The sequence below is a fragment of the Physcomitrium patens genome, chromosome 21 (genome assembly GCF_059467195.1).
Source record: "Physcomitrium patens ecotype Gransden chromosome 21, ASM5946719v1, whole genome shotgun sequence".
Taxonomy (NCBI): Eukaryota; Viridiplantae; Streptophyta; class Bryopsida; order Funariales; family Funariaceae; genus Physcomitrium; species Physcomitrium patens.
In genome coordinates this window covers 6,497,444-6,568,062 of record NC_143430.1, presented here as the reverse complement: position 1 = coordinate 6,568,062, position 70,619 = coordinate 6,497,444, and the positions used below count along the sequence as shown (strand labels likewise).

At 35.9% G+C, this 70,619-nt stretch overlaps 5 protein-coding genes across 17 annotated transcripts in view; 3 read left to right on the top strand and 2 right to left on the bottom strand.

Moving 5' to 3' along the window:
- Window positions 1-4,696, bottom strand: part of LOC112273920 (uncharacterized) — an 8,695-nt gene extending 3,999 nt beyond the window's left edge. Inside the window, exons 1-16 of the mRNA XM_024502977.3 lie at window positions 4,217-4,696; window positions 3,481-3,616; window positions 3,142-3,213; window positions 2,949-3,020; window positions 2,627-2,698; window positions 2,402-2,473; window positions 2,188-2,259; window positions 1,875-1,946; window positions 1,567-1,638; window positions 1,383-1,451; window positions 1,187-1,258; window positions 938-1,009; window positions 699-770; window positions 480-551; window positions 286-357; window positions 82-153 (exon numbers count right to left, since the gene is read on the bottom strand). Of these exons, the coding sequence (XP_024358745.1) occupies window positions 82-153; window positions 286-357; window positions 480-551; window positions 699-770; window positions 938-1,009; window positions 1,187-1,258; window positions 1,383-1,451; window positions 1,567-1,638; window positions 1,875-1,946; window positions 2,188-2,259; window positions 2,402-2,473; window positions 2,627-2,698; window positions 2,949-3,020; window positions 3,142-3,213; window positions 3,481-3,616; window positions 4,217-4,331 (1,256 nt within the window). The 5' untranslated portion in view covers window positions 4,332-4,696. The remainder of the gene's footprint in view (window positions 1-81; window positions 154-285; window positions 358-479; window positions 552-698; window positions 771-937; window positions 1,010-1,186; window positions 1,259-1,382; window positions 1,452-1,566; window positions 1,639-1,874; window positions 1,947-2,187; window positions 2,260-2,401; window positions 2,474-2,626; window positions 2,699-2,948; window positions 3,021-3,141; window positions 3,214-3,480; window positions 3,617-4,216) is intronic.
- Window positions 4,697-34,986: 30,290 nt separating this feature from the next.
- Window positions 34,987-37,475, top strand: LOC112273976 (uncharacterized). Of its 3 annotated transcripts, none has more exons than XM_090245808.1 (4): window positions 34,987-35,812; window positions 35,969-36,179; window positions 36,445-36,717; window positions 36,887-37,475. In XM_090245808.1, the coding sequence occupies exons 2-4, from the start codon at window positions 36,164-36,166 to the stop codon at window positions 37,183-37,185; spliced, it is 588 nt and encodes a 195-aa protein (XP_090101934.1). In that variant the 5' UTR covers window positions 34,987-35,812; window positions 35,969-36,163; the 3' UTR covers window positions 37,186-37,475. The 3 variants fall into 3 exon arrangements, with proteins under 3 accessions (XP_090101934.1, XP_024358862.1, XP_090101935.1); XM_090245809.1 differs by having other exon boundaries at window positions 35,444-35,812; window positions 35,969-36,216; XM_024503094.3 differs by lacking the exon at window positions 35,969-36,179 and having other exon boundaries at window positions 35,343-35,812.
- Window positions 37,476-40,361: 2,886 nt separating this feature from the next.
- LOC112274447 (putative xyloglucan endotransglucosylase/hydrolase protein 1) lies at window positions 40,362-43,221 on the bottom strand. Of its 7 annotated transcripts, none has more exons than XM_024503964.3 (6): window positions 42,923-43,154; window positions 42,747-42,816; window positions 42,471-42,594; window positions 42,178-42,281; window positions 41,687-41,879; window positions 40,362-41,535 (listed from the first exon to the last, which is right to left on the bottom strand). In XM_024503964.3, exons 4-6 carry the CDS (start codon window positions 42,238-42,240, stop codon window positions 41,075-41,077), a joined length of 717 nt encoding a protein of 238 aa, XP_024359732.1. In that variant the 5' UTR covers window positions 42,241-42,281; window positions 42,471-42,594; window positions 42,747-42,816; window positions 42,923-43,154; the 3' UTR covers window positions 40,362-41,074. The 7 variants fall into 7 exon arrangements, with proteins under 7 accessions (XP_024359732.1, XP_024359734.1, XP_024359733.1 ...); XM_024503966.3 differs by having other exon boundaries at window positions 42,768-42,816; window positions 42,923-43,139; XM_024503965.3 differs by lacking the exon at window positions 42,471-42,594 and having other exon boundaries at window positions 42,923-43,221.
- A 3,737-nt stretch (window positions 43,222-46,958) lies between these two features.
- Window positions 46,959-50,937, top strand: LOC112274459 (glyceraldehyde-3-phosphate dehydrogenase, cytosolic). Of its 2 annotated transcripts, none has more exons than NM_001426559.1 (11): window positions 46,959-47,129; window positions 47,758-47,794; window positions 47,998-48,030; window positions 48,173-48,273; window positions 48,507-48,622; window positions 48,739-48,838; window positions 49,153-49,296; window positions 49,470-49,530; window positions 49,737-49,977; window positions 50,136-50,309; window positions 50,502-50,907. In NM_001426559.1, the coding sequence occupies exons 2-11, from the start codon at window positions 47,791-47,793 to the stop codon at window positions 50,554-50,556; spliced, it is 1,029 nt and encodes a 342-aa protein (NP_001413488.1). In that variant the 5' UTR covers window positions 46,959-47,129; window positions 47,758-47,790; the 3' UTR covers window positions 50,557-50,907. The 2 variants fall into 2 exon arrangements, with proteins under 2 accessions (NP_001413488.1, XP_024359751.1); XM_024503983.3 differs by having other exon boundaries at window positions 47,058-47,283; window positions 50,502-50,937.
- A 6,243-nt stretch (window positions 50,938-57,180) lies between these two features.
- LOC112274070 (putative serine/threonine protein kinase IREH1) lies at window positions 57,181-67,017 on the top strand. Of its 4 annotated transcripts, none has more exons than XM_024503229.3 (19): window positions 57,181-57,321; window positions 57,704-59,179; window positions 59,811-59,860; window positions 60,366-60,530; window positions 60,868-61,861; window positions 62,035-62,393; window positions 62,601-62,773; window positions 62,996-63,242; window positions 63,555-63,647; window positions 63,769-63,909; window positions 64,125-64,217; window positions 64,384-64,600; window positions 64,808-64,893; window positions 65,408-65,496; window positions 65,743-65,794; window positions 65,938-65,994; window positions 66,176-66,346; window positions 66,549-66,650; window positions 66,772-67,017. In XM_024503229.3, exons 2-19 carry the CDS (start codon window positions 58,258-58,260, stop codon window positions 66,853-66,855), a joined length of 4,095 nt encoding a protein of 1,364 aa, XP_024358997.1. In that variant the 5' UTR covers window positions 57,181-57,321; window positions 57,704-58,257; the 3' UTR covers window positions 66,856-67,017. The 4 variants fall into 4 exon arrangements, 3 of the variants coding, with proteins under 3 accessions (XP_024358997.1, XP_024358996.1, XP_073385924.1); XM_024503228.3 differs by having other exon boundaries at window positions 57,238-57,377; XR_016499924.1 differs by lacking the exon at window positions 64,808-64,893 and having other exon boundaries at window positions 57,238-57,377.
- Window positions 67,018-70,619: the final 3,602 nt, after the last annotated feature.

Here is a 70,619-nt window from a genome sequence, read left to right as displayed (position 1 = left end):
CCCGAAGCGTAAAAAAAGTGGTTGCTTTGGAGGTCATGTTTCTCCTGAAATCAGATTCACAACACCTGAAGTAGAACTCACAGTAGGGTGAGATTGGTTAGCTGTTGAAGTCCTGGAGGAATACTTCCGGTAAGCTGGTTGCCGTGCACATTGCTGAATGAATACAACAGTGTAATTGAGAATCTAAAGTGCGTGGTTAAATAAAACGCAGGATTTGAAAATGAAAAGCACCATATTTCAATTTCAATTAGATCTTAGCATAGTGGTAGGAAGAAGAATGTTTACAGAATGTTGAGTGCAGTCAATGAGCTGATGTTTTCGGGAATAGAACCAGAAAGCTGATTATCAGACAAGTCCCTGCAAGACGGACACTGGTTTAATCAGGTTATAGTTTCTAAGACGCTCCTTCCGACGACCAAAATGGAACTTTAAAGATTAACGACCTTGACGACCTGCGGAAATTAACAGTACAGACTTACAGTTCGAATAGGCCTGTGAGGTAGCTTAATTCGGAAGGAATTTGTCCCGACAAACTATTACCACTTAGCTCTCTGCAAAAGGAGGTACAAGATGTTCAGAAAACTTCTCAAATTCGGCATATCACGAGAAATTATCTGATATTCTACTTTATGGAATTCAGACACCAGCATAGATTTATTTTACTTGCAAAACAAAAGCTTAGTTGAGGATGGTCTTACAGGTAGTTCAGTCGTGACATATTTCCGAATTCCATCGGAATGGAACCTGTGATATTGTTATTGTAAAGATATCTACAAGGGAGAGCAACACGAAATCTTGCTGTCAATGCATGGACTAATCAGTGACTTCTGTGAAGCTTGATCAGGTAATGGAGCTAAATTTGTTAATAACTAAGTATTCCCACGATAACTTGGGTTAACACAGAGATTAATCAGAATACAAAATGAGTTTTACTTACAGCTTCGTAAGAGAGGTTAGATTTCCAAGTATTGGGGGAATTTCGCCTTCAAGCTGGTTGTTGCTCAGATCACTGCACGGTATCAAAGTTAAATGAGACCTTAGCAAAATATGATAATGTTTTCCTACATACACTGAGATGAGGTTAAGAATGAAGTGAATTTTCTTCGATCTTTAATGATGTATAATGAATAAGATCTTCGAAATCTTAAGCCACACAAACCGCAACATCCTAAAAATAATAACTTACAGAATCACAAGAGCTTGCATGAGCCCTAGAACGTCAGGAATTCCGCCAGAAAGCATGTTCGCTTCCAATGACCTGCAAATAGTTTCGATAACAAATGACTGAAGCTCATTATAATTGCTCTTAAATTAGAAATTTTACGCTTCAAAAATATTTACAACGGAATTCAGTACAAAGATTGAGAAAAACGTATACTTACAAGGTGCTGACTTGCAAGTAGCCAATGTTGTATGGAATCTCTCCGGAGAAATTATTATAGCTCAAGTCCCTGAAAGAATATATAGAAGGTTGAGACGTTAATATTCTGCGTTTAAAATGTCACAGTGAGTCACCAAGTAGAATGAAAATTCTGATTAGAATCCGAAATGAGAAGCATCACTCACAAGATCTGAAAGGATGTGCAATTTCCAATGCCAGCTGGTAGAGGCCCTGAAAGCCTGTTTTCTCGAACATTGCTGGGAGCCAAAAGAGTACCAAGAATTGTGTCAAGGGCTAACAAGATTTTATCTAATTTCAATTTCACACTAAACAAGGTGAACATGGAAGAGCTACATCTATGACGAAAGGTCCACTTCCTTTCTAAGTCTCTGCAAATACTACCTTCATTAGTTCTGTTCATTACAACCACCATGAAGAACAAGGAAGACATTTGAAATTCAATCAATTTGCAATGAAGGAGACTGAAGCTCACAAATAGGCAAGCTGGGTTAATTTGCACATATCATCAGATAATCCTCCTGTTAGCTGGTTTGACTTCAACATTCTGCAATATGAATGTCATGAGACCGGTGAGAAAATGGAAGGTGTCTACAAGGAACAGAAAAGAAACATTAAAGCATACACCAGCTCAGGGAATTTTAAGGAAAAAGTAAATAGAAGCTATTAACATGCAAGTGATCTTCCGATGATAGTACAGATCAGACAGTACAAAGAACCACGAGTCAAGTGAGAGAGTTCATCGTTAGCAGGAAAGAGAACAGATAGAACCATGATTTGTAACTCACAAATATTGCAACGTTTCACTCCAGTAGAGTAAGGGAGGTATGGGACCAGACAAGTTGTTTATCTGCATATCCCTGTTCAAGATCAAGCCTGTAAATTTAGTAAAGGATGATTAATTGATTGTAAAATAACGAGGATAGAGAAAATACTTGGTCATAAGTGCACGTCGTGAAGTAACCAACTAATTCCAAAATTATGCCAAGAAATTCTGCTTACAAGTGTCGCAGGTTCGAAAGGCTTGCAAAGGAAGATGGAATAGGCCCCGAAAGCTTGTTATTCCGCAAATTCCTACGTGGCAGTTAAACAACAACTCAAGGGACTTGTGGAACTTTCATTGAAGTTATCAAAAAAGAATGTCAATTTTTTTGAACCAATGAAGTCTGAAAGCAAGGCATAGGACAAGCACATAGATTTTAAATCAGAAGGTGAAACAGAACTTACAAGAATTCAAGCAGCTGCAACTGAGACAGGAGATAAGGGATCTCGCCATCAAGGTTATTCCCCGACAAATCTCTGCAGATGAGAGGAACACCTCTTAACCACTAACCTTACGCAGCCACAAGGACCCTCAAAGCAATGAACCTTGCCTGGTAACTATTCCAAAATTAAACTCGTTAAGTGCAGACGGTACTTTACGTGGTTAGGAAGTCGAGCTTATAGTCAGAACACCATAGCCACGGGCAGAGTTCAATAGTTACGGCGGGTGGTGTTAACACAGAGGAAACAAATTCAATCAAATGCGTCGCTGACAAAGAACACTTACATCCATGTCAGGCTCGTGCAGTTGCATATCTCAATTGGGAGTTGTCCAGAAATATTGTTTTGACTGAGATCCCTGCACAAGTTTATAAGAGAAGAACGTTGAGTGCTTCGTGAGGCCAAAATTTATAATGTATCTTGTGTTAACTTTCTAGGTCAGCCAAGTGCTAGTCCTACAGTTGGTGAGGGAGCCTTACAAAACTTGCAGGCTGCGCAACAGTCCTATTGACGGAGAGATTTCTCCTGCTAGAGCGTGGTCTGACAAATTCCTGTACAGTCGGAGAAAAAGCACCAAGAGGTCTCAGAGAGCCACTCCAAGCTGAAAAAACCAAGCTCTGGAAAGTCGTTTTCTTTCCAGCGACTCGAGGTTCGGATAGACTTGGAGGCCGAAACACTTGCAAATATAATCGTAACCAGCGCAGCTACGATTATTTTATATCTGTGCTCCATCATCAATAAAGTCAAAAAATCCAGAAGCTGTCTGAATCAAGAGCAGTCGAAACAAAGGTCGGATCAAGTCCGCGCGATGAACTTACAATGCAGTGACCTCAAAAGTGACGTTGTTGCAGGTCACACCCATCCACCCACAAGGAGATTGACTGTTGCTATCCCAATTAATAAGCTCGTGCTCACCATTCACGAATGCGGCCTTCAGGTTCACTAGAGCACGCACTGCGAACAACAATGCTAATCAATCCTCGGCCCAACTGGATTCTAGTACAATTTTTCAAAGTGTTGCTACCATGGACTCGGACATCACCTTAACATCCTCACACGGGGCACATTGGAGGCCCACAGAGGACCAATAAGAGTTCATTAAACTCTCGTAAGAGCTTGGAATCACATGATCTACCTGAAACGAAATTCCAAAGAAAGTGTGGTAGAGTTGTGAAGTAAATGAAGCGAAGCTTTTGAGAGCAACTCGAACAAAACCGCGTGAATGTGACCTCTTTAAATGGCTTTGAAAACCATTCACCATCTGCCGTGCCTCTACAAAAATCTATTACGAATCAAGGCTTCGAAGGGATGTTCACTCGTGGAGCTGTTTAAGGTATTGCAAGCGAGTGCTGTTAAGAGCAATGTCACACCAATAACGGCTTGGAGGCCGCCAAGTTCAAGTTCCGAGCACTGTGTATTGAAGCTGACAACCCATGACTTTATTTTGCTTGAGCCACGAACCCCCTATGCTGCAAGAAACCATAACAATGTGCAGCAAAACTAGAGGCGGCTGCGAAGAAATCGACGTCATGAGTCTTTCAAAAATTCACTAACCTTCATCAGGTAAGGATATAGCTAATGTCGTCGAGCTCCTCCGGCTGAAAATGAAAACTACAAGCGCACAGAGGACGAGCTGCTGCATTGGCCGCTGTAGTCCAGCTCTCGCCATCCTTTCTGCTGCCTCGATACAACCTCTCCCAAACCCCTCCTCTCTCTCCGAAAGCAAAAAGCCCTGGCACGTTTACGCACTCACGTCTCGAAATACTCCAGTTGCGCTCGGCATCCAGCTCCGGCATTGGATGATTCCTTTCCCCGAGCTGAGGCGTGTGGCGAAGCTCTACATAGCTCTCAAAAGCCCAACCATCAGCTGCAGCAACTGGGGAATGAGAACAAAAGAGAGTGGGCAAGAATCTCTGAGGAAGGCAATGCCGCCACAAAGAACACCTTGATCTGCTCCTATCTCACACTCGCAGCCCAGGCCTCGAAAACCAAAATCTCAGGTAGCTCTGCCTGACAGTAGCCAATGAGTAACACGGGTCAGACTAAGAGAGGACTTCAGCCAGAGAGTAGAAATATAGCCTTCCACCCCGGATGGTATTGATTCTAATCACTTACAACAAGTTACGATGAGGGAGGAGTACTACTACCCTCACTGCCAGACAGAGTCAAAGAGAACGTCGTCAATTGAATGATTCTTTGATTGACCCGCAACAACTGTGTGGAATTCACCAGCAAGTGGGCTGCTCCATTGCACTTGAGTTCACTCCCCTGAGCAACCGTGGGAAAGAGTACTATCACCTTTACCCAGCAAATTGAATAACGCTTGCATGAGTTTTTTTTTTTTTTTTTTTTTTTTTTTGGTGTACAAAATCCATGGTGTATGTATATACACCAGAATTTATGTAAGTATCAGCGAACCAACTCTTCTGTGACAGTGTCGGGTACCACCTGCAGAACTTAATCCTTTGACAGTCCAACAGACAGTACGCCCTGGAGATACAACTGATTTCACAGAGAGAGTGAAAATCAATCTCCAGAGCTCAAGTAACCTCCTCTCTGACACCATGCATGCAAGCATAAAGAGAAAAGCTCAACTGCGGTACCGTCGCTATAAAACTGTATTTCCAGATCGCAATTGAATACTGAAGAAAAATATCCAACTCCATGAAGATGGTGAACAGTGGGGAGAAGAATATTGACAAGGGTGTTTTTTTCTCTTTTCGTTTTTTGTAGGGCGGGGGGTTTGGCTCCCGGTACTCCTCTACTACCTGAGGGTCAGAGAAATTGAGGTGTGGCGTTCCCGCGCCAGGTGGGTCGGAGCGAAAGCACACCACACAGGTCCATGATTTCACAGCGGGTACGTACTCGAGGATCCCGCCTGCCATCTCTGGCCTCGCAGCAGCAGCAGCAGCAGCCATGAGAATAATTTGAATTTAGAACCCCCGCCTCTGCGATAGAGACGATCGACTCTCCAGCAAAGAGGAAGAAGCGCGAGACTGGACAGTTCTACGTTCCTCGTGATGATATCGTGAAAACTGCCTGCCCGACCCAATGCATCAATCCTCTGGCTCCCTCCCTGTTTCATTCGATCAGATCGTGCGCAGAAGTCGATCTGATGTGATAATAAACCGATATTAATTGGAAGGACTAGTAAACTTCGTCACTCTTGTCAATTCGCCCCCCGTTTTCTCAACGCTTCCGAAACATTTCTGCCAAGGCTCTCAAACCCCCCTCTTCTCATCTTCTTCTAGGGTTTTCATCGCTTTTGCAGCAGTAGCATCATGTGCATGGGACACTTCCGGCAGTCAATAATCCAAAAAAATTTCGAGCCACCGATTCGTGTGGAAGAACTCCGCGAAGCCAAGTGCTTCACTCCGACTGCGTCGACGACGAGGACGACTAGGTGGGTAAATTACAACAGCCGGAGAGGGGGCTCAAAATTAGGGTTGGGCTATCAGAGACTTACCAGAACTTTCACAGAATGGGTGTGTATCAAGCTTAGTCTGTGGGGATTTAACTTTATCCTCCCTTCTACCTTTACTTTTCACCTTTAGCTTTTCGTAAGTGTGTGTTTTCTTTCTTTCATCCTTTTTTTTTGTTGGTATTTTTTGGGTTTATCCCTTCCCCCCCCCTTCCCCCTTTTTAAAGTCGTTTGTACGTGTACATAAATCTGGTACAATATTCACAATTAATAAAAATGACTCGTACTTAGCAGCTCTCTAAGGCTTTGGCAGCTCACTGTACCGTGCATTTTGAAAGGAGAATTAGTTGTCCTCCTTTTACTATGCATGGAAGTTTATGCTTAAGTAAAACGTGACGTTATTAGCTTACTTACATTAGTACAGGCCACAACTGATTTCTTCAAAAATATAGGTTAACCCTACCAGACACATGAGAGAAAAAATTCACACTGTATTTTAGGTGGGTGAAGAATTCACATCTATTGCAAATGTTTTTTTCTAACTCCATAGTGTTGATTACTAACACAAGGTTCCAAACATAAAATTCATGGTCTCCATGCATTTTCCATCTTCATATTTGTAATTTCATGTGCTACCCCCTGGGCAGATGGGGGGGGGGTCAATATAAACGACAGTTTTAATCACAAAAATCTTGTGCATGTGCCAAAATCTTGCCTACAAACTTAAAGTGGCTTCTTCTCTTCATCCAAGAGTTTTGTGATCTAGCCACTCCCACTCAAAAGGAAAAGAGAGTGTTGAATAGTTTGGATTAAAGTCTGCACCAGTCATCAGCTGTTCAAATATGGTACAATATTGTTCTTTCTATTGTTGTTTAACACAATTTACAAGCAGTAAATGGATTGAATTCTTCGATGTAAGAAGAATCTCTTGGAAAAATGGAACCACCAGTACCAGCAAAAACACAAACAAAACAAACATTGCCAAATTAAAGTAGAAATAAAATCAAAGTGGGTTTGGTGTTATGCACAAGTGTAACTATTACCAACAAAACAGATAAAAGAAAAATATAAATATAAATTTATGTAGTAATTATGTTCCTTTTTTTTATTTATTTATCTTCGGTGTGGCAAAAATGAATGAAGGTGATACCAATGTCACACAGAGAAATATATTTCAATGATGTCTACCCAAATACATGAATGAAAATTACTTTAAAACACAAGTTGTCATAAAAGTGAAATAAACATAAAAATACAAAATACAAAATTTGAATCTTGGTATTGCCTTGTAAGAGCTTTAACTTGCATAATGAAAGACAAATTTGAATCCCACCAGTGTCTCTCTTGTACTTTAGTAGTACTGTAATTATCAAATCTTCACAGATTTGGCAAGATAATTATAATATTTTAGGATCACTTACTTCACATGCATTCTGAAGAAACTTTTAATCAAGGTGTAAGTAAAGTATTTACCATACAAGAGACAATCAAAAATACAATGTTGAAAAGCAATCAAACTGCTTATAATGTGAACCACATAATCATAATTTTTTAACATGGTGAGGAGTGACATTTACTACCAAGTTTCATCATCATCAATTAAGTAATTATACTATTTTAAACATCTGAAAATTTATAAAAAAATATTTTATCTATCATCTCAATGAAGCAAACAACATGTATTCAATAAAATATTTATATCTATCAATCTATGTATTCTTATTATTATTGTTTTAGTTTTTGCGTGGTGATATAGTTCTTATCTTGTTTTGTTAACTCTCGTGCATACATATGAAAAAATACTTAAACTACACATAAAAAGAACTAATTTAATATGTAAAAAAATATGGATAGACACGAAGGCTCCTTTTAAGCTTTTTGAAAAATACAAAAAAAATCTTGAAGTTATATAGTTATTGAATGTCTTCTAAAAAGATTGACTTTGAATGAGCTAGTTTATGTATTGAAAACTCATTTTAAACCTCAAAATTATGGAATAATGCATAAATTATAATTATTCAACTACATGCATTAAAGGGGGGAAAATGAAATCATTTGTACATTTGTATATATGTTTAGTGATACTTTAATGATACTAATGTAACTAATCAGAGGTATAAATAAAGTATCATTTATTTAGCATGTTTAATGTAAAAAAAAATTATTACATAATGTTTTATTCATTGAAAGGGTCCCACTGGGTCTTTGTCCAGTGCAATTTTCTTAGTCCTCTTCCTCTGCATGTGCACTTGTGTTAAGCTATAGTACCAGACAGGAATTAGCATTGTTTGAGCTCCAGAAACCGCTCCACTCCAATATACTCTGTAACACACACACACAAATATATATATATATATATATATATATATACATATATATATATATATATATATTCAAATACAATATAATAACCTTGAAATGATGGGATTTCAGCAGCAGATGTAAACAAAAACAATCTCTCCTCTACAAGTAACTTCTATTGTCCTTTTATCTCTGTCCAATCAACCTTTGTACTTGAGACAACACTCTTACACAGCAGCAGGAAAAAAAGTAAAACTAATAATAACAAAAACAATAATAATAACCTTTGTAAGAGAGGTGGAAATCAATAAATGATGGCACTTCAACACCTGTCATTCCACTTCGTCTTCTACAAGTGACCAGAGTAGAGGCAAAAAGGAGTAGTGAAAAAGGCTGAGATGGAGTATGAAATTGACATGTAATATATGGGGCAGTATCACATCCTCTCATTTCCCTCTTTACCCCAGTCCTTTTTATTCTTTCCCACCTTTGGAAGCATAACCCACTACCTCCACTACTACAATACAATCAATACTATCAATACTATCACCACCACTACCACCATCACAGCTATGATTGTAAGAGGGCCCAAGACATCCTTCTTCTATACTTCCACCATCACTGCTGCTCCATCTCCAGGACTACCCATGGCTCTGGTGGGTGAGTGAGTGAGTGAGTGAGTGAGTGGCACTGATGTATATCAAGTAATAGGAGAAGAAGAAGAAGAAGAAGCACAGGGAAAGGGGGCAAGTTGAATGAATGTTCTCATGCATCCACTCATACATTCAAAGTGGGGTGTTGTTGTTGGATCCTTTTGTTGTATTCATTGTCATCTTCTCCATAGCCCTGTTTACATGTAATCCCCATCTGAAGTGTGTCCCTGGCCTTCAGAAGGAGATGAGCTCATCCAATCCTTTCAAGATTTGGACAATCACTGGGTCACACATTCCGATGCAGAGGGAATGAAATGACAAGCACGCCAAAAAGTGTGTTGAAAGGAGAAAGGTGATGAAGGAGTTTTTTTTTATTGGGGGGGGGGAGGATGGTATTTGTTTCTTCTCCTTCTTCTTCAGCTTTTTCTTTCCTCCCAAGAACCGCTTTTGGAATTTACATTTTCTTTTATTTCATTCCAAGTGAGGGGATCCAAGATTTTTTGACAACAAGTCCACTTGCTATTAGGAGAAGTAAGACTCTACAACAAATGAAGAAATTCGGGCATGGAAATTTGTGGGTTAATGTTGAACAGTTCCCAGGATTTTGTAACTGCACAGATGGATGATTCTTAATACTTATTTAGATCTAGACATTCAAGTTTGAGCCAACAAACCCACACACATCACAGTGTGGCAAGCTTTTAGAATCCTTGTGGGAAAAGCTGGTTCTCTGTCCTATTCCAGAATTTAAAAATAAGCAGACTTGGCATTGATGCCTGTAAATTTAAGTGGAGTCACTAACCCCCACCCCGAATTGCGCATTCACACCCAGGCAGACAGGGCAGGCAGGCTGGGCAGAGAGGCAGGGCAGAGCTTGTGTGCAGAGCCTTTCCTGGAGGAGGAAAACAGGACGCAACAGCAGCATCAGGTGGGGCAGGGCAGGGCAGGGCAGTGCAGGGAGGGAGGGACAGAGGGAGGGCAGGTCTCTCACCCTTTCTCTCCACACTGTCTGTGAGTTGGTCCCCTGGTGGGTCGGGACGGGCTTTGAGGGAGGGGGTAGGAAAAGGGATGGGGGGGACCCAGTCAGTCCCAATCGCAGCAGCAGCAGTACTACCACCACTGCTTACTGGGACTCATGGCAAATGTGGGCTTGAGAGACAGACAGACACAGACAGACAGAGAGAGAGAAGGGGAGAATCCCTCACTCGAGATTCGCATGAAGGAGAGGTGCCCCTCCCCCTTTCCCCCCTTCCTGCCCTGCCCTCCCCCTGCCCTCCTCCCCCTCATGCCGGGTAAGGCAAGGATGGGCAGGGCACGGCCTGAAACTTGCTTGGCTTGGATTGGGATGTGGAGATGGTGGGACATCCATGGACAGCGTTCATCCATGATGGATGGTACACACAATCCCCCCCCCCCACGCCCCACTCGTCTCCCTTGGTGTGTGGATGTGAACCCCTTTCATCTTAGGACGGACGGGTTCAGACAAGGCGCTCATAAAAACCACATACCCCCACACTCCACGTCTCTCTAACCATGTAGCACTCTGCCCCATTCACCCTCTGCCCCAGCAGCACTCACTAGAGAAGGGGCCCAGGCCAGCTAGGATTGGGTTGATAAGAAGCAGGGGTCTGGTTTAGAATTAGGGCTGAGTCAGTCAGTCAGAGCTGAACCGAACAAAGGGTAGTATGCTATTCTGGTAGTGGTTTTAAAGGAGAAGCGGAAGAGGGAAGGGAAGAAATAGTGCGGGGCTGTGTTCAAAGTGCAGGTGGGTTTGTCAGCACTTATTGTATTTTCTTAATGTGACCAGTCCTGTGTTTCGCCAGGGCTCCGGATCATGATTCTTCACACAAACAGATTGTTGTGCCTTGAGTTTTCACAATTCAAGCCATTTCGTTACAAATTATTTATATATATATATATATATCTGATAAAGCAACCCAAATTTTTTCTAAAGTGACCCACTCTATCTTAAACATCATTACACCCTTGGAGCTCCCATCTCTATTCCCAGCCATTCTCCATTCTCAACCATTGCAAAAGGGAGGAATGTCTTTGGAGATGCAATGCCTCCTCGAAAGAAAAATTTGTAAATAGAAGTATAAGTTGCATATTTTGGAGCTCCCCTCTTACATTGAATACCCTCCTAATCACAATATGCACACATGACAACAACCATTCTTATAGTAGACTTTCCAATCCAAGAAGTAACCACACGAGAGTAGCATAGGTAGTGGAAGTATTATACAACCACATCATGTGTAGTCATGCCCAATTGTATCAAGACAAGCTTACAAAGATTTAAATCCTACATTCTTCTTCTAAAAACTGACTCTGGATCTCTCCTCACATTCACAACAAATAAGATTGTGGAAAGGGTTTATTTTTTGATATACATTTCATGTTTGTTATTACTATGTTTATTCTTACTATGTTTTTAGTTTCCACACTTTGCCAAGCATTCATGAAGGACAGCTCCTTTTGTGGACCTTCATGCCTAGCTCATGTACAGAAGCTATCCATACGGATGAACTATCATGTGTATGGATGGATGAGGACGAGGAGTGTTTGATGCTGCCCGATTTTCATGAGATTCCTGGGCAGCTTTTGAGTGGACCCTCTTTATGCTCCGGTCAACAGCCACAGCAGGGATCCCCCACACTCACATAGAAACAGAAAAAGGGACATGAAAGCTACAGTAGTCCTATCATTCAAAAGAAGTTAAAATTTAAAAGTTGGAATGAGGCCAAAAAAAAAACATCAACAAGAAGAAGTTTTAGTACTCATGGTTCTACCTTCATTCCACCTGAGAAACAATACATCTACTCTTGACATTCTCTGATTGTATTCTTGTACTTCAAATTGGGTATTCATGTACGCACTATGCTCATTGATACACATACCATTATGGAGGTTATTTCCCCCCAGCTCAGAGCATTTTACACTTTGCACTTTTGCTTTTCATGTGTATATTATCTGTGTATGTATGTGTGTGTGAGTGTGTGAGGGTCTGAATGTGTGGTATATCTAGAGGGGGACTGTGGGGCAAGAGATTGGGCCATAAAAGACCACATGTGTGTTGCCCCTGATGTGGGAATGCCCTTCCAACAGGGATGGGTCAAAGATATGGTGTCAGCTGGGCTTTGGGTTTATTATTTATGGACGTAAGGATCAATGCAAAGACTTAGCACCCACTTTGCACAACCCCACCTTTGGATGAAAACTACTATTTGGATGGAATACATGGATGTAGTTGTATTAAGGAAAGCAAAAAAAGGAAGCAGTCTGTCTGTCTGTCTGTCTGTCTGTCTGACTGTGTGAACATGGTTGAGCTCAGTTTAGGGTTGCAGCAGTTGAGCCAAATTTTGTTTTGTTTTGGTTTTGTGTTTGTGGGGGGTTGGTTGGTAAGCAATCATGGTGGGATGCATCTGCAAGAGCATGGGAAATAGAGCAGCAATGCCCTAAACTAGTGTGTGTGTGTGTGTGTGTGTGTCAGTTCTTTTCTTTTAGAGTATGGAATTGAGGAGGAGGAAACCAACTTTATTTTTGTTTTATTAACTCTCCTGGTTCATTTCCTTGTGTTTGAATACACTAAGAGACAGAGACATATACATGTAAACAAACTTGTTTCTTAATTCATTATCTCCTTCTAAACTTGTGTCATCTGTCAACACCAAACCAATGATAAAGCCAACACTACATATTTGTCATTAATTTGAACATAGGTGTGTTTGTTTATCACATGTATGTTCTACACTAGCTTACATTTTGGTTCAGTTTTTTTTCACTAACTACAGATATGTATTGCCCATGTGATTTTGCACTTACTGTCCTTTTAAAAAAATTGTGAAAGAGTTATTAATTTTTTTTACTATGGGAGAATATCACATTAAAAAAAATGTTCACAGTTAAAAAAATTTAATAAAAAGTTAATTTATTTTAACTGTGAGTTTAACTGGTCACATGTTAAAGATGGGGTCCTTTGAACTGTCTATGTCAGTGAAAGGTGTGTGCAAAACAAAATTACCCATGCAAAAAAGAAAAAGAAAAAGAAAAAGAAACCATAAAAAACCATAAAAAAATCCATGTGGTACACTGTTCATTTATCTATTGTTTAATTTTTTTAATTATATCTTTTATTTTTTTGATACACAAAATATACACACACCTACACACAGAGAGACCAGAGTATGTTTCAACTAGTAACTAAAGAAACAAAATTTCTTCAAGTGTTTCCATTCAGTGTTGTAGTAACTTCACAATCATATGACATTAGTTACACCCAGCGTCACATTTAAGATACAATCATGTTCATTAATAGTAAATGGTGCTTTAACGTCACCAGAGTTAATGTGAGTGATAACCATATTTAATGGCTATTGAGATTGCTAAAGATTGCTTGTAATAAGGAACTCAACATTTCTGTAATGCACATACAATGGGGCCTCCTGCAAATGCTTCATTGTTTGCTAACTCAAATTGACAAACTGTGTTTGAAGCACAGTGTCTTTTTTGTATTTGCAGTATAAATACAATTGATATTATTATTACTACTACTGCTAGTACAGAAGAGAGAGAAAGAAAAAGAAAGGTAAACTTTTTTTGTGACTTGCTAGCTACAAACACAAACTCCCAAAAAAAAAGATTCATTGTGAAAAAGTCCAATGAAATTCATTCCACTTCAATTATTTCCTCTGTTCTGTTTTTCTTGAATAAGTGTAGTTTCAACTTCTAGGGAAACAACCAAAGGTAGTTGGGTTGAGAAAATAAATGGTGCAACTATTTCTAACGTGGCAACTACTACAACAAATTTGTACTTAATATTCACGTCTATGTAGTAGAAACTTTCCCCACCGGGTATAGGGTCCCTGCGGTTATGGGTGACATCAGCATCGAGTGGCACGGATTTTGTCTCTCTTTCTCTCTGTCCACTCTAAGGCTCTACATTTGAGCTTTGGTTGAGATGAGCAACAATTCTTGTTCATTCACTCTATTTTAAATCCACACGATTATTTATTTATTCACTTGTTTGTCAAGTCAACTTGCATAAATATGCAAACTCAAGAACATGGTCTTGTCATGACTTGTTAAAGGAAAAAGTCTACCTTCATTGTTAATTGCATGTATGAATACAAGTGTGTGTATTTGGAACATAAGGGGTCAAGTTCTTTTGCTATGGTATTATGTGAGCATAACTCCTACATGGTTGGTAAAACACTTTGTTTTGAGGCTCTAAATGAAAGGAGGATATATAAATTCTAAGAGAAAGAGTTTGATTCTACTTTAGAGACATATTTTTTATTATCTAATAATTCTAAGATATTTGTAATATATATTTAAAAAATCAGCTAATTTTGTTGCTTAATTAGAGTTTTTATGTATTGATTGCTATTCTCTTATGTTACTAAGATCAAAACAAAGTAATTCTTTCTGAGCCTTGGTTTAAATTTACGTATATTTTTAAAATTTATGCAAAATTGGAAGTAAAAATATAAATCCATGAAATATATTTTTAGTAAAAATTAATAATTATTTTAATTAAAACATAAACTAAAAAAATTTTAAATCAATTTTTTTATTCTAAATATTTAATAAAAATTTCTTAATACGATTTTTTTATTAAATCTTGATTTATTTTTATAGATTGCGATTTTTAAAATAGATCTTATGTATGTACTGAAATTATAGTTTTATTTTATTTTATTTTATTTTAATAAATAAATATTAATATAAATATTTTTTTATGATTTTAATATATCAAATATTAATAAAATTTTGAATATCTTTAAAATGTCTCAATGTATTAAAGTTGTGAACTTTATTGAGCTTATGAGAAGAAACATATCCATATAAAAATAAGTAGGAAAAACTTATAAAGTAGGAAAATTTTATAGCAACTAATATCAAGTACAATGAAACTAAGAAATTTAAACTGGATTTAAAATTCAAAAAATGTTTCAACAAAAGTAAAGTTGGCTTAAGTTTTTAGGAGCTTTAACAACCTACCAATTTATAGGTGACTTGATTGATAACTTTTGAAAAGATAAAATTATTAAGTAATAGATGGTAACCATAATTGGTAAAAAAAAAAAGATATTTTAATGAAATAGATTTTATATTTTTATTAGACACAAATTTAAGCTACTTACATGAGTTTTTTTTATTATCTTAATGGTAAATAATATGATTGTGTCAATATTGTTAAAAAAATTTGATTTGCATTTTCTTATATGTCTATAAGTTTTAGAATAAAATAACTAAAAATAATTAATTTATAGTTTTAATATCTTAAGCAATACATAATTTTATATAAATTAGAATCTTTAATCAAATGTAGTTTCAACTAAAAGTCTGCAAAATTTGTAGACATTATGAAATATTTTATTTTTATTAGTATATATATTAATTTTTGTACAAAGTAAAATATATTCTTTTTGATTTGATGATTTTATCTCTTACGAAAAAAATTAGAAAATAATTATTAATAATAGATTGGTGATCAAATCTATTAAAATTAAGAACTACAATTATTGTAAGAATAGTAGTAATTCAAAAAATTTATATAGTTGATGATATAGATTTTTTTCTTAAAAGGATATATTGTAAAATTGCAAGTTCTTGAATTATTATTTTTATTTAAGATAAGGTAATTTTTTTCATAATTTTCTTTAAATTTTTCTTGTATATGCAATGTTATTAGTAAAAAATTATGGTTTAGTTGATCGTTTATAAAACATAAGCATCCTTTTAAAAAAAAAAAAAATTTAAATAAAAACTACTGTAGTTGTTATAAGTATTAATTTTAACTTCAAAAAAATACGTGATGATATAATGATATATATATATATATATATATATATATATATATATATATATTTAACTTCAAAAAAATACGTGATGATATATATATATATATATATATATATATATATATTTGATAATAAATATGACTTTGTAATTGAAAGATGTAGTTGCTATAGTTTTTAAAATAAAAATTGTTGTTACTTGTATGCATTTTCTGTTTTTTTTTTGTTTTCACTAATGCATGATAAGAACATTGTTAAAATAGAAGATATACAATGTACTTAATAACTCTAATTATTCCTTAAAATAATTTATGTACTCTAAAATAATAATTTTATATTTGAAGATCCAATTAATTTAAAGCATATTTCTTCTTCCATTTTTTTCAATTTTCAAAAATTACTCTTTTCTTGGATAAATAAAAAAAGAAGAAAAAAGAAGAAAATTTAAAATAATATTATTTGGTTTAATAAGAAATTATTATTATATAGTCTAATTATAGCATTTATATATGATCAATCAATAAGTCTTATTATTTGCTTAATCAAGAAACTTGTAGCTGTTGTCAATTAATAAGCCTCGATGTTTGGTTCAATCAAAAGCTTCTATATATTGTAAATTATTATGCCTTATTGTTTAATATGATTAGTATTCTCTACCTTGACACCCTATGTAATCATATTTATTTTTTAATAATCTAAGTTTTATGGTTGCTATTATATTATGTAACAAATAATAAAAATAAAAAATTCAAATTTAATTAAAAAATAAAAATAAAAAATAATACATAAAAATGTCTATTTTGACAGCTAAGTTACTCATATTATGATAGTCTTAGACATAAAATCTAATATTTTTGTTTTTCTTATATGACAAACTATAATATTGGTTACAAAACACAACCTAAACTTGCTTTAATGAACTTGGCAAGGATTTAAGATATTTTTGGATATTAAATTCTTAAGGTTCTAATTGTAATTGATAAAAAATCTAATTATACAAGATTACCTTCGAAATAATAATAACATTTTATTTTAAATTAATTAAAAATAAAATAATTTGTATTATAAGTCATGTAATTAATCGTTGCAGCCAAATTTTATTTCAATAAAAGAAATTTTACAATATTTTATCATTTTCATCCAAATTTTTTAGTATTTATTATTTATTATTTATTTTTTCTATTATCTAGTACATGTTTTTATTTTATTTTGGCTAAAAATAAATAAATGAAAAAAATATAAAAGATTTTAATCAAATTTCGAACCTTAATTTTAATTTAATTTCTCCATCTTTAATCCAATTGAATTTTGCTTTCAAGTTCATTGCATACATAATGCAACAACTCAACAAAAACCACAGAAAATTACTACTAGTACTTAAAAAAATATTAAGATATTAAAAAATCTTAAAATCTTATAATATATATATATACATATATATATGATTTTTTAAAATTATGATCTAATTTTGTTTTGTATAAAAAATAAAATTTCTAATCCTAAGATATGAACTAAATGATTGTTTTTGGATTTTTAGCAATATAAAATAAAGTAATTTTTGATTACATAATATCTAATTTAATTAAAAATTATATTTTTTAACTATTATAAATATAGAATTTTGAGATTGAATTAATCTTAAATAATAATAAACATCACATTATTTTTATAGTCTTAAAAAAGTATAATAATTATTATGATTTTTGATACATAAAAATAAATACATGAATTTTATTTATATGCCTAATTTTTTTCTAAAGAAATCTTACGAAAATTTAAAATACATTTTTTATTAAAAAAATAGAGGTTCTAAAATCTAATAATGTATAGGTAAAAAAAATAAAAAATAAAAAGGTCCTAATAAAATTTATTTCATATAAAAAAGTAATGGCTCAAACTAAAATACAAGAACTGCACACAATCAAATGTATAATAATTAAGATGCATAATTTTTATTAAAAGTTTACAAACTTATCTGTGTAAACATTGTCTTATTTTAATTTTTTTAGGTTATTAAAAAATAAATATTTCAAAAATAATGTCTTAAAATGAAAGTACTATTTAATATGAAAATAATAGCTATACCTATTATTTAAAATATAGTTAACCAATTTACAAAAATTAAATATAAATTTGATATAGCTCAAGACACAACCACTAGTAAATCGAATAACTTACTACCCTTAGATTGCATGTGATGACTTCAAAATCCAATATCTCCTTCATTCCAACTTGGAATCGAGTAAAAAATATATAAAAGTGTAGCCGCAAAAGTTTTCTCTTCAATTGCAATTGCCGATCCTCAATTACTCTCTATATGCATGCGTTATGTCAAAAAGAGTGACACTAGCTCCCAAATCAATACTTTAACTTTGAGCGCTTATATCTCATTCATATAAAATCCAAATCATATAAGATTTTCACCAAAACCATAGCCAAAAACCTGAGCTTTCTAACTCTAGTCTTCAAAGTTCAAATTTCTTCGAAAAATTAATCCTAATTTCTAATATGGCTTCGTATAGCCTCCTTGAAGTCCATTGGTCATGATTTTTAACCAATAGGAATGGAGATTTTCATCATTCATCTCCATTCATCTATATAGATGCCCTAAAATCTCTTTTTGCTACCAAAATCCTTCTTCAATCCTTTTGCTTATAAGATTTACATAATTTATGCTCTAATTACCAAATAAAGAATCAAAATAAATTTTCAAATGTTACCAATGTCTAACAAAGGTGACTCTAAATATTTAGAAGTTACTATCAACCAAAACCAATCTGAAAAGCCCTTATAAAAAGAATTTAAAGTTATACAAATTCTATAATAATCTTTTTAAACAACCTCTTTTCAAGATAATAATCAAATTATATTTTACAACCAACTTAAATCTACTAACATGGCTCTCACCATATTACTTAGTAAATTATATATTAAGTACATAATTACATTATTTTCATATAGCAGCCAAACTACAATACAACATCGTGTGGCTTGAATCATATGCAATAGCTAGTAAAGGTCATATTGTCTCCTCAGATCCCTCACCTTGTTTTATAATAGATGTGTATTTAGGACCTAAAAATCACAAAGCCTTTGCCTTATTAGATTCAAGAGCCTCAACCTGTTTTATAGATGAAGATTTTGTCAAAAATCAAAAAATATCTTTAATTAAGAAAACTAAATCCATATATGTAGAAGTCATAGATGGTCATTTATTATTTTCTAAAAATGTTACCCATGAGACTATTCTTGTAGATGTAACAATTAAAGATCATAATAGCGTAGTAGTATCTAATGTATTAAGTTCTTCTAATTTGGTTATTTTAGGATTATTGTGGCTAAAAAAAATATAACCATCAAATAGATTGGATTTCTTGTAACCTTAACTTTTTTAGTAATATATTCCAAGATCAAGTTAGAGAAGTAGAAGTATAAAAGTCTAGTACTTCCAAACCTTTATTGATAGGTGCGAGAGTTTTTATGCATGTTGTAAAAAAAGGATTATCTTTTGCTATATATGTTTTTCTTATTTCTAATGGTGAAGAAAGGTCAAGTGGTATTCCTAGCCAATATGAAGAATTTCAAGACTTTTTTAAAAACAAAAATATAAATATTCTTCTAGAGCATCAATCTTATGATTGTTCAATTGATTTGCAAGAAGGAGCTCAACCACCATTTGGACCAATTTATAGCTTATCACAAAATGAGTTGGTTGCATTTAAAGAGTACATTAATAAAAACTTGGCAAAGAACTTCATACACCATTTTAAATCCCTAGCCAAAGCTCCTATCTTATTTGTGAAGAAGAAAGCCGGATCTCTACAAATATATGTGGATTATCGAGGATTCAATATGATCACCATCAAGAATAGGTATCCTTTGCCTTTGGTTTTAGGACTTCTTAACCAACTCAATCAAGTAAAGATCTTTACCAAAATAGATCTACGAGGAGCATACAACCTAGTTCGTATCAGAGAAAGAGATGAATAGAAGATTGCTTTTCAAACTAGGTATGGATATTTTGAATATAATGTCATGTTTTTTGGACTCATGAATATACCGATTGCTTTTTAACACCTTATTAATGATGTTTTTCATGAGTTTCTAGATAATTTTGTCGTTTTCTATTTAGACGATATGCTAATCTATCCTAAGAATACAAAAGAATATGAATTTCATGTTTGTCATGTGTTACAAAAACTTGGAGATGTATGATTATATTCCAAGTTGAAAAAGTGTGTATTCCATACTATTCAAGTTGACTTTTTAGGATACATTATTTCCAACAAAGGCCTTATGATGGATCCCAAGAAGATCCAAACTATCATAGATTGCAAGATTTCAAGAATAATATGACATGTGCAATATTTTTTAGGCTTTGCTAATTACTACTGAATCTTTATCAAGAACTTTTTTCAAGTTGCAGCTTTACTTACACATTTGACTTGTAAAGACAAATTTGAGTGGAATAAGGAAGTAAAAGCATCATTTGATGCTTTAAAGAAAGAATTTACTTTTGCATCTAACTTACATTGCGTCGACTTTTTCAAGGTATTTTTTGTGGAAATAGATGTGGCACACATTGCTATAAATGTCATATTGTAATATATGGGAAGAGATGAAAAACTCCACCTAGTAGCTTTCAATTCCAAAAAATTTTCAACAGCCAAGATTAATTATGAGATCCATGACTAATAACTCTTTGCAATCATGGATTCATTTGAAGAATGGCATTATTATCTAGAAGGCCTCTGAAGTCCAATCATTATGTATATGAATCAAAAAAACCTCAAGTACTTCATGTCAATACATATTTTGAATCTTCATCAAGCCAGTTGGTGCATGTCTTTATCTTGATTCAATTTCAAGATCACTTAATAACTTGGAAAATAACAAAGTCTATCAAACACCTTTTTTAGACTTTCTTATCTTGCAGCAAGAGAAGGAGATGCATCTTTTGATCAATAAAGAATGATTTTCTTGAAATCTAAGCATTTTCATCTTCGAGTAATAAAATCAACATTGATTATTGATTTAATCTTTATCAAGCAAATTCAATCAAGTATGTCCTCTAATCCTCTTGTTCATGATATCAAAAATACTTCCTCTAAGTCTTATGATACTTCAAAGATTGAATTTAAAAACAACCAACTATATTTCAAAGATCGCCTATATATTCCAGAGGACGAGGCACAATTATGTGTCCTTCAAGCTCGTCATGATTTTTCAACAGTCAGACATTTTAGATACAATAAGACTTCGGAGCTAATATCAAGAGATTTTTGATAGTCTCAAATTTGAAAGTTAGTCAAAGATTTTGTACAATCATGCGATACTTATTCAATATCCAAAATTCCTTGTCATTGACTTGTTAAATTGCTTCAACCATTACCTATTCTACAATAATTATAGTCTTTTGTTTCTATGGATTTTATCACGAATCTTCTAATCTAAGATTTATATGATTCCATATTTATAATTGTAGATTGCTTCATTAAAATGGCATATTTTATATCATGTACAAAATCTATTTCAAGTGAAGAAATAGCTAAACTTTTTATTGGCAATATCTATATCTATCATGGATTGCTAAAGGATATTATATCAGATAGGAGGACTCAATTTGTACCAAGATTTTGGAAAATCTTATTTAAGATTCTAAAGGTAGATATAAAGTTTTTTTTTAGCTTTTTATTATCAAATTGATGGACAAACAGAACGCGTGAATCAAATTTTGGAATAGTATTTGAGGTGTACTACCAAGTATCATCAAGATGATTGGACAATTCTTTTTCCATTGGTAGAATTTGCATACAATAATTCAGTGTATTCTTCTATTCAACAAACATCTTTCTTTGCTAATTATGGTTATCATCCATAATTTAATATTTTTGACTTTTTAAAATTTGATAATTTTACTGTAGAAGATTTAACAAATCATTTATCAGAGCTACATGCATCAATGAAGATATAATTAAAAGAAGCTCAAGGACGGCAAAAGACCAATGTGGACACTTATTTCAAGGAGCAATTATAATTCAACATAAGTAACAAGGTATGATAACTTCATCGTAATATCAAGACTACTTGTCTTTGTAATAAGTTGGACTATTGTAGGTTGGGATCTTTTTCTATTTGTGAATAAATTAATCTTGTTGTTTATCGATTACATCTATCAGAGACTATGAAGATCCACCTTATATTTCACATGTACCTTTTTGAGCCGTACAAGACAGTGAATATTTTGGGAAGAAGACAAATGCCACCTCCTCTTATAAAAGTGGATAATAATCAAGAGTTCAAGGTGGAAGAAGTCTTAGACTCAAGGCGGTGCCAAAATAGATTGGAATATCTTGTTCATTGGCACGAATATGATATTAGTGAATGCACATGGGAGCCATCAAAGATATCTTGCAAATGCAATAAAGAAAGTTGAAGCTTTTCATCAATAAAATCTATCAAAACCAAGATAAAGAATAAAAATTCTTTGCTATAAAAGAAATAAGATCAAAGGAAGATAACATTCTAATTTCTATCTTTCTTTGTAGCTTGTGTGTATTTGTGATGCTAAGGAGATGGAAAATCAACAACCAGTAGATTCAACTCAAGAGCTTTCATTTGCAGATTTATCAAATGAGACATTGTGATTGTTGAAGATGACAAAATCGAGATGAAGATCCTCAAAAATGACAAGTCTTTCTTTGAATAGATGGCGAGATACAACATGTTTGGTATCACGATCTTGGAAGAAACTCTCTTTGTTTGGTGATTTTATTAGAAGTATGAACAACTCTTGATGGTATTTTAAATGTTTTATTTGAAGCAAGTTATTGTAGAATATGTAAATAAATTTTGTAGTAAGTTAATAGTTAGTTATGGTTAGACTTATGGTTAGGTAGTTTAGTTGGTAAAAATAGGTTGTTAGTGGAAAAAATAATTAAAAATTCAAAGGTTCATAACCTTTGAAATCTGCTGGCTGACCATCCAACTTTTGGTAGGATAAAGAGGTTGAGAAAGGAAGATCGGGGCCAAATTGTGATAGTCATAAGCGGAGGTAAGCTTAGTGCTACATCTTTGTTTTTTTATGCTTTTATTATTTTCTTATGAAGAATTGTGATTGAAAGAAGTATTGTTGAAACTATAATTAGAATATTATGGAATATGACTTTGGATTAATCGTTTTGGAATAAATCTGTGACTTTGAAAATTGAGATTATCAAATTGTGTTGTGTTGAGTGAAGATATTGAATTTTGTGTGATGAATTGAGAAATTGAATATAATAAGTAAGTTGAAGATCAATAATTGAATATATATAAACTGCAAAAAGAGTAAGTGAGAGATGAACTGATAAAAATATGGAAGTATTATTGAATTGATATTCGTAGAATGGATTATGTGTTGTATTAAGACAGAAGTAGTAAGCCTTGGTGCTTTGTAGTTTGATAATTTATTTTAGATAGCTAGAGTACAATCAATTGTGACACTAACAAATCCAATTCATATAACTAGTCGAATCTACTTCTATTAGTCCAATTGCTTTGGTATATTAAAGCTTGAATACAATGAGAACAACATTTTGGCACTGATGCCGGAGAAATGATAACAATATAAAATGTTAAAAATTGATTATATGGGAGATGGACTTATATGTTGAATGAGAATGTAAGAAGAACCAATTTTAGGATTACAAATATGTGAGTTATAAATCAAGGCAGTATTGATTTTGTAAACAAGAATGAAAGATTATGAGTGATAATCATGAAAGAGAGGATTATCAAAGAATTAATTGATAAGCGAAATAAAGATAGGAGCAATTACGCATAAGAAATCTCCTAAGGGAACGACAAAAAGGAATTATAGGTCCAAGTAAAACCAAAGAAAGAAAAATTCAAATTCAAATAGCAAGGAGACCAGTGATAACACAAATGGTTGTGGGAGTGCCAGAAGTACCAATTGCGGTACAAATGGGAGCAGTAGGAGACTGCACTACAAGTATGGCACCATTACCTACTTTTAATGGTTGGCTGGGCTCTGATCCTGATCACCATATATTTCAATTCTTGACAGCTTACGTCGCTAATAATGGTAGAATTGAAGACATTTGGTTGAGATGGTTGCGAGCAACTTTAAAAGATACAGCTTTTGAATGGTATAATCGGCAACCAGTGGATAGATTTTCCAATTGGGAGGCCTTAAGGAATACCTTCCTAACTCATTTTAGACCAATTGGATTTGAAGATCTGCTTAGAGAAAGTTTGATGATTAGCAAGATATTTGCGAGAGAATCTGTAAAGTCCTATTATGGCTAGGTCGCAGATATACTTCGTAAATGGTCAAATAATCAAATGCCAGATGCATTTATATTTTCGATATTAATCAATGGTTTGTATCCACTAGAATTGAAAATATTTATAAAAGAGGCTTGATTAGCTACAATAGAGGCATCGTTGGCACGAGCAAAGGTGTGGAAAGAATGTTATTATGATCAATTATTAACAGTGGGAGCCACGATGATTCCAAGTTCAAGAAGCCAACAAATACAATCGAGAAATGTGTCGATGGGTAATTATCCACAAATAGATGCCTCCAATATGAAGAATGTTATGTTACAAAAACCAATTAATGCTACCCCACTCCAAGCAATAGTGCCAATAAAAATGACTCCTTAGTTTATATCACCAACATATCAATAATCGGAATTGTTCACAAATGCGACTGTTAAAAATCCAAATGAAGCCTTGTTATTAAATCTAACAAAGAAGATGGAAGAATTGGCTGTGGATTTGGCTAAAGATAAGGAGAAACGACATAAGCCTTCTAATACAAGACCTAATGTATGTTGTAATAATTATAAGGGACAAGATCATTTTGATACGGAATATCCATCACCTAGACAAACGGTTGTTCAATATACATTTTGTAGAGGAAAGCACCCTACCCAAAACTGGTGGCATTTACAAAGGCAACAATAGTTCAATAATCAGATGTTAATACAACCAACTGAATGGAATGTTAATTAAGTAAAGACTAGAAATATGGATAGTTGGAATAGTAATTGCTTAAATCGACCTAATTGTGGCTTTGAAAATTTTCAAAATACTAATTATAATCCGATTTATGGAACAAATATGAAGAATGGTGGAAATAATCAAGAGGATAATTCCCAAACTATACCAATTCAGCGGTCCAATTTTTGACCAGTAGCAATTGGTCAGCCAAGATCATTTACTATGGCTATCTGGAATTGGCCTAGTAGATATATTCCAGTGGAGACTCCAAGTGTACCTGACAATATGGGCTGAAAATCACTACGTTGCTATCAGTGTCAGCAAATTGGTCATTATGTCAGTGAATACCCTAATCCAAGATTTATAGAATATGCTCTAATATGTAGAAATTACAAGCAATCGGATCATTTTCATTATCAATGCAATGTTCCATTTAACCCTAATAATCATGATGAGAAGATACAATCGACTGTGTAAATTGTAGAGGAAAAAAATAATGGGATACAAGAATCACCAGTTCATCAACTGGAAGTAGTCTAAGCTGTCTTTAGAAGAAATCAGCAGAGGGATAAAGGACCAATTCAAATATTGGAGGAACCAATTCTTATAAATTGCGATGGACTGTTATTGGGCCAAAGTAATCGAGTATAAATTTCGAGCAGAAATCCAATATTAGACGTGGATCAATCCTCTCTATTTAATCCTATTAGTATATTTGGTCAACCACCGAATTCCAAGAAACCAATATCAGCCCAATTGGGAGAACAAGCTTATCCATTAAAAGAACCGATTTTACAAGCTCCGTCAAATTTAATTCCAGTACCTTTACCAATTTTTAATATAGAGAAAATCAATTTATCTACGTTGATGTCTAAGATTGGGAAGAAGAAATAGACATTGGAAATTACCACTAATACTGAACCATATGATATTCTAAAAGATTTGAAAAATCCAAGAAGTAAGTTTGAATCTCGATCAGAGTACACTAACAATTGATGTTTCAATTGATGGAGTATTAGTTTGAAGAGTGCAAGTAGATGGAGGATCTAGTGTAAATCTTATGAATGCCCCTACAATGGAGGAGTTGGATTTGGATCACTAATTGCCTACTATAATAGTTTTGAGAATGACTGACTACACTCGAGTTAAACCTATGGATATTTTACGAAGTATTGATACAATAGTTGCAGAGATTACTTACAAAATTGATTATATAATTTTTTAATTGCAAAGCTCTATATTGTCATACCCAATTTTATTAGTGCGACCGTGGTTGTATCAAACTAAAATTCGAAATGACTGGAGCTGTGGTACATTGACAATTGCAAAAGGTAATGATAAAATTGTGCTTCAAATGTACCCTGTCCAATATCACAAAGAAACTCAATTTACCAGTTTAGAATTCATGTGGAATTGTGAAGATGAGTCTATAGAAGAAGAAATTGATACATCTGATCCAATTTATGCTAATACAAGGCAAGTTGTCGAGCACACTAGAATGAAATACCAGTGCAGGGGACCGAAAGAGTACTTAGTTCGTCTAGATGTTATTGACATTTTTGATCATATGATTGCATATTGGATGAATAGACATGATATTAATCACATTAGTATTATGGAACTGGAGTTGGAAAGTTCTAATTTGTCAGATTTTATGAAAGATTTTGAAATTGAGCAGCATATTATTTCAAAGACTCCTGAAATTCCATGATGTCAACCAATTAATTTAGGTATATAGGAGGCTTCCCAAATCATTCAGATTTATGACAGTATAAAAGGCAAGGAGAAAGAAATTTGGGTGGATTACTTTTTAACACATAAAAATGCTTTCGCATGGTTGTATGCGGATTTGAAAGGAATTTAAGTTGAAATTTGTGACCATCGAATTATATTGGAGGAGAACGCTACATCAGTACGTCAAAGACAATATCGACTTAATCCAAAATACTCACTTATGATAAAAGAAGAATTGGATAAACTCTCAGAGGTTGGATTTATCTATCTAGTTCTTTTTAGTGAACGGATTTCATCAATTGTTATGGTACTAAAAAAGAATGGAAAAGTTCGCATCTGTCAAGATTTTTATAAATTAAATACAACTACCAAGAAGGATTATTTTCCTTTACCATTCATGGATAGTATATTGGATGCCGTGGATGGACATGAATGTTATTCATTTCTTGATGGATTCTTTGGTTATAATCAAGTTAAAATTGTAAAAGAAGACCAGTTTAAAACTACTTTTATTACGAATTGAGGGACCTTTGCCTATAAAGTTATGCCGTTTGGACTTTGTAATACACCAGCTACATTTCAAAGCGCATTGCTACAGATCCGGATAAAATAAAGATTATAGTAGAATTAAAGAAACCAGACACTATTATGGATGTTCGAGCATTTGTCGGCCATGTCAGTTATTATCGGTAATTTATCTATCTATTCGCAATTATATGCCTTCTCTTGACAAATCTCTTGAAGAAATCACCAACTGATGGGACCAGTCCAGTTTGGACAAAGGAATATACAATTGCATTCGAAACATTGAAACAGAAATTAAGTCAACACCAATATTGGTGGCACCTTGTTGGACAAAACCATTCCAAGTTTATGTAGATGCATCTAATGTTGCGATTGGTTCTGTGCTAAGCTAGAAAGATGTCCGAGGTTTTGATCACCCTATTTATTATGTAAGTCGTCAATTGGTAGCAGCTAAAAGAAATTATACAACAATCGAAAGAGAAGCATTGAGGATGATTTATTCCATACAAAAGTTTCGACATTATCTTCTTGGTTAAAAATTTATTTTCCATGTCATCCATGATGTTTTAAAATATATGATTAATAAGCCTCAATTGAGTGGTTGTATTACACGATGGATTTTACTCTTGCAAGAATTTGACTTTACTATTCAGGTAAGACCAAAAAAATCACATTCCAATGCGGACCATTTATCTCGGTTATCCAATATATTGGGTAATGAACCCACTAATAAAACACTACGTGATGCAAAACTGTTTGCAATAGATGTAATTACTCCGAAGTATAGTAAAATAATTCAATACTTGATATTTCAAACCTTTCTATCCAATTTAAAAGAAAAGCTTAAACGACGCTTAATATGAAAATGTGTACCTTATACGATGATTGGTGAAGCTTTATATAAATAAGGCAAGTATGGAGTTTTGCGACACTGTATTTATCAGATTGAAGTGAGTATTATATTGGAAGGTTGCTACTTGGACAATTGTGGTGGATATTTTGCAGGGGACAGCACGGCTCGTAAAGCTTTACAAATTGATTATTGGTGGCCAACAATGTTTGCAGATGCCCACCAATTCGTCCATCATTGTGACCCATGTCAGAGAACGGGTCGACCTACTAGGACCTCAGCAATGTCATTGGTACAAATTCTGGCTCAAGCGCCTTTTGAAAAATGGAGGATTGATTTTATAGGACCAATTGTACCAGCCTCAAGAAATGGATAAAAATGATATATACTGGTAGCAACGGATTACGTTAAAAAATGGTCTGAAGCCATAGCTACAAAAACCAATAGTACAAGTACAGTAGCAACCTTTTTGTATGAAAATATTATTACATGGTTTGGTTGTCCACAAGAATTGGTTAGTGATCGAGGAACTCATTTTATAAATAGTATATCAAAGTACTTACGGCTAAATATGAGATAAAACATCATAAGACTACAGCGAATTGCCCTAGAGCCTATGGACAAACAGAAAAGACTAATTGAATTTCATGTAAAATCTTAACAAAAACAGTTTGAGGAGCGGGACCTGATTGGGATACTAAGTTGTTCGCAACTTTATGAGCATACCATATTGCGTATAAAGTTACTACCAATGCTATCCCTTTTCAATTGGTTTATGGCCAGAAAGCAATATTATCTATTGAATTGGAAGTCCAAAGTTTACGAGTTTCTATAGATAATAGATTGAGAGATCATGATTCATTATAATACCGTTTAGAAGAATTAAAAAATTTGGATGAAACTAGAACCAATGCATTAATGATAATGGAAACTACACAAAAACAAAGGAAGACTTATTATAATAGTAAGCATAGACCAAAGGCTTTTATGCCAAATGATTTGATACTTCTTTATGATATTCGATTTAAAAAATTTCTTGGAAAATTTCAAGTTCGATGGCATGTGCCATATCGAATTATTGACGGATTTCCAAATGGTTCAGTGCAATTAAAAGATTTTATGGGTACTAAATTTACAACACGGATCAATGGCCATTGCCTAAAACTTTACTATACATAAAGTCGGAATGGGTTTTCTGTTACAAAAAGGGGGAGAATAAATAATGATGATGATAGGATAGTAAATGTAAGGTGATAAGAAGTGTGAGGAATATGGATGGAATTAGTGACAGCGGTAGTAAAGTCTGATTGTCAGACTTAGTTAGTAGGGTATTTCATCATGACAAATCGTGGAGAATAAGGGGGAGTCGACCCAATTGATTGGATCAGAGTAAGGAGTAGGAAGGAGGTTCTTGACAAACATCATGTTTTTTTTTTGTGTAAGCAGCCATGTATGTGTATTTTGAGAGATTAGTTGTGAGTGCTTGCTTGTGTTAGAATACAATGGTGATTGAGAAGACTAAGAGGCAATTGAATAGGGAAGAGAAATAGTGCAATGTAAGGCATAAGGATGAGTTGCCACCATTGAAGTGTATTATTGTGACTAATGTGGAGCCAATCTGATTGGATGTTTGTTGGACTAAAGAGAAGTAGCAGGATTTTGGAGGAGTGCATATGCATGGATTTTTGTGTATTTTACAAAATTTACCACCAATTGATGTTGCGTTGGTGGAGGTAGGATTAAAGAGAAGTGGATGGCGGAAAAGGAGAAGGTGGCAAACATGGTGTCTAAGAAAGCAAAGATGGAGACCGATTGGAAGGAGCAACAAGAGCGGCTGTAGGTAGAGGTTACGATGTTGCAGACTAAACTAGCCACATTAGAGAAGGAGGCCAATAATACAATGTGGACCAATATGCCAATTTCAGCGACAACACCTTCGGAGATACCTTTGAAACGGACAGAAGAATAGCAGAAGATGTTGGAGGAGTGCGATAATCAAATTGCTCATCTTAAGTCTCAGGTACGGGAATTGGATTTATTAAATGAAGATTTGATGGCACGTTTGGATGGAGAATCCTCAAACACTAAAGCAGACGACAAAAATATAGCAGAGGAGGAGGTCGCCAATTCAAAGGGTGGTAAGCCAACGCCATTGACTGAAGAAGCCAACGCTGCTACGTCTTTATAAGTTGAGGCTAAATAATGTTTGCGAGGGCACTGCACAATTAAGAATGGAACTATGTAGAATATGTAAATAAATTTTGTAGTAAGTTAATAGTTGATTATTGATAACCTTAAAAATTAGACTTATGGTTAGATAGTTTAATTAATAACAATAGATTGTTTGTGGAACAAATGGTTAAGAATTCAAAGGTTCATAACCTTTGGAATCTGCTGGCTGACCATCCAACTTTTGGTAGGATAAAGAAGTTGAGAAAGGGAGATCGGGGCTAGACTGTGATAGTCGTAAGCCAGGGTAAGCTTGGTGCTACCTCTTTTTTTTTATGCTTTTATTATTTTCTTATGAAAAATTGTGATTGAGAGAAGTATTGTTGAAACTATGATTAGAATATTGTAGAATATGACTTTGGACTGACCGTTTTGGAATAAATCTATGACCTTGAGAATTGAGATTATCGAATTGTATTGTATTAAGTGAAGATATTGAATTTTGTGTGATGAATTGAAAAACTGAATATAATAAATAAGCAGGAGATCAATAATTGAATATATATAAACCCCAAAAAGAGTAAGTGGGAGATGAACCGATAAGAATATGGAAGTATTGTTGAATTGATATTTGTAGAATGGATTATATTTTGAATTAAGATGGAAGTAGTAAGCCTTGGTGCTTTGTAGTTTGATAATTGATTTTAGATAGCTAGAGTACAGTCAATTGTGACACTAACAGACCCAATTCATAAAACCAATCTTTCCCCGTATTCGAACCCACCTCTATTAGTTCAATTGCTTTGGTATATTGAAGCTTGAACACAATGAAAACAACAGTTACGAAGGCCACAACAATGACCAAATAACAGGATGGACTTCTTACCCTGGTATAGGACAATATTGATGGTTGAGACGGCTTATCAACTATCTTTGAAGAGAGCAATGATTGGAGTATGTTACAAATATAATTTACCGTATCTTGAATTTCTTCAACATATAATGATTGTTCTTTGTAGAACACATCTCTTAAAGGGAAGGTAATACCATGGACATATACATTTACCTTAATAATTATTTTTATAATTAGGTAGAAGTAAATAAATATAGATTAATTTTATAAAGTCTTTTAGTGAAGCTTTATAGACGTGATTTTGACTTTAGATGTGTTCATAGATTAGAAACTTGGCCAATAAGTTAACCACGTATTCGTAGCTTGTAGAACAAGTTAACTTCGCATAATAGCTTATAGAACAATCTAACTATGTGGCACATACATAGATAACTTACCTTGCAAGTTAAGACATGTGGCTAGCAAAGTCAACATGTTTTGGAGGTCCTATAGGACATTGCCATGTAGCTCCTAGTTAAGAGTATATATGGAGGCAAGAGTGAAGCCTTCTTCACTCTTGTCAATGCCATTGTAGTCCTTAGTGTTGTATGAAGACTTTCTAATCTTCTTGTTTTTGGCAATAGCCATTCAAGTTAATATTACATTATCTTTTGAGTGACTTTTTAGTTTTCTTAAGTGACATGAGAGTGTATCGAGGATTTTCTTTCATTGAGATTCTTGTCCCTGACAAGAAGTCTTAAGAATATTATATTAAATATAAAAAAGATAAAAATTTTAAAACAAAAAACTTTCTTTAAAAAACTCTACATTAAAAGAATTCATATAGAGTCTTATGTGAATTTTGTTTAAAGTACATTTGTACTTTTAAGAAAATATAATGTATTTATTGCAAAGATGTTTAAAATATCTTATTTATATATAAGCTACAAATATGTTTTATCCATTTTTCTTGAATATCTTTCAAATGGATTCTCTAGACTTTTTAAACTTAAAAAATTTAATATTGTTTTTATAACCTATGACTTGATTAAAATTTGACACTAATTTAATTATAAAATTTAATGTGAGATAGTTTTAAAATGCCTCATTTTATTTGATTTTATATTTTGAAATATGATTATTTTAAAAACTTTTAAGAATAAGTATAAAAACTAGTTTTTTTATTATTTATATTCTTTTTTTGATTTCATCTTGTAAGAAGTTTTTAGTTCTACTCCATATAATATTATCTAAATCTTGTTTAAAAACATTATCTATAAAATTTGGATATTTTTGCATACTTAACATATTTTTTAATGATTAAAAAAATCTTATTCAGTTTATAAGATTTATTTTCAATGTGTTTTATTGTATTCTTTACTAAGCTATCTTAGAATGTAGCATAATGTACATCTTATGATCTCATTTTTCAATTGAATCATTTTTCTCATATATATATATATATTTAGATTCTTAAAAAAATCGTGAAAGGATAATAATAAAAAAATTCCACATGACCTTATATTCCAATAGAAATTATGTAACAGAAATTAGATGTTTAATAACAAAAAAAATAATGAGTATAAAAATTTCAACTCGGAACCATCTCCAAAATGCAACAATTTTCCTTTCATTATAAAACAGATCAAAAATTTTAATGAATCAATTTGAATTGAGTAAATGCTAACTTAATTTCCGCTCTTGCAATGTAAATAAAATAAAGTAAAAAATAAAATGCGTGACGATTGAAAGAATTTAATAGAATCTACTAAAGTTGATAGATCCTCTTATTGTACATGAGATGGACATTTCAAAAGATTTAAATTTCCTATAAAAACAAAAATAATAAAAAAACATTAAAAATATGAGAAACTCCTCCGTTACTCTCCAGTTGGGGTGGTGCAAATACCACAACAAACACCTACTCACAACCAGCAATCACATCTTCCTTCCCAATACAAAACTCTCCACACAATCCACAACTCTCTACACATGCAAAGCTCTATACATCACCATTGTGAAGCAAACTCTGTGCAGCTATTAATTGTGGTTTAGTAGTGCATTATGAGCCAGATTTTTTGTGAAAATTAAGACCTTCTGGCATCAGAAACAATGCTACAGAAGAAATGGATCCCATCCACCAAGCACTCTACCCTTCACAAATGCAGATCATTGTCATAAACTTTATTTTGCACTTTATGGGCAAGGTTGATACACAACACACTAAGTATCTATTAACCTATCTTTTATACAATAGAGCTTAAGGGGATAGACTGGAGGAAACAAAAACCATTTCTATTTGGCTGCATATCTCATTGTTTTCATCAAAAGTGAAGCAATAACTCAACTTTTGATCAATCGAAGATCAAAATTTGCAGGTTGTTGCTAAAGATTGCTGGGAGTAGCAGCGCAAGATTATTAGATGTGGAGCTTGGAAGCACCACAACCTGGAACAACATGGAACATAGTAGAATGGCATACAACATGGAGTTTCATGTCATATGAAGCTTCAAACAAAAGGTTAATTTACAACACATAGTTTACAATGTTTTCTTTGTGCCCAATGACAAGGGTTTCCACTAGTCATTTTAATAAATCCTCTAATGAAGGAGATAGGAAATACATAGTTTTGTTCATTTGATTTCTGTGTAGAATCTGAAACAAACCTGGCAGTGGTGGCTTTTAACCAAACCTGAGGGTTGCAGCTTTGTAGATGCATTTTCAAATATTGTTGCATCAAACTCTGTGTGGAGGTGGGCATTGAGTTTTCATGCAGATGATGGAGATTAGAAAACAATGGTTCACTTTCAGTACAAGAGTGTCTGCAGCAGCCATTTTGTTTTGCACAAAACTTGTGAAGAGATTCATCAATGATGTGTGTAAAATGAATGAGTCTGCTTGCTTTGTTTTATCTTTCTCTGGAGGGATGTATAGATGAAAGAAAAAAAAATATATATATATATATATATATATACATATTTTATACTAGTAACTTTGTTGTTGAAATGCAGAGTTTTGATTTACTGTTAGATAATGCTTTTAATAGAGGGTAGCAGATGAGAAGTATTTAATGAGAAAGAAAAAAACAAATTGGTATCCCACATGGTCCAAAGGGAGGTTAGGGAATTCTCAATTTGTTGATGATTCTTTTTACTGCTTCAACTAGAAGTAATGAAATATATATATATATATATATATATATATTAAGAAGGATTGATGTAGAGCACTTACTCTTTGCATCTCCAACCTTCTTCTGCAAAAAGGAATTTGACATATTTTTAAATTTTTGAAATTGTGTTATTTATTGCACTGATTATTTTTGTCATAATTATTATTTCCTCTTTTAATTATCTCCCTTGTCTTTTACCTTCTTATATAACTATATTGAAGTTGCAAAACTTTTAATATTGGCAATAACATTATGATAATAGTATGTGTTATTTAATTATTTTGTCATGCACCAACTATAAGCTTTGCATCATTTACAAAATTTGATCTATGTGTATAGTTTTAAGTTTATGATAAATGAAGTTTAATCAAAGACAAAAAAATTAAAGAATTATGAACTATAATGTTTTATATTAAATTATCATTATATGTGGACTAGAACCTCTAAGGGTAAATCAAAATGTGCAATCTTTTTAATAAATTTGGGTCAATGCTTAAGTATAATATTATTAGTTACCAAATTTGGTTTTGACAAAAATGAATCAGAAAAATATAATCCTTATAAGGTTTTTTTTGTACAAACCTTGGAAATTCTCCAGAAAACTAATAAGCGTGAATTTAAGTGTTTATGTAAATACCTATGATTAAATTTAAAAATTGGAAAATATTAATAGCTTCTTTTATTTTCAAAAATATAAATTTCATTTTATGTATGCATAATAGAGTAGTTGATAAAATCTAGAATGATTTAATAAAAGTCACATATGTGAATGTTTTATGTATAATGCTTGATCAGATTGTAGAATATATATATATATATATATATATATAGTATAAATTTAAGTATTTAAACTGGTAGGATTGCAAAACACAAGCAAAACACAACCCTTTCACATATTCCCACAAAATCTCGAAATCAAACCTCTGGAACCCACACAAGTTATATATAACACAGGATTTGGCATCAACAGGAGGGAAAAAAAAGGTCAATCAACCGAACTTTGTGAAGACCGGGTAAAAGAGGAAACGTCTTCACAACCACAAACAACGCTTCACTAAAACAATAAGAAGAAGTGGAAGAAGAAGTAAAAGAAAAAATAAAGCAATAAAATAACGCAAAAACGAAAACCAGGAGGCATGTCTGGTAAATGCAAATGTGAAGAAGAAGCAGCAGAAGAAGAAGACCAGATGGCACATTTCTGAAGAGTTTGGGGGGAATGCCAAGTGGGCTGTGCAGAGCTTCCCACCTCGCAGACCCCCCCACCCCGCACTACTATTTATATATATGTATATTTAGTATATGTCCTTCCTTATAATTTCCACTGATTTTGTGCAAATGGGTGTGTTTTTTATGCAGTTGCTTACACTCTTGTTTATAGTTTAGCAAGTGTTTTATCCACAGAGGCTGGGTGGCATCATCCATGGTGCATTGTTTAGAATAAGACATATTTCCTTCATGCTACAAATTGGGTTAAACGTGATTGCATGTTGCACTCTTTGTTGGGTTTAGCTGAGTTTTGTTGTGTGCTTTTTTCTCGGAGGTAGAAAGGATTTGCAGCTGCTGCTGTTGTTGTTGTTGTTGTTGTTCACAGCGTTGGATCTACACTTAGAAAGAAGTGGGTTGAGGGTTTAGGAGGTGGGCATGGCTGGTCTTGATTCAAGAGATGGGAAATCGGATTTAGAAGGTAAGAATGGCAAGAATAGTTTTTCTTTTGTGTTTTTTTATGAACCCGGGTCGCATGTGTTGGTTTCGAGTGGAAGGGTCAGGATCCGAAGGCCGGTTTTATGTCCTTGTTTCTCTTCGGATTCTATGTGATGAGTCTGTGCGATGTTGCTTTCAGCGGAGGATTGCAGATCGTGCGCTACTTGTTTGTGTTAAGAACCATGGGATGGAGTTTGAGGATGTTCGACTTCATGTTAGGTCGAAGATTTGGAGCAGATGTGACTGTGAAATTAGCTTTGCTACAGTAAACGTCGCATCGTTAAGGGAGGTGAAGTGATGAGGAGAACGTTAATAGTGCTCGTAATAGTGAGAAATGTGTAGTGGACGCGGTGAGGTTCTCACTTTTTTCAGGCAAAATCTTCAAAGGTACCATGTGAAAATGAGTCGTTGGGGATCTGCTGCTTGTAGCTAGTCTCGTAGCAGGAATTTTCCGCAGTCATCCGAAGTAAGGAGTAAAACATAATTTGCTGCAGTGTTTGCTTCTCGGTGCTCTTTACTATAAAAAAATAAGTAATTAGTTTACTGCGCTTTCGCTTGCTCGTGCGTAAATCCCTACAATTATTTTTCTTAAGGTTGGATTTCTTGATTTTGCAGGCTACTCTGCAGACAACGAGGAAACTCCGGGTCCAACCGCGATGCAGAAACTGAAAGAAAGAGTTGTAGATTTTGAAAACCACCTGAAAGGTAAGGAAAGCTCAGATAAAGAGGACCCTCATCCTGAGTTGTCCTATATTCCACCGGCAGATCCAAAGCAACTTCAAGAAGGAAAACAGCATGGAGGATTGCCAGCAGCTGTACTTGGCAGTGATGTGCCTTCTGGAGTAACCGCAGATTACTTGTCTTCGGTGAAAGACAAGGGGGCTGGAGGTATAGTCTTCGACAGAAACCTCTTCTTCCTTGCTGGTTTCATGAAGACTCGTCTTTGCAAAACCAGGTTAAATTAGTATAGAACTATCCGATAAACGAAATTTATTTTTAATGAGGAAGTCCTCAGGTATACAATATTACTGACTTGGTTGCTGCATATGGCATTCAGGGCATAAAAAACAATTCTCAGGTGAGGATGCTGATGAACCCACAATGATCGGCAGAATCAAAGGAAAGTTTTTAGAAGCTGAGAGTTACCTGAAGGGCGAAGAGGCACAGGCGAAGAAGGATCCTCATCCTGAGCTGTCCTACATCACTCCCATGCCACAAGAAAAGCCAGGATTGTTCACCAGAATAGAACATAAATTCGGAGGCCAAGAGAAGAAGGGTGAAGCTGCAAACCCTTCAGCATATCCTAAAGGTGTTGGAAGCAGTGAGTTAGGTACTGGCTATGAAGAAGATGGTTGAGAGATTGGGAATCGTGCCGCATTTCCGAAGGTCACAAACTACGCATGAAGAGGTGTTACGAGGTGTACATGGAGTACTAGTTGCTGTAAGGTGCTGCCTGTGGTCTGTGTGATAGATTAGGTGGTGTATAATGGGCAGAAAATCACTCGAGCCCCCAAATTACCTGAGCAGGCACAGGTAATGCGATTATAAATGTTTCTCAGAAGAATTGGTTTTCCCACATCTTTCCTTGAAGCATTGTGTCAGTATACAAGTTCCATGAATATATTTTTGTCCTTTTTTCATTTCAATTCCTTTCTCTGTACATTCGCACGATTAGGTGATGTTTTGACTTCGTTGTAGGTAATGTAGTTTCTACTGAAATAACTCTTGAAGAATATTTCATAGAACTCATAACATTCCAGCTCATGTCTCAATAGTTTTTCCCAGCTGTTAGGTTCTGCATATCACAGAGAGATGAATACCTTTGCTTGTGTGCTTCTGTGAATCAAATACAGTGGCCTTTAGGCTTGACATCAAATGTAACTCCATGTTAGTCTCAACATGGAATGCCAAGCCTTAAACATCACCTACTGAACCTGAATACCTATTAAACTTTGCATGGTCTAGATCTGCACAGATAACAGAATTGTATTCAACAGGGCAATCCCAAAAGCTATGCTCACTGGTTGTCAGAAGCCGCCTCCCCATCTAAGTAAAAGTAAATGGTCCCACAGTTCTGTTCAAATACATGAGCATGCTTAGAAATATTAATCGTTGACAAGTAAAATAAAAAATAATAATAATAATAAACGTGAGATGTTGTAGTTCAGCACTCTTCTTTTCAAAGATGGAATCACCACAAATCAGCACTCTTCTTTTGTGTGCATTTTTGGGTCCTCATGGTCACATTCATATTGTTTCCCCCTCAAAACCCACACATGTAAGAGCTAATATTACAGTTCATCAGCAACAGTAGCAGACATGGGAAATTGTGCAATTCCATTTGAAGGGGAGAGAGTGGATTCAATTTTGCTCATATTAACTGGGTTTGAATTGAAAGTTTATAGTGGTGCCCTCTATTCTTCTGTTTCATATTCTGAAGGCTGTTTAGATTGTGGAAGTTCAGAAGAAAATGAGTTCTTCACAATCGAAATGGTAACTTGAATTCATGAACAATCTTGCTGTGGATGTAATTGGAGAGTAAGTGAGGCTGTAAAGGAATATCAGCAGAAATCCTGATGCTTGGAGAAACCATTGCAGCTTTGATTGAGCCTCATTAGAAGAGTTTGGACCACTAAGGTAGCTGACCCATTTTTGATAACTTAAGCATTTTAGTATATTTGTAGTATGTGTATGAAAAAATTTAAAAATTACTTGCATAGGAAAATAGAAATCAAGATGATTCTAAGTGTTTTCACATCATTTTGCCTAAACACATAATTATTATTAATATTATAGTTCAATATTTTCTTTGACACAAATCTGACATATAAGCCAACCTAATTTTGGCTAGTGGTTGGTTACAAAATCAAGAATGGTTGATTTGCCAAATAATTTTATGAATTGGCATAAAATTCTTCATTTCTTACCCAATGGCACCATAGAATTGAGGCAAAATGTGAATTAAGTAATATAAAACCATAAGGTGTGAGAACTAATCATTATCACCATGTCAAATTAATTAGAAATACACCACCTTATAGATCGAAAATGGGGGGTGGTTGAGAATAGGTATGCTACCTTAACTTTGTTTAACAAAAACTAGACCTATCTAAAAAAATCAAGGATTTTATACTTAATAGATAAGGCAAAAGGACACAACTTTCAAACCCTTCAATTGGTTGAAATATAAAAACTTCTCAATTTTTATCAATTAAAGGATTTACAAATTACAAATTTCCACCTTGTCCGTTAATTATAAAACATTTTTATCTTCCTAAATGTAGTTGGATAATGTCTGTTTTAATTGAGACAAAATATTGTTTAAATGTTGAGAGTTAGACACCAAATCCCATTTGTGGGGCTTTAAAAATAGCTTATCAAGAGCATATGGATATAAATTTAGTGATATATGATGTGCAAGAGCATGAAGAAAGAGTGCATGAGAGGCTTTATTATAATGAAAATGTTGCAATGCTTTGAAATGCAGTTTGAGACAAAATGACAAACCACTTGATACATTTGTGCCACATTGTTTTACTTTAGTTGGGGCGAGCATGATGGTTGTTGTCAATGAAATTGTGGTGAATATTGGTAATATAAATTTAAAATGACCTATTATTTAGTGATAGTAGATTGCATTAAAAAAAAAATTACAACTAAAATTCAATCTAAACACAAAACAAAATATTGTGTACAAATAGAATAAAATAATATCTAATAAAAATCAAGCAATGAGTTGGATGTAAGAGACTTGAATTGTTTTAAGTTAATTTTAAAAATAGATACTCACAAATATATTGACAAAAAATAAAACAAAGTAAAGAACATACAAACATATAAATGTTTAAGATATATATATATATATATATATATATATATATATTCTAAATCTTAAATTAATGAATTCTTGATTATTCATGATAAATTAATCTTCATTTTTTATTTTTTTGTATAAAGCATAATCAAAAATTCTTAATTTTATATTTTAAAATGTAAAATAGTATATAAAAAATAAAATATTTACTTTAAGAATAAATATATATATATATATATATATATATAATTTATACAATTCTAAAAACAATCAATCATTTATTTGTGTCATCAAAGAAACATAAGTCACCTAAAACATTTAGATAAAATTTACCAATGTCTGTAAAAATCTCAAATGTTTAAAAAGAAAATATTCTCTGTGCAAATTATCAATGTAAACAAATGAAGCTGTCAGTATTATATGCACCAAACATAAAAAATCATAATTACATTGATTTTATTTAATACAACGGATTTTAAAAGAAAGAAGACCAAACCAAGTTTTCAAAAAGAGAAGGTGTAAGATTAAGATGATTGTAAAAATTAATTTTTACAAAATGCATTAGAATACAAATAATGTCATAGAATAGAAAAGATAGAAGACTATAGAATACTACAACCAAAGTAATTTTTTCTTTACTCTCATGATTATAGAATACCTTTCAAGTCTTGCAATTTTGAATTTAATAGAAATCGAAATTCTATATCTCGAAATTGGATTGCACAAAAAGAATGTTTTTCTTTTTACTTTTTTTCCATTGAACAATATCCATCCAAAAGAAAAACATCTTTAATAAACAATTAGAGTAGCAACAAGAAACTAGTGGTGCCTCCACAAGATTCTGTTCTAAAGACCTGAACTTGACAAAAGAGAACCACTGTATCAAGATCTTTGGAGGAAGTGGGGTTAAGCACAGCAAAGGAGCCACAACCCACAAATCCAAACAAAGGTAACAAACAAAGAACACATGGTTTCACTGCATTCCTGCATGTGCAGGTACACACAAACAATGCTTCACACAACACCAAAATAATCCCGAGTGAGTGGCGAGGAAGAATGCATGTGGATGGCGACACACCTCCATAACTCAACAAGCCTTCAAGTGGCTGCTACAAACTGGAGCCACAACCTGGTGAAATCCACACACAGTCCCAACTGTGGATCTGTGCTCCAGTGTCAAAAGTAATTCCAATTCCAATAGTTGTTTTGTGGATAGTCAAAGCGGTACTAACATCTTTTGTGGTGTCGGTATCGATGCTTCGACGTCGAAACATGCAGAAGGGATAAGCTTCGTAGTGACGCTTGCAAGTGGATGTCTCGTGATTCTGTCACTTTGCAGCTTCGAGCACGAGAAGTGACAGCCACAATCGGGTGTTGTTGATTATTTTGGTGAGGAATGAGAGAGAGAGAGAGAGAGAGAGAGAGGTCAGGTTACTGATCAGGGAGATGAGGAACTTGTACGTCTTTGTATGTGCACACATATGGCTCATCGCAGCCTACGTAGCAGCCAGCCCACTCTCCATTGTTCACCCAGCCTGCATTCCACACTGACGCATACAGAAACATGGGCTTCATCGGGTAAGCGTCGTTTGGTTTCCGTTCATGCTTCCGAACTTGCACCTGATCGATGAACCAAAGAATCTCGGTAGGGGTCCAGTGAATGGCGTATTCGTGGAATGTCTCGGAAGAGTCGAAGCCAAGCTGGTGAATCTCCTCTCGATTGCCCACCCCCTCAGTGTACACGTTTGTTTGGATGATGGTCTTGTCTTTGCCCAGGAACTCGAAGTCGATTTCGTCTTGGAACTTGTCTCCTTCTAACGAGGACAAGTAGAAGCTGCAGTTTAGGCCGCTCGTGTTGCCGGCTGGAACTTTGATCTTGGCACTGAAAATTCCTGCACAGCAATTTATGTTCTCACGCAACTCTAGCACAATGGCTAAGCGGGGGCGATTTTGATGAAGAGTTTTGCTCGAAAGATTCCTTTGGGAAGGATTATTAATGTGAGTGCCGACGACAGGAAGCAGATTGAGAGAAATGGAAATTACCAGATTCGAAGCGATGTGTAGTCCGCCATCGTGCTCCGTTTCGGGCGTCATAACTGATTGCGATTTCTCTCGCGTCTTTGCTGTGATCCAGAACCTCATGTCCATAGTCCACTTCGATGTCATTCAAGTGCTTGGTTGTGGTGAGAAGGACAGGCTTGGGGGTGGCCATGCACTGCATGGAACTGTCCGGCACCTAGTCGCACACACACATGCATGCCTCAATGATCCATACAATACATAGGACTTGGGTATGATCTTATTCATGCACATGAATAAGTTGCCCTGGTTGTTGTTACTGAGAAACCAAAGAAGCAGGAGACAAACCAATTATACTTGAACTTAGAGATGCAGGAGAGCGCGAGAGAGAAGCAGCTAGAAGCCGATCTGAGTGTGAAGAAGCTGGACACCAACACCTCGCCCTGGTGGAGATTTCACACAAGTTGCTTGAGATCTGTGTTGCAAAGGAGATGAAGGATAGGAGGAACACTGACCTGCATACTGGGGGCTGCAGTGCCTACACAGGCGCAACTCCCACCGCAATCCCCTCCATTCATTTTCTCGTTTTACGTCTTCAGTCGCCTTAAGCACAACTTCCCTATAAGCACACACACCTTGGAGAGGAAGCTCATTTGATGCGCGCGAAGGAATGCTTGATAGGATTGCACTATTCAATTATCGTGAAGTTCGCACCCGCAAGCGAAAAATGTATTGCAAATTCAGAAGGAATGGCAGGAAACAGTTGACTGACTATGCTACATAGAGGTCACGACAGAGAGGTACTGACAAGAGCATTCACTGAAGCTTTGCTACGGGATGGCGCCATCAGCGGTGCAAACATTCTTACAGCTACCGTGTTGGTGAGGCTGATCGGAATATTACAAACTCCAATGTGTGCCCAAGAGCTTAAACTGAGAACCAACAACGACACAATGTTTGTAGACTCAGATGGACATCTAAAGACGACTCGCAATCAGCAAAGCCGCTCATCACAACCACGCGTGTGGTAACATTCAAACAGGGGCAAATAATCTGGAGAGACACAATGTAGATCCCCGCTTACAGATTCACAAGCCTATCGCACCTCGGTGTAAAGAAACCCAGCAGCTAGAAAAGCAAGCTGCAACTCGCATCTGTTATCCAAAACCGCGTCAGATCCAGGTGAAATCGACTCACGAGATTAGAACGCATCAAAAGGAGAAGGGCATAATAGCTCGTGAAGGGTTGAGATTGTCCTACTTTCAGACGCAGCACCATTAACTGGAGATGGGATATGTCGAAAACCCCTTCTTACTTTCTCTCTAAACTTGAATGCGCCTGCGCCCTATGCTTGTGTCAGTTGCATTTCAATAAACCGAGAAAAGCTGATCAAGTTGATCAGTGCTCCAACCTTAGGCCAAATTTTTCACTGCCATCCAAATATAAACAAAAAAATAGAACTCTGTGTTATCTGGCTTCTCAATAGTCACTTGGACTGATGTAACACACACAACACTTGTAGAGACCTCTCTCCGTTTCGTCGACCACAACCACTTTCGGAAAGTGCTCAGATTTGGGCTTTGATCGTACCCTCAGACTTATCTGCTCCTTGACTGCAATGGTCTCTTATTATGGGAAATCACGTGCCCAATTTCCCCCGTGGGTCCCAGGTTCTCTGGTGATGGATGCTTGCACTGCGTGTTGTGATGGGTCGAGTTTCATTCTGGCATTCGTAGCTCAAAGGTAGTTGAGTCGCCTGATTGAGCTCTTGATTCGGCTCACGCTATGCCTGCAACCTCTATCTGTCTTGTTTCTCCTGTTGATTCTACTCTTTTGACCGCCGTTTTATTTATCCCTTCTGACTACAAACGTGGCAGCAATCTTCTATTGAAGAGATGGATGATGAAAGCTGCAATTGTAAACTTAGTAAACAGTGCGAACAATAATCTCGTGGGCGAGATAAAGGTGCATTCTGATGGTGGGGAGTAAACTCAAAACGGTGGTGTCTCTTCTTTGAGCCGAACAGGCAGACCTCTGGCTCAACAAAATGAACCCGAACCACGATATAACCTCAGGTTTGTTTTCTTTTTTTCTTTTTTTCTTTTTTTCTTTTACCTCCACCTAAGAAAAGTTCACCGTTTCCATGCACATCGTAGGTATTGTTGCACGCCACTCCAGCTACAACCGTGGCACCCTAAAATCCCAATCGACCGCATTAAGATAAACGCAATGCCACCAGATCCGAGGAAGATGACTGTAGAGACGAAACGTATTATGTGGCCATGACGGTGCACTGGGATCGTGGTGTTCGGCTCAGAGAATCCCAAGCGCACTCACGCAACATGACTTGCTATCTTGGTCAGGCGCGATTGACTGAAATGAGAAGGATGGCAACCCAGCCCCGTCATCGCCAGGGTGCAGCGCCGTGCCACCCACCGTGAGTCAGAAAAGCACCACTGTGAGCTGCCCTGACACTCACCGCGCGGATTGCTCCAGGCACTCGCTTAAGGCACTCCCATCTATCGATGCCTTCGGGATTGTAGGCCAATTTCGTTGTCCGAGAAGCGGAATTGTTCTCGGTTATCAGCTTACGCGCGTGATGGAGCCTGCGCCCGGGAACTCGAAATGGGGGTTGCAGTGGACTAGTCGAGTCCTGCGACAGTTTCGAGATGAATTTCGATGGGTTATGGGTGTTAAAGAAAAAATCCGCCAATGCGATTGATGGATTTTGGTCGCCAAGGAGAAATGCCCTGATGCGATATATGGGTTCTGGTTGGAATAGAAAAATTCTCCCATGCGATCGATGTCTTCCATTTTCCCCTTGTCGCTGGGTCGAGGTTTTCGTCGACGATCACAATCGTCCGTGGACGAATCGTCGGCGGTAGTTTCCTGGTCATTGAACCATATTCACGGCGGTTTCTGGGCTCCTTCGAAGCCGGGCCACTTGGCACCTTCATGACGTTGATCCTGCTCTGACCTGGGCCACCGTTCCCATGTTCCGTTCCCAAGCCATGTTTAAATATGTCAATCTATTTAGAGCACACACACACACACACACATATATATATATATATATATATATCTGTGTGTGTGTATTGAATTAAACTGTTCACAGTATAATATTATTCTTTAGTGTGTTGTTTTTTATATTTTTCTCAATCTTTTTTGTGCCCAAGTACGTAGATTGAACTGAAGTTGTCTACAGTGTATGCCACATACACATACGCAGCAACTCTTTATTTTTGAGGAAATTACTTTTTAAAACTACCATCACTGGAACATGTCATGTTGGAAAATAAGATAAATAAAAATCTATGTCGGAAAAATATGAAGTCTATTCTGTATATGATAAAGATCAGGAGCTAGCTTTAAGTACATTTTCAATTTTATTTTTTAATGCATGTAACAAAATCATTATTGATTTTGCAAATAAGGACCCAAATGTCTTCGTTTAAGAAAACGTGAAGAAACAAAAATTGACTTTCATGCTCATTTGTTAATGAACAATGAATGAAAGTAGTGGCATGGTTCATAGAACTCTATATTGTTATGCCTTTGAAAATTTTTGACTCTACACTCCATTTAGATGGGAACATGTCATTTAATAACAAACATGTATCAAAAAGAAAAGAAAAGAAAAGAAGACTTGATATGAATGTATGAACGAATATGTAAATACTAAGAAATTATTCTCATCAAATTTGATTGATTTGGTATTTTTGCAACAGTAGGTTCAATTTCTCAAAAGAGTGTAATATTTAAATGATATTTATGTATGTATTATAATAAAAATGTACCAAATTGTAATGTAGTCCATGAAGAGCACCAATGTTTATAAATATTATTAAAACTTTGAAAGGAACTACATTGAATACTCTTATAACTTTCATATACCTAAGCACTACCTTAAATTTAACGAAATGACATAACACTTTGCACTTGACAACTACATACATCCACTTTAGAAATTTATATAACAATTTATGATGAAAATTTTAATAGAATGTTTTGGTACAAGAGAATATAGTGTTTTTGACAATAATTTCTCATTATTCTAATATCATCAAATATCGTCTGAGTTTTCATTCTTTTTTAGTATATGGTAAACAATTATTCTATAAGTTTTGATGGCAAATCCCTTGAACATTTTTTTGTATGCAATTACATGTAACAATTTGGATAGTAAGCATAAGACCATGAGTTACTAAAAAACTTATGAGTTGAGTAATAAATTGTTGTCTTTCAAATAAGAACACACACATAAGTGAAATTGTAGATATTCATACTTTGTTAATATCAGAAAATCAAAATTGTTACATTTCGATTTACAGGTTAAAATCTAAATTTGTAATTAATTATTTATGATCAATGAAAGAATAAAAATTGATGTCTCTTTGAAATGATTAACATTTTTCTTATTTCTTTTTTAGATTACAAAATATTTTTAAAAATAATTTATACTAAAGACAAAAAAAAAAAATCTTATATTTTTCAAGAAAGACACAATTTGGTTGAAAACCACCAAAAGGATGGCACACACACACACACATTTTGCATCAAAGACACTAGCAATTAAAATCCTCATCGTAAAATGGTCGCCTTCCCAAATGAAAACTTCCTTAAGATCATTGTAGCAATTTCAAAGAATAAATAGATATCATTAAAATATAATAATAATAATAATAATAATAATTTTGTGCTGCAGAAGATAAATCCAAATGTGCAGATCACAAGCGAAAAGGTTTTTAAAATAAAATAAAGTAAAATAAAACTTCATATTCATCGATGGATGAAAACACCTCAACGTCAATAAACACAACCTACAACATCCACTCCTGATTAATATTATCATTAAATTAAAGACGACGAACAGAACCGAAACAAATTCATCAACAACCACGGCAAGCTCGTTTTCATCCACATTCATCCACGCCCCGTCGCAAGCCACCATGAGGTCAATCCAAGCAAGCTCGACACAGAAGGTTTCAAAGCCAAAAAAACACACACAAATACGGTACAAAATACCAAAGTACAATACGAAATACTTTATACGTAAATATCAGAGAGTACTCACCTAAGAATATGGACACGTGGCGGTGCTGCGTTCGGGTCCGAACGAATGTCCGGAGCTAAATTTGGCAGGTCCTACAATACGTAGGATAGGCTCGGGGTAGGCCCGGTGTAGGCTCGGGAGAGGTTCGGTTCGGCCCAGGCCAAGCAGTGCAAGGAACCACAGCAGAGCCGAGGCGATCGCCGTCTCAGCAGAGAGAAGGCGAGCGAGGGGGAAGTGATGGTCGCTTGCGATCGAAGCCTGCATGCATGTTCTGGCTACCAGCTCCACCGTCGTAGCCCAATATATGCCTCCTCTTCTGTACCCGTTTCTCAAATTTTGTGTTTTGCTTTGATCTCTTGCGATACAATCCAGTTAGCAACCGTTGCGTTTGGAGCGTTTTTGGTTACGTTCAAGGTGGTTTTTCAGTCAGCTTCTGCTTGTCGATTGTCTGCTTGCTCCCGTGTTTCGTGTTCCTTCGGGTCCGATCGTGGTGCGGGTGTCTTGGTTCGTTGTTTTAGTGCTTGGTGCCGTGAATTGGGTATTGGAGGAGCGTTTTTGGAGCTAGAAGGTGGGATCGGTGTTGGAAGTTTTGTCGCTGTTCGAAGATGGTTTGCGAGTTGGCGTTTGTTTGTTTGTTTGTTTGTGTGCGCGCGCGTGCACGTTCTATGTATCGTAGCTTCGGACTTCGTTGTGAGTGTGTGTTTTTTTTCTTTTTCTTTTTCTTTTTCTCTCAGTCATGTGGTGTGCTCTGTTTTTCTAGGTGGAAGTGGGTTGATTTGGTGAACCGGCAAAGTTAGAGATCTTCAATATTAGGAATGTAGTTTGTTGCTTTTTTTTTTAGTGATATGTGGCTGTTCGTTGACTTTTGTGAGTGTCCAGAAAATCTGAAGGAGCGGACCTCCTTTCATTGTTCATGTTTCTGCTTAGAAAATATGCAGATTAAGAGTCACTCAACTGCAGAAATAAGCAATTGTTATTGTTACTTCTTTTTCTTCTGAGTTTTCACTCATTTTTTTTTTGTTCTCGTTTATTTATCTTCCAGATCTAAGAGGAAGGACGTTTGAAGTTTGTAATCATGGGTAAGTCTCTTATTGATGTGCACTCGCACTTGCAAGAATCTGAATTGCTTCAATAATCACATGGCCGTGTGACTTCTTTCTGGTACTTATTTTAGTCTCCTCGTGCTGACGTTCGATATCTGTAAAAGACAACTTATTTCATCGTATTTGAAATTTATTTGTTGGGGATACACGTGTACTGAAAGAGCGTTTTGGTGTAACAGTGGGATCGGCTAAGATCAAGGTCGGAATCAATGGTACGTCTTGTCATTCTCTCTAGCTTCAGTGTGGTATCACAGCCTCTGGATAAATTTAACTAATGGTTGGTCAACTGAGCAACATTCATTCAGCATTTTGATTAACAAGAGACTTTTTTTTTATTTTTATTTTTAAATCAAGGTTTTGGTCGTATCGGCCGATTGGTGGCCAGAGTTGCCCTTGAGCGCGATGACATTGAATTAGTAGCCATCAACGACCCTTTTATTACTCCCGAATACATGGTAAATTACTTTTCCTCAGGAACTGATGATTTCAAACCCCTAGAAAATATCTGCACATTACTCCTTCATTATTTTGATAATGGTGCATTGTTTCTGGCTCAATACTAGTCTTGAATTACGGAGCTTTATTTTTTCATTTCAATTTTTTATTGTCATATTTTGAGTTTACATATATATACGTATAGATATAATACTCTGATTTCTAATGCTATTTGGTGCTTTGGTTTCCTCAGACTTACATGTTCAAGTATGACAGCACACACGGACAATGGAAGAAGACAGAAGTGACTCTTCACTCTGAAGGCCACTTGACCTTTGGTGGTAACCCAGTAGCTGTCTATGCTTGCAGGTAGGAAGAATAATCATCTCTCCATCTGGTTATTTGTGACCAACACTGTATTCAACACATTTAAAGCATTGGAACAAATGGCCTTACACATGTTTTTCTGCATATTTTACGTGTAGGGACCCTTCTGAGATCCCGTGGGGCAAGCATGGAGCTGATTTCGTTGTGGAGTCCACTGGCGTCTTCACCGACAAGGACAAGGCTGCTGCTCATCTCAAGGTAAAATGTGATGATACGCTTTTTTGTAACAACGAATTTTTGTTTCACCTTCAGTTCTCAAAAATATAGTAACCTCTCCATTTTAGGAAATCCTTAGGATTCCTCTTTCTCTTTATTTTTCAATTTACACAATTGGTAATTTTACGTTATGTATCTTGTTCGAATTTACAACTTTGTTGTACCAAATAAGATTAAGGGTCAACTGCGTTTCCAGGATGCTATTTATTTGCAATGATAGGAAAATGTCCCCTAAGAATTAAGCTCCCCGCAAAATACCTCCACGGGAGCTTCATACTCAGTGTTAGTTTGTATAGGGTGGAGCCAAGAAGGTTGTGATTTCTGCTCCCAGCAAAGATGCTCCAATGTTCGTCATGGGCGTCAACGAGAACAAATACTCCGACGAGGACATTGTTTCTAACGCCAGCTGCACCACAAACTGCCTTGCGCCTCTTGCAAAGGTACCGCTTAGGATTTGCTTACTCACCTTCTAGTACAGCAATTTGAGTGTTGATGAATTACCATGCACCATTTCCTGCCATTTATTGAGCATTTGACTTAGAAAAGGCGCTTGCATCATGCCTTCTAAGTTTTTCGAATTTATGGTTCTAACCAGCGAGTGTGTTGAAATCAGGTGATCAACGACAAGTTCGGAATCTTGGAGGGTCTGATGACCACCGTGCATGCTACCACAGGTATCTCACCGAATTTGGGTTATCATGAGCTATTGAAACTTCCTCCAACGTTTTAGAGCTTGTTTTTGGCTTCTCTGACTGGTAGTATTTAGGTATGGAATTGTATTGCACGATTTGGAGTATTAATCACTATCTCCTAGTTTCGTGTTAAACGTATGAATGTAATATATATATATTTTTTTTCGTTGATTTGCTTTCACTTGCAGCCACACAGAAGACCGTCGATGGTCCTTCAAGCAAGGATTGGCGAGGTGGACGCAGTGCTGCCACCAACATCATCCCCAGTGCTACTGGAGCTGCTAAGGCCGTGGGCAAGGTGTTGCCGGAGTTGAATGGAAAGCTCACGGGAATGGCCTTCCGTGTCCCCACTACAGATGTCTCTGTGGTGGATCTCACCGTCAGGCTTGAGAAGCCTGCCTCCTACGATGCCATTAAGACGGCTATCAAGTAAGTGCTTGTTTCCGTTTGGATTTCTGACTTGATTTTCTGTTAGTTGTCCATCGACTTTGTGTACACTTAGTGCTGGCACTGCATTTGACATCAGGTTTTAAGCAGGCGTAAAACTTCTGTATTCAATACCTAATTATTTGATCTTCTTACAACAGGGAGGCGTCGGAAGGCCAGATGAAGGGTATTTTGGGTTACACCGAAGACGATGTGGTGTCCACCGACTTCATTACCGACAGCAGGTCAAGCATCTTTGATGCCAAGGCTGGAATTGCCCTTAGCGACACCTTTGTGAAGCTTGTTGCGTGGTACGACAATGAGTGGGGTTACAGGTAAAGCAATCTGCTACCCTTACATAGATATGAGAGAATGCTCTTTTTAGTACCTATTATTGATTCGGTGTTTCCCAGAGTGGCAAACTTGTGATACATGTCTACTTGCACGGTGTTGTTCGATTTTCAAGATTCAACATTTTGGTAGGATTTCTGTATAATACTTTCTGGGTTTTTTTTCTATGGATGCAGCAACCGTGTGGTGGACCTGATTGTACACATGGCCAAACAAGGGACCTCCCAGTAATTCTATTAATGGGAGTTTTTTTTGGGAAATTTCTTTCTTTTAACGCTTGTAGACCATCTGTTGGAAATAATCTCGGTAGCACAAGCGGTACAGATGCTCCTATCTCCTGTGCAGGATACTTTTGATCTCCTACTGGCTCCAATCATATCAGCTACATAAATTCCAACTTACCTCGAAAATAATTTCCATCGCCAGCGTTCATGTTACGGTCATCTTTGAATTTCTATTACAGAACACGTTTTGCATATCCAGAAGGTTTTCGGAGGGGTTTTGATGCTTGTTGCTTCATGTGAATCGAGTGCCTTTTAAGGACATTCGTCATAATCTGATCGATTTATGAGTTTGCATGTACACCAGGATTTAAGGTTTTTATTTATTTTATTACTGTGTGTCACATTTCCCAATACCGGTGCGCAATATATTAACGAACTACTTCTTGCACCATGGTTTGATGATAACGTCATTCTCAATGTGGTACTTTTCACAAACAAATCGTATTATTCCATCAATCGCATGTAACGGTGTTGTAAAAATATCATTGAGTACAAAAATGTTGCGTCGAAGCTTGGCCAACTTCAAAATTCAACTAGTTCGTGTGATTGTGAATCAAAACAATCTTTCTGCATTAATCGTAATCTTGTGTATAAAATGATGCTGTGAAGAAGTTCTGTGAGAGTAGACATCACCTTGAAACTTAAAGTTCATGCTGAGATCATCACTGACAAATTCCAAATATGGATTTAAAACATTCTGACTCAGTCTTTGACTGAACGCAACTTCGTTGCAATAAGCAAAGCTTCAATTCTCGGGCGTCCTACAAGTCTTTTGTCTGCAACATATGAAGGTCATGTGTTGCTTCTGAAATAAAATAATCCTGTGAATTCTGCTGTATTTAATCTTTTCTCTAGTACTTATGATTTCTTTATATCTTTATCTGCTAAACGTCTGGAATCAGTGACTCCCTCACTCGTTTCAAGGAATTCTAGAAAACAATAATAAAAGATAAAAAAAGGTGATTGCTCTGTGTGTTTCTGAACCCTTTGTAAGATTGGGAACTGAAATTTTCATCATGCACGCTCCTTCTAAAATCAATGAGTGATTCAAAATTTTGAGAACACACCAAAAATACGTGTTGTATTATTGAAGCATATTTTTTTTTTTTGAAACATTTGGTTATAGTTGTATAATACACAGCATGGTTAAAGAATAGCAAACAAATACTACTATAAATTTCTACACACTGAAACTTTCCACATGAAATGGTTTTTGGATATGAGAATGATGTTGCCCAAATTTCGTTATGATTCATTATAAATCCTATAAATTTTTTTAGTCCCAGCATACTAATTTTTATAAAAAAAATGCTTCATCCAGAGATAATAGTAGCTTTAAATTAAAACAAATATCACTTCACTTAATACTTCACTTAAATGAATTTTCACCCACATGTGGAAGTTTCTCTTAAAGAGTAACATAAATGTAGCATGTTACTGTACTGTAAATTTCTTTGGGTGAACCTGTGGTGAATTAAATATATTAAAATGAAAAAAATAAAATAATAATCCTCCTGTATGTGGGAGGGAAATTTCATAACTAGTACAAAAAGTAAATTTTGATTTATTTTCAACTCAAGATACATAAAAATAAAATAAAATAAGCAATGAAAGAATGCATTAACTTTATGTAGGACTCCTATAATTTCAAAAGTACATTGTATAATTTATCTTGAACTTTGGTAACGTACATTCACATAAAGATTGAAGATGTTTTGTTGGACTGTGTAGAAGACATAGGAAGGAAGTTTTAGATGGTATGAGATTCAATAAAACTCCCTTGGCTTTATATTCTCTTTGCAAAAAGTATTCAAGCATAAATTACAGATACGTCAAATGCCATGCTCATTGGTCTTTAAATTCATCCAATTGTGAAAAAAATATTGGCTTGTATTTGCATCTTTTGAATTCTCTTTCAACTATTTTATTGATCTAGGAAAAATCTTGTTTATATATATATATATATATATATATACATACATACACATATTTCTACTATATAAATTACCTTGGATATAAGTTAAAGAGACAAAGATGCATTTTCATTGGGTGTTGAGAAGAGAATGCAAAGAACTTGGAAAACATAAAGTGGTTGGAAACTTTAGTATTCTAAGAATTGAGTTATTGGGACTTTGAAGATTTCTTATTTCTTTGTCTACTAATATTGTGATTTTGATGGTTGATTTGTGCTTGCCATTAAATTATGCTCTCTATTGTGAGACAAAATCCATCACTATCTTCTTCTTACAAGATCTGGAGCTATTAAAAGATTGTATTAAGTATTGGCAAGATTGGATCAACTAGATAACTCTTTTCTAATTTCTTCTTTAATGTTGAAAGTGACTCTATTTTAAGTGGCTCTTTGATGTTTTGTACCTACCAAACTCATTTAGGCCTTCATTCTTACAAGATTTGAATCTATCTTGATATTAGATCAAAGAATTGATAGCATAGTGGCGTCATGGTGGATCTGGGATGTGATTTTGATTGACTTGGTGTATTATTTTAGGATTTGAGATGATTGATGTTAATGAATCAATTAGTATGGGGCGCAAATCTTGATCAATGATATCTCTGAGCTTCCTTCCATTTCTTCTAATCTCTTGCCAAGTCTTCATTGGAGTATTTTGTATAATCCATGGCATCGATTGAGTAGTGGATCAATTCTAAGATAAAAGAACCAACAACCAATTATTTAATTGTTGCTTAGGATTCAACTACTTGCAATGTTTTTTTGACAATCAAATTTTCATAATTTGCTTTGTAATAATCATATGAAATCTTTGATCATAGATAGCAAGACTGTCTATTGGAGCTCGTCTTTTTCTGAAACTAAGAAATGCCAATTCTTAAGTTGTCTTTGTTTTCTCTTTTGTTATTCTTATTGTTGTTGTTGTAAAACAAGAAATAAGATGTTAATTTTAAGATTCAAGTAAGATTGTATGAATATCAAGAATATTTAGAAGTAACATAATAGATGGTGATGGCTATTGCCAATATCATTTAAAGAATGATGGAAGAACTTTCAACATTAGCAATCATATTGTAAAAAATTAAGATGTTGTTTCTTATAATTTTGTTTTTAATAAAAATATAACTATCATATCAACATTGAAGTTTATGCTTTAGTTTGTACTATAAATTATATTCACAAGTATATTTATAAATGACATGATTGCACAATAATGTAAATTAGAAATAAAGAGGATGAAAGCATGCAATATATTGATGTATAATAAATTGAAGTTTTAGAGGCAGGATGACATTTGTTTATAATTAAGATGTTGGAGGAAGTTTTAAACATAGTTCAATAGGTGTTACATCTTCTTGAAATGCATCAAGTAATTTTTTTATCCACATAATGATGTAACTAAAGTCTTAGCTTGTGAAAAGTGGAAAAAATAACTTTTTGAATATTTTTTGAAATATATAAATCTATGGAGATTGCACGGCAATACAAGTATCATAAGCTTTTACATCATTTTGTGTGGAATAAGACCTCAAAGAAGTGGACACTAAAACAATGTGAATTTGTAATTAGAAGGTTATATTTTGTGAATCCTACCATGAAAAAAAAATCTATCTTTGACTTCTTCTAATGATGGTACATAGACTACATTCATTTAAAAATTTAAGTATTGTAAATGGAATACTTCAACCAAATTTCAAGACTATATGCTTAAAAATGGAATTGGTAGAAGATGACAAAGAGTTGAATCAATGCTTAGAAGAAGCCTTTATAATGAAAACAAAGAAGTAATAAAGAGCATTATTTGCTATTATCCTTCTTCAATGTTCACCTATACATCTAGAAGAGCTATGAGATAAGTTTTAAGAGAGTTTTTATAATTATGTGGCTTATCAATTGTCCCAAATTATAGAATTGAAAGACAAAAATAAAATAAAATAAAATATTAAATTATGGACTATTTCTTCTTGATATAATTCTTTGAGGATCAAGCAAAATATCTGTTGACTTTCCATTGATGTCATTGTAGCAAAAGAATTGGAATAAAAATACTACAAATCAAATGTTTATGGAATATTTGATATGAATTGTGATAAACTAAAATAAATAGTAAAAGAACGTGTATCAAAGTTTAATGATGAACAACATACTATATATTTAGATATCCTTGCTTCACTATTTAATAATCTTAGAAACTTATATTTTTTGGAAGGACTAGTAAAAAGTGAAAAAATTTATTTATAATACAACAATGAAGTTTTAAAGTGATAAAATATATATTTTTAGTATAATATTTATATTTAGTATATCTAAGAATATTTTATATTTTAAATTATAAATGAATCAATTATTGTAGATCCATTAAGAAATATAGTAATTCTTCTAAAATATATAGAAGTATGTCTAATATAAAATTATTTAATTTAAGCTATATTTTTGGAACTAGATGAAGATGGAACACTTGGAGATGAATATTTCACCAACAAGTCTATTTATTTTTGTGCAAAATTAGGATTTTGATGATTTAAATGTGCATGTTATAGAAAGAATTTTAGAAATTTTACGTGTTTATTTGAATGCAAATATTACAATTATAGAAGATGGTATGGACAATAGTAATTATTATTCAATCAAATATTTAAAAAACTAAGTCTATTTGAATTGCCACTATTTAGCTTAGAGCTAAATGTAGGATGTCTTGTTATATTATTGTAAAACATGACTTTGTGTCGAAGATTTTGTAATGGATTACACTTAGTTATTATGTATTAAGAATAAGAACCCAAAGAAGATATATAACCAAGTAAGATAAGTATCAAAGAAAGATGAAAAAATGATAACAAGATAGTATGTATATTCAAGAAGAAATTAGAATGGCTATTGCCAAAGCCTAAAAATCTAGAGACTCTTGAAACTAAATTAGAAGCAAGAAAGGAATTGACAAGAGTGAAGAAGGCTTCACTTTTGTCTTTATATATATTATCTAATTAAGAGCTATATAGCAATGTTTTATAGGACTTCAAACACATGTCCAATTTACGAGACATATGTTTTAACTTACAAGGCAAGTTTTCTATATGTGCGCCACATGGTTAACTTATACCATAAGCTACTAACATATGTGATACATAGCTAACTTGTTGGCCAAATGTTCAACCTATCAATCACTTATAGACACATATAAATGTAAAACCATGTCTATGAAGCTTTCTTATAAGATATTATCAAATTAATCTACTTTTATCTACTTCTACCTATTCATATTATTTAAATAACCATGGAAATAACTATATATATATATATATATATATATATCTATGAATCTATTCATCCATCCCACTTGCCATTAGAATGGAAACACCTCATGTAGTTACTCTATAGCTCCCACACTCACTTGGCAGCACATCTTTCAAGAAGAATAATCTCCCCAATCCAAAGGAGGGGGGGGTAAACCCATTCCTTATCTAGCAAGGCATGTATGTAGCATGGTGCTAAAGTCCAAAGCCTAGTGCATAGCTACACACATATTCATATATATTTGGAATGAGTAAGTGGGTCCAGAGCCTAAAATCCAAGGTCAGTCAAATCTTGGTCAAGACCAGAACAGGGAAGGGAGAGCAGAATCATTCATCCGTCCACCCATCCATCGATCATCAACGAAGACGTTCCATCCGCATCCGTGATAGATGAATGGAAGCCGTTCAGATGACCTGTCACGCGGTGGGGCCGTCGATGTGCCATCGGGCTTGGGGGCGTGTTCCTACTCTAATATCCTGCCCGACATTAATGCGGGCATGAAGCAAATTGACGGATATCATCCCAAGGACTCCAAAGCAGTCCGCGAAGGTCCACGAGACCCGTGAAGAGAGCGGATGGACGAAGAACACCATCCATCCATCCATCCAGAGTCGTGGACTGGACGGTATGCGTGTGCGGCGCGAAGGCCGGTGCCCGGGGAAGAGGGAGTGCGTGGAGTAAGTGTCAGAAAGAGAGAGAGGGAGCGAGACTAGGCAGACAGGCAAGGCGCGACCGAGCCATCATTGCCGCACCGGGTTTAGCTCCACTGTCCCATGTGCTTCCATTGCCAGCACCATCTCCATCTCCCATCTCATCTCCCATCTTGTTGCGCACCACCTCAAATTCCAACTCCCCCAGTCAGCCAAAGAAAAGAAGTCTGCTCTGCTCCAGTTGCCTCCTCCCTCCTATTCGTCGTCATCGCCAGATTGCATCGTCGTCGTCGTTGTTTGCCAAGGAGGGAGGGAAGGAGGGAGGAAGGGAGGGAGGGAGGTTAGCCATGAGTAGTAGCCGGGGGGACAACGTCTGATTCGCACGGGAAGGGAGGGAGGGGGAGGAAGGAGTGAGCATGTTGCGTGGAAATTTGTGAGGTGGTGGAGAGGTAGTGGAGACGCGATTGTGTTTGTGTTTTTTTGACCCGTCTTTTTGAGGTGGAAAAGTGGGTGCTGCAATGGCGGTGGTTACTGGCGCGACTGGTGGGTTTGATAATTTCGGCGTTGGAGAGGTTTTGGAGAGGAGTTAGGGTTAGATTGGGAGATTGTGTGGTAGTGGAGAGAGATCTGGGAGGTGGGGAGAAGAGTTGGAAGGGGGAGGTGTGCAGGATGGTGGTGCGTGTGTGGGGTGAGGCGTGCTGCGGAGGAGAGAGTTCGAGTTCGGGTATGATCCGACAGTGCAGGGGTGTGGAATGGAGGGAGGAAGTATTTGGACGTGGGGAACAGTATTGCGGAGGTGAAGAGATGGTCGCTTTTGGTGTCTATCCCGTTGGATCACAGTTACCAGCGCTAGTGAGTCGGGTGATTCGGAGCTTTGTGTCTGTTAATTCGGGGTGTGTATTGGGGGAATGTGCGAGTTGAGGGGCTGAGGGAGCAGATGTGTTGACTTTGCACAGTGGCAGCTAATTGTGTTGAATTTTGACCCGTTTTTGTTTTTTTTGTTGATCTTGCTTTAATTGCTTGAAGAGTGTATTTTAACGGGAAACAAAGGATGCTGAGTCTGTTCATTGTTCTTGAGATTTGTCGGATGCGAGGCCTGCCGTGGACCACGGGTTGCTTTGCACTCAACGCTTCCAATTGGAGATCTTAACGGATCGATTTACTCGTGTATGTATCAGGTATTAGCAGCTGCCATCTAGCAACTTGGTCAATTCTCTGCCACATGATGAGATGCGTTCAGTATTTGGTGCAACAGGAAGTCTCCAATTCTTGGCTTCACGAGGGGTTTCTTCAGTATCTGTGGAGTTGATCTTTATGCAAGATTATTAGGTGTTGGTTGTATAGAGAGGAAGTAGAGCAAGAGGGTCGAGCTTCTGTGGGGAGAGTGTATGATGCTAGTATATGGCTGCTTTTTTCAGAATCTAACTTTGTGAGAAGCTGCGATCTGAGATACTCTGGGTGCTTCATGGTAGCAAAATCAGGAGGCTGTTGGCTCGTATCACAACCAAGCGGGTCGTAACAATCAAGGCAATTTAAATTTAGATTCTTCGGTGCGAGGTAGAAGCTCTAAATCAGTTAGGTTCGTAGAAAATAGAGATGCCAAATTTTGATTGCGACATGTGCAGCGAGAGTGAGGTGATGCACAATTACGAATATTTTGATCAACTTAAGCATTAAGGTATTTAAAGGCACTCTTCCGAAACTACAGTTGGGAGTTTGTCATCCTGGTCTTATGGGACCATTTGGCAGGGCAGCTGTTGGGCTCATTGTGAGCAAGGACTCCGCAAATAAAAAAAAGAAGCAGAGTGTGGAAGATGTTGTCGGTAACGTCAAAGGTGGTAGACGGAATGCAGGCAGCTTGCCTAGCTGGCTCAAGGATGATGTTGCTGATGAGAAGCCGGTTAAGGATGGAAAGGATAAATCTGCAAAAGAAGGGAAAGAAAAATGGAAGGAGAGAGTGAAAGAAAGTAAGGAAAAGAGCAAGGGTTTAACCTCTGGGAAGGGGCATATTGATGAAGAATTGGAAATGACAATTTCTGATCCTATTCCGGACGAGGATTTCCGCCTTGCGACATCTCTTCTGGGCCTCCACCCCATTAAGACGCGGTCAGGTCCTCTACTTTTCCCCCCCAGCACTCGCTCAGGTCCTGTGTATGCAGGAACTTTCCAGAGCCGATTCGATGCAGGGAACGAGAGTAGACAAGGACAGGATAAAGCTGTGAACAGTTGGTCAAAAGGAGAGTCATCAACTAGACTTGTGTCAGGAGTGCGGAAGGCCTCTAAGGTGCATGCTCAGGATTCGGTCTCTCCCACGGACTTCACTACAGCCGAAGAAAACGGCCAGAATAGCGGAGGAAGAGTTTTCATGCATGCAGATGCATCGGAAATGGAAGGAAGTCCGCGATCCGATGCTAGTCCCGAGTCTTTGAGTCAAAGGAAATTACAAAGAAGTTCGAGAATCGGTGATCTCGGTGGGCGTATGTATGGATCGGGTCTTAAGCTTGAAGGTCATAGAAATGGTAGTGCCTCGCAGATGGGGAACCCATTTGGGAGCACTTGGGATGACGGTCAAGTGAGCTCTTCAGCAACCGAATCCTCATATCGTGGGGAAGGAGGTTCCGGCAGTATATATGAATCACATGTGTGCTCACAAGGTAAAATAATCCGACGTTTTGCGATTGGAAATGACTGTTGGAAAGGACAGGTCATCAATAAATTTTCTCTTTCTACGTTGCTTTCTGGTGGAAGCGCTTGAAGTTTGTTATGAAGTAGATATCGTAGGAAATGAGAACCTGCTGCTTGAGTGGGATTGTACAGGTTTAGTATGAATCCTCACGTCAGTGCATTTTACAAGTTTCTCCAAGTTATTTTTTATGAATGACGGCATTGGGGACTTAAACTCCTCTAGTCTTCATTGAAGAATCAAAGTCATGATTCAATATGAATGCTCGCTTAACTGGAACCGTTTCATAAGTTTAACATACTCACGATGTTAATGCTACTTCTCATAGCTACATACATTAGTGAGAAATGGTAATATAGGGACACAAAAAACAAAGTGTGTTCTGTTTGACATGAGTGTGTGGTTTGTAACATTTGCAATTTGTTGTTCCTCCTGGCGTTTTCCTATCAGTAGCAGATTAAAATGCAGCTCTGGAGCTTTACCTTACAAGATTTCTCATCATCGTCTATAGCCTTTCACGGGCTCGTATAGTTTGTGTTTGAATAGGTGAAGTGTCACTAAGAATTGCTATTGCTCATTTGGTGGCCTGGGGGTGTTTGCAGATCAGAGGAGTCCCTCACGTATAGGTGCAGAGGGTGATGCAGAAGCCGAGGTTCCTAATCTGCTAGACTTTTCTTTTCCTTTTCTTCCTCTTCTTTCATAATTATAACCATAAGTATAATTCAAATCATAATCAGAAACTCTATGAGCTTGGATTTTATTTGTTTGTTTGTTTATTTATTTAATTTGAGTTTTGTGTGTTATTCCGGTGGACAATGTGCAGTGCTCTGTCTTTCCTTGCAATAGAATTCTGTTTTGTTCATAGATGATAATTATTTCATATTGGTCGTAAAGTATTTTTTCAATTTATACTGTGAATTTTATTCAGCATCATATCATTGTCCTAGTATTAACTTCTTTTTTGTTTTCATTTATTTTTTGTCGTACTCTAGTCCTCACTTGTTCGTCAGTCTCGTTCTTTGTGTAAATTTCTTGGTTATATATTGTATTCACGTGACTGCAAGCAAATACGAGGGTTTTGATTCTCCTAAGTTTCATCATCTGGTGGTGAAGTTATATTTACTTACTGTAATAGCTGCGGTGATCATTGTCTGCAGAGTCCAACAGAATCACCTCGATTTCAAGCGCTTTTGAGAATGACTAAAAGTGTTGGCAAGAAGCACCGCGATATTAAAAGCTTCTCTCACGAGTTGGATCCGCGTGGACTTCGGTCGCATGAGTTCTTCCGGCCCCAAAATCTAGGCGGTTTTAATGACTTACAGGTGTGCTCTTTCTGCAGCTTCTCTATACCAAACCAAATTTCCTTTTCTCCCCTTTTGTTTTGTTTTGTTTTGTTTTTTTTTTTCAATTAAAAATTATTGGTACTAGACAGCAATTCAGAACTTGATTCGTATCAGCTACGAATGCGTCGATCTCGATAAAACAAGCATGTAAAACCTATGGACAAGCGAACTTGAACGTTAAAATAGTCGAAGTTTGTTGCAAAGCCGTTGAAGTGGTTCCTGGATGACATTAACCAGATAATTTCTGAGCCCTGCATTTATGCTTGGGCAATTAATGTATGAGGCAACCTCCTCACTTGTCAGCGTTTTCTGACAGGAGCTTGTGCAAACGTTGAAAGCAAGATTCAACACTGCAAAAGAGGAAGTCAATGGCGAGCTTGCGGTTTTTGCTGGTGACCTTCTTGAGGCTTTAGAGAAGAACGCTGGTACGGTACCAGACTGGCAAGAAGGGGCGGAAGATTTGCTGGTTTTAGCAAGAAAATGTGCGATGATGGACCCTCAGCAATTTCGCAAAGAGTGTGAAGCCATCGTGCACGAGTTGGACGAAAAGAGACAAGAGCTCCCTATGGGTATTCTTAAGCGATACCATACTCGAATGCTGTTCATTCTGACACGCTGCACGCGTTTATTACAATATCAGAAACGGAATTTCCTTGAATTGGATCTTCTTCGATTACAAAAGGTTGAAAGGTTTTGGCACCCAGTGGACATTCCGAAAGTACCTGCTAGTGAACCTGTAAAAAGGAAAATTCTACAAGATCATTTTCGGCCAATTGATGTTCCAAGACGACCCAAAGATGAAATTCCCACTAAGCCACCTTTGGAATCAATTAGAGAGTCAGAATCGAAAACCGATTTGCGAATTCCGAAATCTCCAGATTCCAAGCATGAAACCACAGATCATCCAGATACGATTGTTATGGAGAAGCCCGCTTCTTGGAAGAAATTTGACAAGGAGAAGCATGGGTCGGTAAAACAATCTACTCCTGAGAAGGGTTCCCCCCCAGCTACGACATACAATTTAAGGCCGATGCAGCCGACACCAGTAAAGCGTCTGTACAGTGAGAAACCGATGGTGATTTGTAGAATATGTGAAGAAGAGGTTCCCACCGTTCACCTGGAAGAGCATTCTCGAGTTTGTGCTTTCGCTGATAGGTGTGACCACAAAGGGTTAGGAGTTGATGAACGGCTGCGGAGATTAGCAGGGACTCTGGAGCGTATTCTGGAATCTTACACTCCAAAAAGTTTTGCCGTGGCTGCTAGTGCCAGCCCTGACACAGCCAAGACGTTAACCTATGGTGGTGATAATGGTATGTTGGGTCTTTTCGTTGTGGAGGGAGTTTTTTTTTTTTTTTTCTGCTTTATTTGTTTTATTTTATTTTATTTTGTCAGGTTTAGGAGTATAAAGTTTCGGAATTTGAACATATGTCTCTACAAAAAACTACAGCCTCATGTATGCTGTCCGAATCTGTTGATTTTGCAGAAAACTACCTGACAGAGAAAATTACTTCAGTTCCAGAAAAGCTTGCAGTAATGGAACGTGGGGGTGGTGAGTTGCTCCGCAGGGGATCAGAGGACATGCTCGAGGATTTACATGAAATTGATGCTGCAAGTATTATGGATGATCCTAAAGTTTTCAATGCTATAGCTTGTAAGAGCCGGTTCGGACCCAAGGTTGATCCGTTTACAGCGTTTGCGTCTTCAGTCGGGAGCTTACTTTGCCCGTCATCGTCAGTTGGTAGCTTAACACCACGGTCTCCTCTTGCAACTCCCAAGAACAGCCATATTGACATTCTGTTGACCGATAAAACCAGCTTAGTAGAGTATGAGGACCCCCAACAGGTTTCTACATTCTCTACCTTGGTTGTTGAAGCTAGCTAAAGTTATTCAGCTATTCAGTATGGTTACTAGGCCTTCTAAAGATTTCATTTGCAGCTGGATGTACGGGATGGTGATGCTATATGTTCAAGGTATTGTTTTTACTTTTCTTTTTCTCATTGCTTGCGATTGAGGAACTGTCCAAGTTAATAGTTTCTGCGTGATTTGCAGATCAACGAGTTGGTAGATATAGCCATTTGCGTTGCCGACACCAACTATAGTCACCAAAAGACTGCTGAGTACATTGTTTCATGGATGGAAGTTCTGAAGGATGTACTGCAGCAGAATAAAGTGGATGCCCTTATTGTTGACACTTTTGGTAGACGGATAGACAAGCTTTGCAGGTTGGGCCTTATCTCTTGTATCTAACAGTGAGGGGCAATATCTTTCCAGAAGAGATGATGAATGGTTGCTACCTGTGTTGTACAAGATTATGAATACTAGAAAATAAAAACTATTGTCAGCCTTGTAGTTGTCGGTATTCTGGAACTATTGGAGTTTCTTTGAGGGTAGGTCTGAGGCAAAGGATCCTCATCATCAATGTGTTGCTATTTATTTTGTTGCAGGGAAAAGTACCAGTCGTTTCTAGAATTTTCAGGGCAATACAATTCCGAAAGTCCACTGCATTCAACCGTAGAAAATCTTTCCTTGGATGAAGAGCGACATCAGGCCTCAAGAACGCCCGTTTACCAATCCCACAAAGATCGAACAACTATTGATGATTTCGAGATCATTAAGCCTATTAGTAGGGGTGCATTTGGAAGAGTATTTCTGGCCAGAAAGCGGATCACAGGAGACCTTTTTGCAATTAAGGTTAGAATCTATTCCTTGCTATATTCATCCACAAGCAGTTGCCTTGATGTGGTCTTGTAATGAATGTGAAAGCTGTAGTGTGATTTTGAGCTGTCGTAGTACCTTCTTTAAGAGGTTGACGTGAAATGGCTGTTATCGTGGTGATTGTAATTTATTTCGTTTTCTGAAAGGTTTTACTCATTTGATCGCTTCTTCTCCTTAAAACTGCAGCTGTCCAACTTTTTACTGCCGTTTTGACAGTCGTTCAGTGTGATTCATTATTTTCTGGCCTGCTAGACTCAACATCTCCGCTGTTTTTTTCTATGTGAATAGGTCCTTCGGAAAGCAGACATGATTCGGAAGAATGCTGTAGAAAGTGTTCGGGCAGAACGGAATATTCTTATTTCTGTTCGAAACCCTTTTGTGGTAAATCCATTTATTTTCCTATTGAATCTACCGACGCTGATGAATTTTTGGTTTTCCACGCCGCTACATGGACATCTCATGCCCGAATCTTGTTTTGGTTTGATGTAATTTTCTTTTCCAGGTCCGATTTTTCTATTCATTCACATGCAGTGAAAATCTATATTTGGTCATGGAATATCTGAACGGAGGAGATGTATTTTCTTTGCTACGAAATATGGGTTGCTTGGATGAAGAATTGGTCCGTGTGTATATTGCAGAGCTAGTAAGTTGCTAACTAACTTCGTCATGTTGGTTTGAAAGGATCGAGTTAATTCTCATTGTATATTTAATGCAGCATGGTTTGTGAACAAGGTGCAGTTTGTTTGATAAATAGCGTTCAATGTTTTGGAGGGGAAGTCATTTTAGGATTAATTACTCGAGAAGGTGCATTCTGGCAAAGTCAAGTGAGCAATGCATGAAACCTGTGCGTTTTTACAGGTGTTGGCTCTTGAGTATCTTCATAGTTTGGGCATAGTGCATCGTGATTTAAAGCCAGACAACATTCTTATTGCACATGATGGGCACATCAAGGTATATGTTAATGCATTTAGTGCTCAAGAAGTATCTTTAAATGCTTTATGTCACTCTTCTGTTGACACAAATTCATCGTAATATCTGTGTATGGTTGAGTTCCCCTCTGCTACTATGTCATTGAAGGAGTAGGAATGAGTACTGACATTTGGTTTTTTTTTGGCAGCTCACTGATTTTGGCCTATCAAGAGTTGGTCTTATAAACAGTACAGACGATCTTTCAGGGCCTCCAGTAGGCGGATCCACTCTTATGGAAGATATTGCTAACCATCATAGAATTGTAAGTGGGGAGCTACCACAGCAGAGGGAGAGACGTCAACAACGATCTGCAGTTGGCACGCCTGACTATCTAGCTCCAGAAATTCTTCTTGGAAATTCTCATGGTAATAAATGAATTGTTATACAAGAGCGATCTCCAACGTTTTGATCAAGCTACTGTGGCAATGTCATTTGATTGAACTTTGATCAAATAAGTTTTATAACCTCTCGCATCATGATATTTATGTACCTTCTCCATCTTAACAGGTTCTTGTGAAAGTGCTCTTATGTTTGAATACATAATTTTTATCGTGGACTAATCTTATGCATAGGAAATGCTGCTGATTGGTGGTCCACTGGCGTAATTTTGTTTGAAATGCTTACCGGAATCCCTCCATTTAATGCTGAGCATCCACAGGTAATATTTTCTACATGCTGAGATTGACTGGAAACACTTTCTATCTTAAAATACATGCATCATACCATTTGTAAGAATTTCTCGATTCCACCCTCCAAAGGTATTGGTTACTTCACAAAACTGTTTTTTCGCGCACTTAAGTTAACTTGTGAAGCCAAATTGATTCACCAGTAGTATTAGAAGGCATCTCATGCCTAGCATCCCTGCTCCATTTTCCTATTGCAGATGCCCCTTGGACGATTAACTAGTGAGGTATAAATTTAACAAGGAATTCATGTGATCCATGTCAGAAGCTTAATATTTAATTAGTAAAGTGCCTCTTATTCCTTCTCATTGCTCACATTTAAACATTAGTATTAATTTTATGTTCTTTTAAGCGCCATAGAATTATCATCATGATTTTTAGTAGATGTGCTCTTTATTCAGGGGATTATAAAAGTTGGTGTGGTTAAGTTTAACCACAAAACCGCGGCGTGGCACAACCCAATAACCAATGCCTGCTTTTCTGGTTCAGATTATCTTCGACAACATCTTGAATCGCAACATTCCTTGGCCTGTCGTTCCGGATGAAATGTCGTACGACGCTGAAGATTTGATTGACAGGTATTTTTCAATCCTGTTGAGTACCGAGTTGTGGAACATATTTGGTATTCGGCTGTGACCTTCTGCTCTTAGTCATCATTCTTTGATTCCGATCGTTATTGAGTGGTCTGGTTCTTTTGTGTCTACTTGTGACGGTGCCCACGGAATAAGTTGTTTACTGATTGAATTCATCCTTCAATTTGAAAGCCAGTCTGCTCTAATTTTCTGAAATTTCTGACTAGCTCTGGTTGTGAACTTGTGACGCAGACTGTTGACAGAGGATCCTGACTCTCGGCTTGGAGCCAATGGTGCTGCAGAGGTAAATACTTGTTTAGTTATCTAGGTTAAACTTAGTATTTTTTAATCAGGGAGTGAACGCGGAGTTGTCCACCTTGATTGTTACTTTCAAGCGTAAGTATCCTAGTCAAGGTGTAGAGTTCTGATTCTTGATTCAAACTGCAGGTGAAAGCCCACCGCTTCTTTAAAGACATCAACTGGGAGACTTTGGCAATGCAAAAGGTAAACGTCCTCTTCTTCGGCCATTTTTTCTTGATATTTTTTAGTCAAATCTCCAGTTTTTGAGACAATATAAACCAAAGCCTAACCTTAATCTTCGAATCCTAAGACTGGTTTGTGAGAAAGGTCTTTTGTCCTTTATTTCCTCGTGTAAACACTTAAACCTAAATTATGTGTCTGACAGGCTGCCTTTGTCCCAAGCGTGGACAATGCTCATGATACGAGTTACTTCACATCTCGTCAGTGTTGGAATTCGGCAGAAACGCGCCTATTTGCTGATCCTGGTGGTGAAAGTCTTTCTTACGAGACTAGTGCCAGTGGAAGAAGCACAAGCTCCTCAGATAGGCCGGAAGACGTTAGTAACAAATTCAAAACTTGTCTGCCTCAAAGTTTCTAGATTCTTGCAACATTTAATGTCCAGTTTAAATGCTCCTGAATTATCGTGAAAATTATATCTTTGTCTGTTAACATGCTTGTAACCGTAACAAGGATTTTTTGAATAGTCTAGTTCCAAAGTAGTCTCTAAATGTATGCGTACTATCTGGTATGGAATGCAGGAATTAGTCGATGTTGCTGGTCCTCTACATCGAGATGATGGTCGTGATTTGTCCGAAGTTACTCCTTCATCAAGGTTCTCTTTCAGCAACTTCTCATTCAAGGTTTGTTCCACTATAACCCTGCAAACCTTTTTGCAGCTATTGTATATCTCTCACTGCTGGCAGTTGAAAATATACCTCATTTCTAGCACTTAACAAATTGCATTGGGTGTGTATCGAATAGAATTTGTCGCAACTGGCATCCATCAACTACGACGTCTTGCAAACTGTTAGAGATGCCACTCTACCCTCGGGGCCTAACAGCTAGTACCCCGAGGTCTCACTCGGTATATGCAGCTGACAGTTGTGGACCCCACAATGATGTAGGATTGACAAGTAGCCCTTAGTCTACTAATGACCCTACAGATGTGGGTTCTATTCATGTACTATATGTATTATCTTATTTAATTATCCATGTGGAATTACTCAACTCTTTTCCTTGCGAAATCTTTTGGAATCTGCATTGCATGGAAGGATTACTGGTCTTTCTTTTGTTTTGTTTAATTCTTTGCACAGTTCTATAATAACACACCTGACTGTACTTTTCCTCCTACGTCCTAACCTTGTACCGTGCTCAATAAAATTCATATTTGAGGAAAGGAAATGAGGACCTACATCCGCACGATTGTGATGAAATGTGGAGGCTCTTAAATCAATTTGGGAGCAGCCGGCAATGTACATCAACAACCGACTTCCTAACGCTTATGATCAGCTTCAAGATTGCAAGGCAATATGATTTGATATCTTAGAGTTACGTCAGTTGGACGAATATCCTCCATTGAAGCTGATCTTTGTCTTGTATGATTTATTTTATTAGTTGAACCTTTTGATATTTCTTGTAATTTATTGCTAGTTTGTTTTAAATGATGTCAGTCGTATATGAAAACTTGAGTAGTTTTGCAACAATAGCCTGTAGAGATAATATTTCATTGTTATTTCCTTTTATTAGATAGATTCATGACTAAACTTTTTTTCTCCTTTCGAGTGTGTTGCAATTGGTGGCTAAAACGTCAGTCTTAGAAATAATGAGTGTGAGCAATTATATCATGATATTAATTTTTTACTACCTAATTGTTACAAATATTTTGAATAAGAATAAAACTTACAAATAGAAATCTTTTGTTCTTTTCATGGACCATAGCAATCAAAGCCATTTGCAACTTATTAAATCTAAAACCCATCTAATAAGACTTTTAACAAAGATATTTTTGAAAACTTAAAAAAATAAAAAATAAAAATATAATACTTATAAATAAAATACTAGCAGAAACTTGCATTGTTTGCCACAAAAAAAAGTGTAAAAGTTTAATTTGTGGTTGCTAAGTCAAAAATTGATCATTCCTAAGAACCACTCTTTGCTAAATCCATGCCAAATAGTTGAATTTTTGTCATTGTCATAGATAATATGCAAAAATTCACTAAATTATCATTAGATGTTGCTATTAGGGATTACACATTATGTATTGCAACTACCATTCATATACCAATGAAAATTTCTATATACCAATGAAAATATACTAAATGAATTATGAAAAATATTTGGAATGGCAAATAAAAACCACTAAAAAAGTACAAAAAACTAAAAATCTACTTCTTTGATAGTTCTTTGGAGGGCCTATTTGCTGATGGTGCCGCCTTGCTAATTCCTTTTGGAGGCTTTAATAGTTGTAATTGAGTTCCTTCTTTGGCTACTATAGTGATTGAGTTGGTTTCATTAGCAGCATTGATAAACTTTGTCACCTCTTGTAAGTTTGATACTCAATAAGAAAAGCCTTCATTGTGAATGTTATTCATGCATCTACAATTAAATTGATGCATGAATAACATCACAAAAAAATATGATAGTTTTCAAGTTGGTGCCTATACTTCCAAATCTTATTTGTCACAAGCAACTTAAATGTTTTATTATGCAAAAAAAAAAAAGCCATCATTGTGAATAAAGAAGAAGAGCTCATCCCTCTTCTATCAAGATTCTTCTCTTTCTTTGCAAATGGCTCGAACTACCTACTATACTCTAGAGCAATGACAAAGTAACATTGATGAGATCTAAAGGTGTTTTTTAAGCTTGTAAGAGGTACTACTTCAAGACTTGGATACTAAGTAAATAACCTATCTACTGTGCTAGATACATTTTGTGACACCTATCATTTGATAACAACCTACTATTTTCACATTCTAAAAGCTAGAAGATTAGAGGCTTGACATTTTATATAAGAAAAAACCATGGACCTTTTGTTGTGCTTTGTTTTATCTTAAGCTGTAGTAAAAACATCGATGAATGATAAAAAAAAACTCAATATTTTGAATTTAGTTTCGTAAATATTAATATCTCACAGGTATTGCATCTTCTAATTGAAAAGAATTTGAGACAAAAAAATTATGAAAAACTTGTGCATATAGAAAATAGAATCAATGTCAAAAAAGCTTATTGTCATCTAAATGAATATGTAAGTAGGAGTGACCTTACCATATCCTTCTTATTGAAATTTGAGGTTGAAGTAATGCCAATTTTGAACCAAACATTCGATTGTGACAAAATCAACAAACCATTATAGTGATACAACCATGCGCAAACACTTTCAAAGTTGATACACCTTTGTTGCTAGTTGTTTCTACACTTGGCTTGCCATTGTTCATTCAAAGCATATTACTTTGTGTTCAGATTACAAAGTAACATCAATGATATCATTTAGATCTAATATGTGTATGTTACTTTGTATTTAGATCATGCATTATTCTTTGTAACTTAATATGTAACATGACCTCAGCTATAGGTCTTTTTTGAAATTAAGAGTATTGCAATGTACAACCAAAATCTCACTTTTTAGTGACAAAAATGGAATGAAGAAACTACTCCACAATAACAATGAAGCTATCTATGGATGTCACGGACACAGAATACAGACTTGATATCTACCAAGAAGTTCAAGAAGAACTGGCAAGAACTAGATTAATCAGATGAATACAAGAACAACACCAGAGAGGTGAGCTAGAGCTCCAAGAGATGTGTTGTCAAGAATGAAGAACTCTTCAGTCTCGATTCCAATATATACTCCTATTTAGGAAGCTTCTTAAGCAACTTCTACCAATTAGGAAGTTTCTAGAAGGTTCCAGAGACTTGCTTCTAGAAGGTTCTAGAAACTTATCTCTAGAAGGTTCTAAAGACTATGTTCCTAACATCTTCTACCAACTAAGAAGCTTCTAGAGACTTGCTTCTAAAAGGTTCTAGAAGCTTGTCTCTAGAAGGTTCTAGAAACTTGTCTCTAGAAGGTTCTAAGGACTATGTCCCTAACATCACCCCTTCCTTTAGCTTCGAGGTCTTTGAGAAGCAATGTTGTTGTCAATCAGTACCAACGCAAGAAAATGAAGATCTGTCGCATAACGTCTGTTATGAACTCCAACTGTTGTTTACAAGGTAAGTGGTTCATCGGTCCTTGAAGCCAACGGTAGTGGCCCACTCCTTCAACTTCTGACCAAGCATGAACTTCCGTGTCTTCATTGTGAAATTGTCCTGTAAATATGCCTTTTGGTTGACCATCGTAAGCAGGCTCGGACTCTAATACAATCACCAGTCATCGGTTACTTGGTATCTTCCGTCGTCATCGTGGTGCAGGTGGTTCTTCATCTCGGGGTCGCCTTCGTGAACTAGTTGGTTGAGATAATCTGACTGGCATAGTATCTATCTCTTGGCTATCCATATCAGAAGACCAAACTATGGTTACTGAAAAAATTCTATTTTATCTTGGAGAAAATAACTACATCAACTACGAATTTTGGTAGTCCTTTCTCCCTTTCTTATATTCTTGGGTGAGCAAGCTTCAGAAAGAAGCTATTGTCGAACCGGCTTAGGTTTATGAGGATGTTGTTGATGAAACTCCTATATCTTTTGCGGTGCATTGGTGAGATTTTCAGCTGGCTCCCACATTCGCTCATTAATGTCGTAGCCGCACCAATGAACAAGATACTCCAACTTGCTCCACCTTCGCCGAGAATCCAGCATCTTTTCAACCTCGTATTCCTCGTGGTTCTCGA

Coding starts and splice junctions, on each gene's coding strand:
- LOC112273976 (XM_024503094.3), top strand. CDS start 35,770: ATGGCTGGTCTTGATTCAAGAGATGGGAAATCGGATTTAGAAG. Junction 35,813..36,444: donor TGGGAAATCGGATTTAGAAG/GTAAGAATGGCA, acceptor TTGATTTTGCAG/GCTACTCTGCAGACAACGAG. Junction 36,718..36,886: donor GAAAGACAAGGGGGCTGGAG/GTATAGTCTTCG, acceptor TATGGCATTCAG/GGCATAAAAAACAATTCTCA.
- LOC112274447 (XM_024503965.3), bottom strand. CDS start 42,240: ATGAATGGAGGGGATTGCGGTGGGAGTTGCGCCTGTGTAGGCACTGCA. Junction 41,880..42,177: donor CTGCAGCCCCCAGTATGCAG/GTCAGTGTTCCT, acceptor GTGTGCGACTAG/GTGCCGGACAGTTCCATGCA. Junction 41,536..41,686: donor TACACATCGCTTCGAATCTG/GTAATTTCCATT, acceptor ATTGCTGTGCAG/GAATTTTCAGTGCCAAGATC.
- LOC112274459 (XM_024503983.3), top strand. Junction 48,274..48,506: donor TTATTACTCCCGAATACATG/GTAAATTACTTT, acceptor TGGTTTCCTCAG/ACTTACATGTTCAAGTATGA. Junction 49,531..49,736: donor CACCGTGCATGCTACCACAG/GTATCTCACCGA, acceptor TTTCACTTGCAG/CCACACAGAAGACCGTCGAT.
- LOC112274070 (XM_024503229.3), top strand. CDS start 58,258: ATGGGACCATTTGGCAGGGCAGCTGTTGGGCTCATTGTGAGCAAGGAC. Junction 61,862..62,034: donor AACCTATGGTGGTGATAATG/GTATGTTGGGTC, acceptor TTGATTTTGCAG/AAAACTACCTGACAGAGAAA. Junction 63,243..63,554: donor GAGACCTTTTTGCAATTAAG/GTTAGAATCTAT, acceptor CTATGTGAATAG/GTCCTTCGGAAAGCAGACAT.